The sequence below is a fragment of the Bufo bufo genome, chromosome 2, assembly GCF_905171765.1.
Source record: "Bufo bufo chromosome 2, aBufBuf1.1, whole genome shotgun sequence".
NCBI lineage: Eukaryota > Metazoa > Chordata > Amphibia > Anura > Bufonidae > Bufo > Bufo bufo.
In genome coordinates, this window is record NC_053390.1 from 330,768,243 (window position 1) to 330,840,331 (window position 72,089).

At 43.7% G+C, this 72,089-nt stretch overlaps 1 protein-coding gene across 1 annotated transcript; it reads left to right on the forward strand.

Annotated features, from left to right (window-relative positions):
• Positions 1-1,474: 1,474 nt before the first annotated feature.
• Positions 1,475-53,696, forward strand: KIF27 (kinesin family member 27). Its single transcript, XM_040417030.1, has 18 exons — positions 1,475-1,588; positions 5,589-5,949; positions 7,224-7,424; positions 10,085-11,034; positions 12,739-12,882; positions 13,971-14,171; positions 15,323-15,513; positions 19,858-19,958; positions 20,049-20,204; positions 26,529-26,734; positions 26,969-27,166; positions 28,597-28,710; positions 32,087-32,263; positions 33,171-33,386; positions 34,377-34,583; positions 39,587-39,785; positions 48,532-48,687; positions 53,131-53,696. The coding sequence occupies exons 2-18, from the start codon at positions 5,652-5,654 to the stop codon at positions 53,571-53,573; spliced, it is 4,158 nt and encodes a 1,385-aa protein (XP_040272964.1). The 5' UTR covers positions 1,475-1,588; positions 5,589-5,651; the 3' UTR covers positions 53,574-53,696.
• The last annotated feature ends 18,393 nt before the right edge of the window (positions 53,697-72,089 follow it).

Genomic DNA, 72,089 nt, shown 5'->3' on the forward strand with positions numbered 1-72,089 from the left:
GGGGGATAAATGTGCCATGGAGGGGGTTGAAATGTGACATGTGCGGGGGAGAAATGTGACATGGAGGGGGAGAAATGTCACATTTCTCCCCCTCCATGTCACAACACCCCCCTATGTCACATTTCTCCCCCTCCATGTCACATCACCCCCCTATGTCACATTTCTCCCCCCTCCATGTCACATTCCAACCCCCTCCATGTCACATCACCCCCTCCTTTTTACATCACCCCCACCGAGTTGTGGGGAAGGGGCGCCGAAATGTAGCTTTGCTTGTGTATGCAAAAATCCTTGCACCGGCCCTGGCGTCATACGTAGTAGAACGACTATGCTTGATATGGCCGCCCAGCAGAGGTCGAGTCGAGGTGGAACGCGTGGGAACGGCGTTCCTGCACTTTTTTCATGGCAGGAACGCCGTTCCCTTTCAGGGCAAAAGGACCAGGAGGAAGCGGAGAAGGCTTTGTACTCACCGCCGCCTTCCTGGTCCTCGGCTGTCGGCTGTGAGGGCTGCGCACAGGAGCCGAGTGAGTCGCTCTGTGACGTCACTCCGTGCGCAGCCTACAGCAGTAGAAGAGGAGCGTCTGCGTCCAGGAGCAGGAGAGGTAAGTGTAAGTTTTTTTTTTTTCTGCCACTGACGGGGGGGGGGGGGGGGGGGGGGCTGATGAGAGGCACTGACGGGGGGGGGGCTGATGAGAGGCACTGACGGGGGGGGCTGATGAGAGGCACTGACGGGGGGGGGGCTGATGAGAGGCACTGACGGGGAGGGGGGGGCTGATGAGAGGCACTGACGGGGGGGGGGGGGGGGCGCTGATGAGAGGCACTGACCGGGGGGGGGGGGGCTGATGAGAGGCACTGACGGGGGGTGAGTTCCCACACTTTTTTTCCCAGGACTTGAGCCCTGCCGCCCAGGCCCTTTCACTTGAATGGGACTGATCTGCTCCTAGGCCATGTGAGCGATGAACGTGAGGTCGCTGGTCTTGGAGGAGGCCGCTGCACTGGCTGGATCCTCTTCAAACAGCTGATTGGCATGGGTAGGGAGTAGGACCACCACCAATAAGATTCTGAGGATAGGCCATCGATATCAAAATCTAGGACAAGCCCTTAGCCCATGCTGTGCTGCCAGAGGACATTCAGGAAAGGTTTTCCAAGATTTAAAAAGACTTATCTTTGAAATGTTCTGCTGCATGCATTTATGCCATATATAAGGTTAAAATGCCATAAACACCTTTAATAGAAAAAGTGCTGGGGTCCTTCAGACTGGCCAGAAAAGCTCAGTTCACCCTGTTGACCTTGTAGCTTACGGTGCAGACATGGATCCCAGCCTCAGCAGCACGTGTTAGAAGCGCTTATTTCCCTGGACGCCGCTCAAGTCCCTCTGCTTGCATCACCCAAACCTGGCCGCTAGGGGCGCTGTGAGCAGGAATTCCCCCTTCTACTTTTGATTAGTTGAGGCACCCGTAGGCAGGCGGCGGAGCGGGCGGTTCGTAACGTTCTTCTTCGTTTCCAAGACAACGAGTGAAAACAGAGCAGCAGAGACGGAAAACAGCCCTGATAGCCAGCGCTGACCAACGAATGTATGACAGCGGGTGCGGTAAGTGTGCGGCTTGTATCTGCAGTGTGAACACATGCGACAACCAATATGACCGGATTATGATCTGCATGTTAGTGGTATTGTCATGCCCATTAGGTCCGCTCAGCTGCAGCCTGTATTATATCATGGTATAAGACTGTATGTGTGTGTATATATATATATATATATATATATATTTGACACCAAAGCCCCATCGGTAGGGGTCTGCATCTCTTGCCCCTGATCAGACCATAAATACTTTTCCATTGCAGCACATGTATTCAAGCAACAGCATGCTGAGGAGCACCCCCCAGATCCCTGTAATCAGATGACATGGCAGAATGTGTATACAGTATATATTTCACAGGATCAGGGAGCCACAAGATACGTCTGTCTAGTCAGTACATAGTAGTAGGGTGTCAGGAAAAACCCATTTCTTTTGGATACCTCAAAATCGTGGCACCACGGTAATGCCCCCGCCTCTTTTGCAGGCCTCTCACTGATTTAGCTCCCAAATGCATGACACATTTGTAAAGAAGAACTATTGGAAAGTGCAGCACCTCAGAGATGAGCACGCACAGCCCCCCACGTGCAGCGTGGTCTCTCCAGTGACCCATGTGTATTGGGCCTCATGCACACCACCATATTTTGTATCTGTCAGATTTGTTTTGTCGATTGCACTCAGACCTATTTATTTCTATGGGTCTGCAAAAAAAAAAAGTCAGCACAGGGGTGTTAGGTGTATATGTTCCTTTATACGATAGGGCTTGATAGACTGTGATCTGTAGGCTGAAGATTGTCTGCACTCCAAGATCACTAGCTTGCAAGAAAGAAAGACTTAGATTCATTTATTATTCTGAAATACGTAAATTGGGCATTATTTCAGATGCAGATGGCAGCGCAACTGTCGGGGAAGGAGACAAGGCGGCAGGTCCGTCTTAGGCTACTTTCACACTGGCGTTTTGGTTTCCGTTTGTGAGATCCGTTCGGGGCTCTCAGAAGCGGTCCAAAACGGATCAGTTTTGCCCTAATGCATTCTGAATGGAAAAGGATCCGCTCAGAATGCATCAGTTCAGTCTCCGTTCCGCTCTAGAGGCGGACAACAAAACGCTGCTTGCAATGTTCTGGTGTCCGTCTGATGAAACTGAGCCAAACTGATCCGTCCTGGCACACAATGTAAGTCAATGGGGAAGGACACAATAGAAAACAGATCCGTCCCCCATTGACTTTCAATGGTGTTCAAGACGGATCCATCTTGGCTATGTTAAAGATAATACAAACTGATCCGTTCTGAATGGATGCATGCGGTTGTATTATCTGGACGGATCCGTCTGTGCAGATCCATGACGGATCCGCACCAAATGCGAGTGTGAAAGTAGCCTTATTCATCACTTTCTATGCCTGTTTTGGGTCTTCATAACTTCGGCGATCCACTGCCAGCTATGGAACTTTATTCATACTGGCGGCTAAAATGCAGGTCCTAATAAATGTGCCCCATGGCACTTATTTTGTGACAGCCACAACTTTCTACATATGTGCCATGTGTGAGGCTCTCACAGAGCATTGCTATTAGTGCCTGTGCTCCATCTGGCTAAGCTGGGACTTGCAGTGCCACAGAGGACACTCCGAAGCAGGGGCAGCTGATATATAATCACCCTCGGCCTTCTCATCTGCCATCAGTTCTGACCGTCTGGCTCTACTTTCACCAGATGTCATATAAGAATATATAATCATTGTTCTAATGCAGTACAGGGATCTCAGGCTCTGGTCTGGAATACGCACAACCTTTAAAATAATTATTTGTAAGTCTGTACCTATGGGGAATTCTTACCGGTTATGTGTTTTTCATCATTTGTTGCTTTTTAGGTTTGCTCCATTGGGACGCAGCTATGATCAGTGACAATATTGTCTACTAGGATTCTGAATGTTTTAGCTTTCAGTGCCAAGACCAGGGACTGCATCCTATGAGAAAGGTTTCTCTGCTTTGAGATCCCATTATTGGCTCTAAATATAAGGCTTCTATGCAGAGCCATATCAGCGCCATCAGAATACGGCCATAGAATGAGACCAATCTAGAATCTCACAATACCTGTGAATCACCTATCCACAGGGTCCAACTGTTGGTGCCCCCAGTAATCATAAGTACAGGGGTCTCAAGTCTTCAGTTTGAATGGAATGGAAGATGAGCATGTGCACTGCCGCTTCAATCAGTCTATGCCATGGTGCTGTCAGAGATAGCCCCAGCGGCCACAATAATTATTGCCACACAGTGCCCTCAAAAATAACTGTGCCCAACTCCTCAGTCATAGTGCCACAAACAGTGTCTTCCAAATATAATTGTGTCAAGCTGATTGTGCCTGTGACAGTAGTAATTCTCACCCAGCATCACCGAAATAATTGTACTATGCAGTCCTCAACAGTTTTTGGGCCCCTAGTAATAATAATTCCATTCAGTGGGCCCAGTAATAATATGCTCCCCCAGAGTGGCTCTATAAGAATTAAAGCCCCCAGTGGTAAAAACAAAATAATTAGCCCCCCAAGAGTGTCCCCAGTCAAAAAAAAACATGTCCCAGGTAGTAACAAAAATTTCCCCTTGAATGTCCCCCTAAAGTCACAGTGCCCCTATTGCACCTCCAGTAGTAACAAATAAAAACACCCCATGGCAATATGCTCTACCAGAGTGACTTCAGTAGTAATAGTGGCCCCAGTAATAATGCCCCTTATAGCACCTCCAGTAGTAACAAAGAAAAACACATGGCAATATGCTCTACCAGAGTGACTTCAGTAGTAATAGTGCCTCCTATGGAATGCTCCTGCAAAGTGGCCCAAGTAGAGACAATAATAGGAAAGAAAAATATTCACTTGACTCCTGTACCATGCTGCTATTTGCCATGTAGTGCAGGCCACCAGCCTGTGGCCTGAGGTGCCCGTGTCACGGTGCAATCATGATGTTGTTAATACATTCTTTCATAGGCTTCAGGCCCAGTGGCCGGTGGACGTCCTGAGGATGGCGATACAGTTAAAGGGGTTGTCTTATCTCAGACAATGGGGGCATATTGCTAGGATATGATCCCATTGTCTGATAGGTGCAGGTCCCACAGCTGGAACCCGCACCTATATCGAGAACAAAGCCCCAAAAGTGGTGGAGGGTGTACCGCGCTTGCGCATCTGCCCTCCATTCATTTCTATAGGGCAGCTAAAAATAGCTATTTCTGTCGGGCCCATAGAAGTGAATGGGAGCGGTGGCCGGTCATGCGCGGTGCGCTCCCATTTGCTTCTATGGGGAGAGTGATTGGATGGTGGCCGGACCGAAGTCCTCCAGCCACCACCTTCCCTGCTCCATTCTTGATATAGGTGCAGGTCCCAGCGGTGGGACCCGCACCTGTAAGGCAATGGGGGCATAGCTTAGCAATTTAATTCAGGAGGCTGACTGAAGCTACTTCTCACCAGTAAGTCACTCCTCATACTTTAAGAGGAGCTGCCCTAGTGGACAAGAACATAGTCATTTCATAGCTTATACCATAGACTATATTAGTTTACCATTGCAGTCTCTGGTAATTGTGACATCTTTCTATTAAACTCTGCCATAGGCACAGCTTAGTAGAAGATTAAAGTGGCAGGATTGGGAGCCTTCACTTGACGAACATTCGGCTCCCCGCAATTTGCTTTGTGGGGGTGCTGATCGCAGGGCAGATGAACCCCTTCCCTCTTACTAACTGCCCAGATGCCGCAGGTGCAATTGAGCGTGCCATCTGAGGGGTTAAATATCCAGGATTGGAGTTCTCTTTGACCCTGCTCACTGTATCACATAGGTCAACACATAACACAAGCAGTGTCATTTCATACAGTTACGTCCAATGTTGGGAAGGGGTTAAATGACACCCCTGATAAAAGGGATTAAAGAACATTTGTAAGTAAAGACTTCATAGACAGTTACTTGTGAAGGTCTTAGTACATTTCTTTGTTACAAAGTATAAAACCCATCCAAGGTTATCACAGTTTGTTCTCCTTGTTATTTCAGACAATGTCATAAATTGTAAGGAACGAATTTGGCCCCGCTGAAAACAGTTCTGCAGTAAACACCATGGATGAAATCCCGGTGAAGGTGGCTGTGAGAATCCGTCCTCTCTCATCCAAAGAGATTCTTCATAATCATCAAGTATGCGTGAGACCTGTCCCGAACACCCAACAGATCATCATTGGGAAGGACAGAGTCTTCACCTTCGACCATGTCTTTGGGAAAAGTTCCACCCAAGATGACGTCTACAGCTCCTGCATTGAACCACTTTTGGTGTCTTTAATTGAAGGGTACAATGCCACTGTTTTTGCCTATGGACAGACCGGGTCTGGCAAGACATATACCATTGGTGGAGGCCATGTTGGTATGTTAAAAAGAATTGTTGTCTGGGTCAGTTAGTGTTGACTTGTCTACGCCAGAAACCAAGTGTTCACAGCTTGTGTGCCGTCCGGGTTATATTTCCTCTGTGTTTCTCAATGTTTCAAAATGTTTGTGTGTGCACCGTGGCTTATACTGCCGATGCTGGCACAAGGTATAAGCGCCCGATCTTTTGTGACCACTTTGTCCATGTTTGGGGCACGTTTAGAGGCAAGGCACATGCTTATGTTTAGACATGGCCACAGGTTTTGTACAGTGTGGTAAGTCTCTTTCATTCTTATTACCTGCTCGATGCTGAAAGTGCTGGAGCCGAATGCTTTATTTGTACATCCACACTGAAAAGTGATGCCAGGCTTCGTGTTTCACGGTGTCGCCCTAGGCCTTCATGTGTGCCCTGTGGTGTCAGTGAGGCCTTGGCTTTTTGTGTCAGCCTGTATTGTTTCACTTCTCTGGTGAAGATACGTGATATTAGGGCCATCTGTCACAGAGTTGGTCTGCCATTAGCTCTTCTGCACTTTCAGCATATAAAAAAATGTACGTGATGCTCAATACTCTCTTTTTTTGTCAAAAGTGATACCTTTTATTGGCTAATCAGGAAAATTATATTTGCAAGCTTTCGGAGCACAGGGGCGCCGTCATAAAGCAAGTTTAAAAATGACCTGAAAGTGACAAATATAGCTGATAAAAGTATAATTTTTATGATGCTTTTGTTCTTTTTCCTTATATATATATATATATATATATATATATATATATATATATATGTAAATGTTTAGACAATTCAATTATATTATTACATCACCTTTCGAAGCAGCTCAGCCGTACACCGTGTGAACATAGCATTATGAGCCCATTGTATTCATGAGGGTAGTCCTCCCTACTAGTGTTGAGTGAACTTGTGTTTTAAGTTCGGCGTCTAAAGTTCGGGTTATCGAAGAATCGCGTTATGGATTCTAAACTCTGTTATGGTCCGTGGTAGCGGAATCCATAACGCGATTCTTCGACAACCCGAACTTTAGACGCCGAACTTAAAACACAAGTTCGCTCAACACTACTACCTACGCCTTTCACAGCAGTGACTGATGGGCTGTGTATGTCATTTTTGTAAATACTTTGTCACGTTGGGTTTTGTTATAAGTGACATTGCTGATGTATTGTCACCTAGCCTTGGTAAATGAAACCTATAAAAGCTTTATATCCATGCATGTTTTATGTGTGACGGCCCTACAGAAAGTAACACGGGTTTTATTGTATTTCTAGCCTCATGTGCTGAAGAAGAAAAGGGGATTATACCACGTGCCATACAGGAACTTTTCCAGACAATCTCTGAAAATCACAACATTGACTTCACTGTCAAAGTGTCCTACATAGAAGTGTACAAGGAAGATCTGAGGGACCTCCTGGAACTGGAAACAAACGTAAAAGATATACACATCCGGGAGGATGAGAAGGGGAACACAGGTGCCGACACTGTTACCAACTATAAATGCAGTACATGATGTTAGCAATTATACAATAATATTTCCTTGTAGTAATCAGTTCAGAAGCCCCCAAAATGTTAAAGTAGCACTCCCACAATTTTTTTTTACTGATGACTATATTTGTGAATTAAAGGCTTGACTTTTTGGTCACGTGTTCATATGAGCGCACATTACTGAGAAAAAGGAAGTTTTAATATATGCCAATGAGCCTCTAGGAGCATTAAGGGTGTTGCCTTTACACCTGGAGGTTCTACTCTCTCTGCAACTGCCGTGCCCTCTGCACTTCGGTTGACAGGGCTAGAGAGGATGCGGCAGTTGCAGAGAGCTGAGCCTCTAGGTGTAACGGCAATGCGGGCACATATGAACATGGGACCAAGGGCACATGTAACAGCCAGTTTCATACGTTCAAATCTGCTGACAGACGCCCTTTAAAGTGGTTCTCTGGGTCTTTGTTATTGATGACCTATCCTCAGGATAGGTCATCAATATCAGATCAGGGGGTCCGACACCCGGCACCCCTGTCAATCAGCTGTATGAAGGGAAGGCGCAAGCGGTGCACGTGTGCCGTCTCCCGTCTGTCTTCCTGCTCACTGCTGCTATGTCTGTGGCGAGCAGGAAGAGAGAAGGGAGACGGCATGCGCACACTGCGTGCACCTTCCCTCCATACAGCTCATCGACGGGGGTGCCGTCTATGTATTCCTATAAGAGCCTCAATGTCCATCTCATAAGAATGAAAAGAGAAACTGACTTCCTGTTCACACATAAGATGCTGTGTCAGTGGGATAGTCATTGTCGGTCACATGACACAGCTGCGGACCATAGTGTAGTTGTAAAAGGGGTTCTCCAGGCTTTTAATACTGATGACCTATCCTCAGGATAGGTCCACAAAATGAGATCGGCGGGGGACCGCCAACCTCCATGAGTTGTATGGAGGGAAGGTGCGCGCGTGCCATCTCCCTTCTCTCTTCCTGCTCGCCACAGACATAGCAGCAGTGAGCAGGAAGACAGAAGGGAAACGGCACACGTGCACAGTGTGCGCCTTCCCGTCATACAGCTGATTGACAGGGGTGTCGGGTGTCGAACCCCTGATCAGATATTGATGACCTATCCTGAGGATAGGTCTTCAATATTAAAGACCCGGAGAACCACTTTAAAGGGCGTCTGTCAGCAGATTTGAACTCTTCACATGGTGCAGTACTTTGTTTTTGTGGCGCTGTGCTGGTGGGTTGGTGGGACCCAGTGCCATGGGTGGCATTGTCGGACAGCAGGGTTGCTGTTTGACTCCTGGGTCCTGCCGCCTACTAGGGCAGTGCCGCTTTGTCACCGCAGTGAGCTGCGCCTTTTTGTCAGAGTAGGTCCCACTCAAAGAGGCGACCCTGGCGTGGTGAGTGGGCTTATGCCTTTTGATCAAAACGTACACTAATGCCTCTTGTACAGCATGTAGTATGGGGGGCTGTACACTTTAATATTGCTCTGAGAAGCGAGTTTAATTAGATCCAAGCATAGCATTGTGGATGTGCGATCCAGTTCTATTTTTCTCCCCTTGATATATACATGGAGAAACTGACTTTCTGCCCACACATAAGATGCTGTGTCAATTGAAAAGTCAACAGTGTTGGGCACATGACACAGCTGAGGATCAGAAGGGAGGTTATAACTCACAAATACAGACTCTGGTAAGATTACCTTCACTACAGTTTATATCATGTACCTTTCTAATGTACCAGAGAATGAAAAATTATGAGAGTGCTTCTTTAACTCCAAAAAATAACCAGCAAAGAATTATAAGCAGCAAGCTTCTACATATAATTGTTAGATATGTCTGCTGGAAGCTATGAACCCCTTTCTATGTTGAGAAAGGGATCTTCTTCAGGATCGGGTAAGTTACTACAATGAGGCCACCCACCCTTAGAGCCTAAAGGAGCAGCTTGACATGGCACAGGCTGCTTATAGACATGAGTTATGGAGCTGCAGATGATTGGCAGATCTAGATTCTTTTAGTAGTATCTGATGTTAATTTTGTGTGATCACCATAGACACCAGATTTGTCAGCAGTTCACACCAAATTTAGCCAGTGATCTGTGGCCAATTGAAGGCGTGTTACCATGTTAGGAAAATATGCATAGTGATTGACGGGATTTGAATACTTTTGGCCTCCTTCGCCAGTACAAGTTAGTATATTTTTTGTTCTGTATGAAATAATGTGCATACTGTAAAACATATACCATGGACTGAAAGTGTCCTAACTGTGGAGCTATCCACCAGTGTGATCATCACATGACAAGGACTTATGATCCTATTCAAGTGAACAGGAGCTGAGCTGCAGTACTCAGAATGGCCACTACACAGTGTATGGAGCTGTGGTGTTTTAGCTGTTTACTTCCGGAACCTGAACAGCTGATCAGTATCTGGAACATTGGATCCCAACTGATCTCATATTGATGACCTATCCTATGTCCTGGAAACCCTTTTAATCTAGACTACAGCTTTCAGTTGAGGTTTTTAAGAATTTTTTTGGCATAAATTTCTGATAGGTGTAAAGTTTCCCTGATGTAAATGAAATATTTTGCTTTGCAATTGTTCATTCGTGTGTATGATTTCTTTATAAGTGATGCAATTGTTTTGCCCTGGTCTCTCCAGTGATTGTTGGTGCCAAGGAATGCCAAGTTGAAAGTGCAGATGAGGTTATGAGTCTTCTAGAAGCTGGCAGTGCAGTCCGCCACACTAGCACAACTCAAATGAATGAGCGCTCCAGCCGCTCTCATGCAGTCTTCACCATAAGTATATTGCAACAAAGGGACGCTACGGAAAATGGACCCATTAAGTCTGTCCAGATGATCTCTTCAAAATTTCACTTTGTAGACTTGGCGGGCTCAGAAAGAGTGACCAAAACTGGGAACACCGGAGAGAGATTTAAAGAGTCCATCCAAATTAACAGCGGTTTGCTTGCTCTGGGGAATGTAATAAGCGCACTTGCTGATCCAAAGAGAAAAAGCGCACATGTTCCTTACAGAGATTCTAAGATTACTCGTATTCTTAAAGATTCCTTAGGTGGAAATGCCAAAACAGTCATGATTACATGCATTAGTCCTTCTACTTCAGACTTTGATGAATCTTTGAATTCTCTTAAATACTCCAACCGAGCCAGGAATATCAAAAACAAGCCAATTGTAAATTATAACCCTGACTGGGATAGAATTGATGAAATGGAGCTGGAAATAAAGGCACTCCGCGAGGCTTTGCACAACCAGCAAAGCAGTAGGGTGAGTCGGACAAGCCAGGTGTCTCAAGACTGGAGCCAAGAAAAGAACAAAATGCGGGCTCTGGAAGAGCAGCTTGCACAGTATCAGCTGGAATGCTTTAACCATCGACATTGTACAGAAGAAGCTTTGGAGCTGTTGTATGAACTTAAAGATATGACTGGCCTTACAAAATCTCTAAAGAATAGGCTTCAGGGTTGGCTGGCTGTGGCTGAGGAACTAAGAAGTGATGTGAAGGCTGTGTCTGGAACTGACAGTGCAGTTTCCGTGGGAGAGGAGCCACATCACATCACCATACTACAGCTGAAAAGGGAGCTAAAGAAATGCCAGGTATGGAGTACAACTTCATATGATCATGCCTTCATTTCATGTCATGATAAGTCAACAAAAGATAACTAATACAATGAGTGAATTATAGATGGACTCTCCCTTATGGGAACTATCCTTCTTACCTTACCTGAGCTTCAGGTCTCTGGGCTTGGGCAAAAGGTCTACTTCCTGTGCTATTCCATTCACATGGACCAGCAGCTCAAAGGCTATGTACACCTTCGGAGGCAATTTTTGTTTATGATTGTATTTTACTTATTTTTGGCTAAAAATAATATTTCCAATTGGCCTTTATTGAAAAATATTGAGCAATTCTGTCACAAAGGGTTAACTTTTTTTCTAGCTGTGTGACTGCTACTTTTACTTTGTGCCGGTCATCTAATAAACCTTATCTCTAAACTACTGAGAGGTCATAAACACTTCTTTAAGCCACATTCAGTAAGATACACGTAAGGATCCGCTCAGAATGCATCAGTTTGCCTCCGTTCGGTCTCCATTCCGCTTTGGAGGCGGACACCAAAACGCTGCTTGCAGCATTTTGGTGTCCATCTGACGAAACTGAGCCAAACGAACCGTTTTCACTGACACAATCTGGCACAATAGAAAACGGATCCGTCCTCCATTGACTTTCAATGGTGTTCAAGACGGATCCGTCTTGGCTATGTTAAAGATAATACTAACGGATCCGTTCTGAACGGATGCAGACGGTTGTATTATCTGAACGGATCCGTCTTTCCAGATCCATGATGGAGCCGCACCAAAAGCGAGTGTGACAGTAGCCTAAGAATTGAGCTATAATGAGTTTTTATAATGTCAGAGAGCAGAGATAAGGAGCACGTCTGCTACCCAGATGATGGAAAAGAAAGAAAATCCAGAGGCCGCTACTAGAGCATCTCAGCTATGTACAGAAAAAAAGATTCCATATTTTAAATAAAGACAAATTGAAAAAAAGATTTTTAGCTCAAAATAGCTCTGCCTTTGCACACAGCTATGGGGACTGGGTATTGCGGATGTGCTAGCGGCCATCTATCAAACCATGTCCTGAGCTCTATACACAAAATCCCAGTGACAGGTTCCCTTTAAAATCATATTTTCAGTTGGCCTTTATTTAAAATATTGAGCTCTTCTCTCGCAAAGGTTTAACTGTTTTTCTAACTGTGTGACTGGTACTTTCACTTTCTGCCGGTCATCTAATAACCCTTATCTCTAAATCACTAAGAGGCCTTAAACACTTATTTAGGCTACATTCTTATCAGTAAGATAAGAACTGAGCTATAATGGGTGTTTATAATGTCAGTGAGCAGAGATAAGGAGCCTGTTAACTCCCCAACTGACGGAAAAGAGAGATAATTGCCCCCAAAGGTGTACATAGCCTTTAAAGAGCTTGTCCAGGTTCAGAGCTGAACCCGGACATATACCCTTTTTCACCCAGGCAGCCCCTCTGAGATGAGCACTAGAGCATTTCATGCTCCAATGCTCTCCTTTGCAAATCCTCCGATGCTCATATCAGAGGGGCTGCCTGGGTGAAAACGGGTATATGTCCGGGTTCAACTCTGAATCCAGACAACCCCTTTAAGTAGTACCATGAACATAGAATATTAACTTATGCTTAAACTGCGTGTAACTTTCTTGCAATGATATTTCTTGTGATGTTTGAATAATGGGACAAGCATGGCTGGCTTACTGTTTAAGCACAATTTATTCAAGGATGCTCTTGCAGCGGATGAAGAGGTTTTTGTCCAGAAGGAGATGGAGCTAAAGGAGTTACAAGAGAACATTCAGTCTTTGCTACAAGAAAATCAGCATTACCAGAAGTCTTTAGAAGAGGCTGAGCACAGCAAGAATCTACAGGTACAGCACTTGCACCTTCTTGAACATGATCTTTCAGTAAAACTGCTGCAGTTAACCACTTCTAGACTGCTGTATGATGGTAAACGTCTGGTGGGTCTGCATTTACCTCTGCAAGGAAGTTCTCTATGAAGAGACCAGCTGCTACTGAGAACTGACCCCTGCTCCTGTATCCGGAGATTGCCAATTATCGGTATCTCCCCATCGAGAAGGCAGAACCTGTTTATTATTGTCCCTGCCTTCCCCATCACTCAATTAGTGCTGTGTGTACAGATCAGGAAGCAGCCATGATGCTTCCTGCTCCCATCCCAGCGATCACGTGATTGCTGGTTGTCAGGTAACTGTAGGAGCTGCTGGTCTTAGCAGACCCAGATTAACTCTGCAGTGCAGTACAGTCAGTCAGTACACCTGTAATTTATCAGCTCCAGTCCAGGGGACGTCAGCAATAAAAATAAAATGTATTATTAAAATACGTCCCAACTGTCTTGTATGACTTTATTCGGGGCACAATGTATAAAATAAAGGCAAAAAAAAAAAATGCTGCCACTAGCCCATGCTGCAGAGACTGTAAACTAAATGTGCCCTAAACAATCGTGATAGAAAGGGAACACAATTTAAAATAGTATTACAATGTCACTTTGTGCCATTGAAGAAAAATTTGGAAAATACAGTACATTTTCCTGGGTATGTAAAATACAAACAAAAAATACTATGAAACATTTTGACATAAAAATAAAGCCCCATATATCACCGAAAAAAGATTGAAATAACCAAACTTTTTTCTTTTGAAGCCCCTGGTTATGAAGGAAGGAAAATGGATGTGGGTAACATAACACCATGAGTGCTTCTAATATACAGTCATTTCCAGTCACTCTGAGGGTCATTTACTATGCTAAAATACATGTAAATTAGGTGTGTTTCAGGTGCAGATAGCGGCCCAACAGTTAGTTGCTCCGTTATCTGCGACTTCGTCCCGCTTTGTCTAAAACGCCGGTCTTAATAAATGTGCCCCTCTGTTTCTTGGCTCCTTTTCTTGATTCATCTTTAAGTTGTCCCATGCAGACATTTATATCCTTTACATTTCTTTTTAGACAGAGAAGGTTGTGGAACAACAGATCTTTATTGACGAGCTGAAGTACAAGGTTGAAGAATTAAATGAGCAGTCGCCGCGGGGTCTGGTAAAGGAGCAAGAATTAATTTCTAAGAGACCTCACAGCGTTCCATTGAGCCACCGACTGCAGAGGCTGTCTTCAAGCTTTAGGCAGTCTAGTAACCAGTCGGAACCAAGGAAGGTGAGGAGAACCACATACACATACGTTCAGTCATATTCCTGTGTGGTTATGGTGTTAAAGAGGATCTCCCAACATACTCCTGCTAGAAATGTATGAGTAAATAACAGCAGGGACCAAAATTAGTGCTGACAGTACCAGACTGTGTAGAGATGAGCATCCTTGACAAGGGGAATGGTAAGCCCCAGTTCTTAATTCAGTCATACAGATGAAAACAGATTTTCCAGGAATGTTATGGATAGTCCCTAATAAAAGATAGAATGGTTTCTCATCTACTGATCAAGGAAGCAAGGGGGGGTCATTGGGTATTGGGAGATCTGTGTGATCTGAAAGGGCTTGTAGACGCATCCTTCTAGCCTTTGGGCTTTTTAGCTTGAATCTAGAACTGTATACAGTCAACACCTATAGATAAGAACCAGTAAGACTCTGTTCACATCTCACATGGTTTCCATTTATAATAGAAACCATATTGTAGTGCCGGATCCATCACACAACAGACGCCCAACTAACCACATTGACTTATAACTGGGTCATGTCCCACCAAAGGTGTCCATTGTTTTGCCAATAAATATAGCTCTACATGCGTCAAACGTGATGGAGCCTCCAACGCGGTTGTCGATGCGAAACGTCGAACATTCTTGAGAGCTTTACCACAAACAGTAGAATTTCCCTGATGTGTTCACTGTAACATTTGGAGACAATGGCTGATTTTTGTGTTGGATGCATACAGTAATGTCATGCTATAAAAGCACAGTATGCTAGCAATTAAAGGGGGTCTCCAGGAATGATTTGAATTGGCCGCCAGTAACCCGTCCTAGAAGGTGAGCAGGACTGGTTGGCACTACTTGCAGAGCTGCCTTGGGAGATGGTGAGGGGACAGGGCCTCGCTACACACTACACCCTGGCATTTGTATATGCTACATATTGATGAGTTTTCCTGTCAGGCTGCTCAGCCATGATGGCATATCGTAGGCAGGATCACATTATAACCATCTATTGTAAAGCAGTGTACTGTGCAGTGAGTCCCTGTCACCTTACCCTAGGCAAGTGGAAGGAACCAGTCCTTCTCACATTCTAGGGCAGGTTGCTGGTGGCCATTTAAAATAATTCCTGGAGAACACCAAGCTGAACCAATACCTTTTCTTCCATCCTAGGTGCGCACCAGTCCTCCTTCATACTCCCTGGAACGAGTGGTAGCTGGCTTTAGGACGCGTAGCCAGATGCTTTTAGATTTAATTGAAGAACAAGACGAAGTTTTACATGAAAAGTTTTCGGACTGCAGTGATGAGGAGTTAGAGAAGCAAGATAGAAACATTAAGAATAATTCTCCCAAATCTTCATTTAGGTGATGAACTGACTCAAAATTCTAATTTTATCACATTTGAATGACAGTAATGAAATGTAACATTCTGTAAAGATGACCTTTAAGCTCTCCTGACATGTCTGTTTCATTCTCTACATTCTTATAACTCTATGTTGTGCCAGTCCTCTGTTATTCCTACTAAAAGTTTTTGAATGACTTGCTAACAGTCTGCAATAAAGGGTGTACTGGGTGCTAGCAGTGTGTCCTTGCACAGTCTGACACTATCCAATCATCACTGCCAGACGGCAGAGACACACACTCAACTGAAAACACCCACTTGGACCTATTGAAGACTGTTGGCAATACATTCATAAACTTCTAGGAGGAATAAAAGAGGAATGACACAACACAGAGATATTAGAAATGATGATCTACAATTGTTAAGTCACGGGGAATGCAAGTAGCTACTAAAACCGTCATGTCAGGAAAGATTCCAGATCTTCCTGTGCAGATTTGCGCATAGAAAATCTGCAGCATAATGCAATATCAGCACAGTAGATAAGATTTTAACAATAGTTTTTATTCCATTATTTTATGCTTTTATTCTAATCTGTTTTTGTCCTCTGAGTGTAGATTTTTTTTCTGTACATGATTATAGAGGCGGCCATCTTGCTTGATCAGTTGCTAACATCATTTAGATAGATTCTTTACAGCAGCCACTAGAGATGAGCGAACTTTTCAAAAATTTGTTTCGGCCGGTTCGACGAATTTTTCGAACAAAATTTGGTTCGATCCGAATTTATTAGCAGCGAATCGCGTTAAAAAACGGCTATTTCCTGGCTGCAGAGAGCCTGTATAGTGGTGTAGAACACTGTGCCTTGCAGTAACACGCATAGGGAGTCTGCTGTGGTAGTGAAATAATACTGTGAGTGAGTATGACATGCAGATGACAGGCATCGCTCTTATAATCACTGCACACTTTTGCCACTAATACACGACAAAAAGGGCTGTAATTTTCACACTTCACCACACAACAGCTAATAAGCCCTTTTTCCCCACTAATACAAGCCAAAAAGGCTTTAGAACATATAACTGCACCGCACAAGGGCAAATAAGATGTAGAAATATTTCCTTGTAATAAACCCTGTTAATGGCTGTATCAAACAGCACTTACACCCCAATAACAAGAATGGTTTGCTGGAATTACAGCGCTGTATAATGGTAATTTGGATCCCCAGACAGCAGCAAGGTGTAATAGGATTGTTCCTATTACCCAGGCTGTAAACTCCCCTACCGAACCCTGTTCTACATAAATGCTGTGGAATGATTCCTCCCTATCCTTTCCCTGCACTTGTAAATTGTTTTTTTAGCACAATGAAGTCTTTTCTATCACTGTCCCTAGTACCAGCTGACTTTTTCCCCTGCACTAAGTACACTGGAAAATGTCTGAATCCAAGATGGCTGAGGCTATTTATAGGGCTGTGACATCACATGGCTGGCTGGCTGCTGATTGGCTGCATGCATGGCATTATGGGTGATCCTGCCTTCCCAGAGTTCCTTGCTCCATGTCCTCACACGTGCAGCAGCCATTTTAGGAAAAAAATGTGATTCGTTACCACGAAGCGCGAGGAAACTTGGATTCGGTCATCTCTAGCAGCCATAGACACAGGACAGTTTTCTAGACATGCTTTGTGACCTCTGCAGAGGTCATTGTGCAGGGAGGGGTTTAGATAAGCTGTGATCATCACTTATTGTGAATGATGAATACTTTTAGCTCTACAGAGGTGATATCTATTTGTCGTTTAACCCTGCCTGTGATGATAAAGAGATGACTGCTGAAAATAATCTGTACAGTCCAGGAAATGGCGTCTATGATTAGGGTTAGTGCCCAGTGAAAAAAATGCAGTATTTTACAGTTTCTTAAAATATAGTGATGTGTGGGGAAAAAAAATATAATAAGTCACAAATTCTAAAAGTTTTTTAATATAAAAGTTGATTAAAGTACTGGGTCATTTTCTTATTCCCTTCAATTTACCCAGTTGTCCAAATGCAAGCCTTTTACGTACCGAGGGTACAGAGCTCTGGGCTTTTAGTGAGCAATGATCATTTTTATGTTCCAATTGAAAAGCAAGTGCTGTTAGAAGCTTTCAGAGTCAGGCACTTCCAATATACAATAAATGCTATGTTTCGTTCCCCCCCCCCCCCCTTTCCTTCCCCCTTTTTTTTATTTTTTTTATTTAAAAGCCTGAGATTGTGACTTTCTTCAACCAAGTGAAAGAAAAGTGTAGCATGTACAAGGTTGTGTTCTGTTGCAAGCCCTCTCAGTAAGAAAAGGACCCTCATAACCCAATTCCAAACCAGAAGGCCCAGCAAGGGTCGAGCAAGGTTGGCCAACTTTAGCAGAAGCTATGACTTCCAACTGGGTTGCCACCCCAGATGTCTGCCAAAAGCCTCCTCTGAAGTCTGACTCTCCAAGGGATTGCAGGGAGCTGAGGAACCTGCAGATGGGAGGGTAGCAGTCTATTTCACACAGTGTTTGGTCAGTGATTGCCATAAGTGATTGTGAGCCAAAATCAGGTGCTGGTGAAAAAGATAAAAGCCATAAAAGTATATTACTCCAATATATTACTCCAGTTCAAAGTGACCAAATGGTTTAATATCCAATCTCCAGAATCTAGTGGTCACTCACCTGCCTTCACACTCCCAAGCTTTTTTAAAGAGCGTTTATGAATTAATTGGCCCTCGAAGACTTGTTACCTACAGGGGCGAATTGGCCACAGATCTTACAGGGAAATTTCCCAGGGGGCCGCCTGGGCTCTCCTCACGGCCCCCAGTGGAAGTTTTTGGGGATGTATTTTATGATGGACTGTGGTATTGGTGGTATAATGTGCCGCAATATGGTATTGCTGGCCCTGCCTTCCATCAATTTGGATGCGACTACAAAACAGGGCCACTTTTAGTATTTTTTTTTTTTTCCAGGGCCACTTCAAGTTCCCAGTCCGCCCCTGGTTACCTACTGTACTGGAGAAAAAGCTGCATGTAATCTTTTTATGAGAAGTTGATGGCATGAAGCTTCTTATTTTAGGCTGGGTTCATACATTGAGATATTGGTCTTGGTCAAAAACTGTGAGGTAATACCGTACATAGTTCATTGCAAATTGTTTGCAGTGTTTTTTGAGATGTGGTTTTTGGCCAGCAGTTTTTGCTTGTGAAGCGCATTTTATAACGGTTCACATGTAAAAACGGCATAGCCAATAGCATTGCTATAAAATACGTGCAGTTTTGTTGCCCGGTTTTTGGCCACGCAGCACACTACTGCAATGTGCGAACCTAGCCTTAAAGGAGATGGACACTGTCGGTGGCATTTCTTGTATTATTGCATTCTACTAATTTTGAGCTAAAATAATTTTTCCAGTTGCTCTTTATTAATATTTTCAACAGCTTTTCCTCTACAGCTTTCACTTTCAGTTCATCTGCAGACAGTTCCTGCTCAGAGCTGCTCTCATAGTTTGATCTGTAACTTATATTTCTAGTTCCCTGACTTTACATAAGCACTCATTTAAGCTGAATTCTTATCGGGTTGATAAGAATTTAGCTTAAAGGGATTCTGTCAGCTAGTTTTAGCATATAGAGAGGTGTACATGTGCTGCTAGATCGCCACTAGCACATCCACAATCTACATTTTCCGTAGCTATGACTGCTTTTATTTAGTCAGATTTTTTTAAAATATATATGCAAATGAGGAGTTGGTAACAGCCCCTTGGACTCCTTACTAGCCTCATTTGCATATATATAATTGTTTTTGACTAAATAAAAGCAGTCCTAGCTACGGAAAATGTAAATTGCGGACTTTCTAGCAGCACATGTACACAACTCTATAGGCTAAAACCAGCTGACAGAATCCCTTTTTAAATGGGTATTTGTGAGCTGTAAGGAAAATAAAGATAAGGGCTTTAGGCCAAGCTGTCAAGACAGCTTAACAGATTCACTGAGGAGAAGCAACAGTTTGCAGATGCAGTGAAATCTGTTGATGATTTTTTAATAAAGGACTAATTGATAAAAAAAAATTTAGCCCAAAATAAGTAGAATGCATTCATAAAAAACTGTCCATAGGTATCCATGGCCTTTAATGTTCTTGTTCGATGCTGCCCACTACCGGCCGTTGGCCCTACCCATCATCAAGTCTTATAGGAACTTTGCAGGCAATTATGATAAACTGTGCTGTAACCCTGGTGTGTCCAATGCCATGCACTAGACATGACACAGTGTATCCGGTTTGCCTGGAATATTCCAGCGTTAATCACTCTCCAGAGAATTTTGTCGCAAAATGTCTCACCAATGAAATGTTTGTGTTTACATAAATGAAGTTGAGTAATTTTCCCGTAGACGTTCCATCAATCGGACATGGACACGTAGGCATGTACCGGACGCTGGAGCTTTGAATAATGGCGCAAAACAATCATCTACCGACAGGGAGGATGTGTCTGGTAACGTCCCATTGATTTTATATCATAAGTACAATCCAAAGTATTTCTGAGGAACATGTACACCAACTCTTATTGCTGCTTATGTTCCAGAAACTGCCATGGAAGCTGTTCAAGAAAGCCAAAGTCTTAATCTAAAGAAGCTAAAGACCACAGAACTTCGGCTAGCTGAGGCAAGACAGAAGTTGAGGGAGCTGACCTTAAACATTAATATGAAAAAAGAGCTCATAAAGGATCTAGCAAAGACAAGTAAGGGCCATGGTCCTCATTTAAGCATGCTTATAATTAAACAGCTTTTTACATTAAAATACTGAATTAAATCATATAAAATGATATAACCCAAAAATTAACGTCCTCCTTCAGATAGGGGGATATTGGGTGCAGAAGCTTTAATAGAAAGGAAGAGGAGCATATGACGGCAACATTTAAAGATCTGTCCTGATATCCATGCACGAGGATGCTGTTGGACGGATTCTGTGTCTCCTTTCTGACTCCCTATTTTCCACAGTTTTTCTAGCTGCGAGTAGAGAAAGTAGTGTAATACAAGCCAATAGCAGCTCATAGGAGGTATTTACTGCATGGTATCATTAAAGCTTCACTGAGTTTTCTAAAAATCTTTGATATGTTGTAGGGACATATCAAAGGTTTTGATCGGTGGGGTTGGGTTTTGATCAGTCTAAATGCTGAGACCAGCAGCACCCATAGGCTTTTAATTGAGTCCATCTTGCTTCCTCTTATTCTCTCTCCTCATTCTGCCGATTAGTGGGGGTATTTGGTCTCATACGCCTTCTGATCAAAATGTCTGATATGTCTTTAGCTTTGACCTAGGGCTACAAGGCATCACTGCTCGCTCCCAGGATCGCTGAGCAGCAATAATCCCATAGAAATGAATGGGATCACTGCAGCAGTTGCAAGACCAGTGTCATCGTATAGCCCTAACCTTAGGAAAACTCAGTGACCCCTTAAAGGGGTTGTCTGGGTTCAGGGCTGAACCTGGATATCACCTCTTCTGTATTCACTTAGTATGTATGAGAGGACCATCAGAGTATTTCTTTGCTCAATAAACTAGAGGGGGCAGTAACTACTAAAATATCACTTTTATTAAATAATAGGAGTAAAACAACGGCCCCTACAGACAAACAACAAGTAAGACAAATACATACACAGACTGGTACATAGATAAAGACCAGTAAATTAAGATATTGGTAAGGTGTTAGTGGTGGACTGGACCATAGATGGCAGGCCGAGCACGGCTATGTCAGATGAAATTGGCAAGCCCTAGTAACTCCCTGCTTGGCCTGGTCCGCCCTATAACAAGTATCCTCGGGACGGGGTCCAAAAAGCCCCGCAAGGGGTGGCCCAGACAGGATCTCTTTACCTATATAGATGACCCTAGTGAGGCCCTCACACATAAGGAAGAGAAAACCCGTCCGGAGGAGCAAAAAACACAAAAATTTACCAAAATAAGCGTAACCCCACCACAGAAATTATCCACTGGAGGGGATAAAGTGAGAGGAATACTCAAGTGTCCCGACGCATTTCTTCAAAAAGAGTATGCCCCAGGATTCATCAGGGGACACGGGGCAGTACTACAGTCAGGTTACGGCTGAGCTTTTGTATGGCAGCGGTCAGGCGTATGGCTCTAATTCCACCAGCAGGCTGTGACCCAGGGTGGTGGTGTCCGCAGTGGTGGGGTGACCGGACACCACCACCCTGGGTCACCCCACCACTGCGGACACCACCACCCTGGGTCATAGCCTGCTGGTGGAATTAGAGCCATACGCCTGACCGCTGCCATACAAAAACTCAGCCGTAACCTGACTGTAGTACTGCCCCGTGTCCCCTGATGAATCCTGGGGCATACTCTTTTTGAAGAAACGCGTCGGGACTCTTGAGTATTCCTCTCACTTTATCCCCTCCAGTGGATAATTTCTGTGGTGGGGTTACGCTTATTTTGGTAAATTTGTGTGTTTTTTGCTCCTCCGGACGGATTTTCTCTTCCTTATGTGTGAGGGCCTCCCTAGGGTCATCTATATAGGTAAAGAGATCCTGTCTGGGCCACCCCTTGCGGGGCTTTTTGGACCCCGTCCCGAGGATACTTGTTATAGGGCGGACCAGGCCAAGCAGGGAGTTACTAGGGCTTGCCAATTTCATCTGACATAGCCGTGCTCGGCCTGCCATCTATGGTCCAGTCCACCACTAACACCTTACCAATATCTTAATTTACTGGTCTTTATCTATGTACCAGTCTGTGTATGTATTTGTCTTACTTGTTGTTTGTCTGTAGGGGCCGTTGTTTTACTCCTATTATTTAATAAAAGTGATATTTTAGTAGTTACTGCCCCCTCTAGTTTATTGATATTGTTTATTGAGCAGTAATCAGGGAGACACTCCTGTCTTCTCCTGACTGACCACCTTTAGTCTGTATTTCTTTGCTCCCCTTTGCATGACTGCATCGCAGCACGAACTGGGATTTGTTGTGAGTCAGTGGCGTACCGGGCTTCACAACACTATGCTAGGCGGAGGCTTCTGCCTAGCAGTGAGCCAGTGACGTCATCTGCACAGATGGGCGGTGTATAGCGATGCCATAGGCTCTTTTGGAGGCATTTACTATGCTACTTTGCATAGTACCCGCCTCCAAAAGAGCCTAGGCACCATCTCCACAGGAACATAGGTCTGGCAGCTTTGGATCATTCAGGAGGACCGGGGCTGTCGCAGGAAATGAACAGTTTCACCGATCACTAGGGAGAGTCAGTCAAGGCCCAGAAGTGTAGACATTGGCCCCAGGCCTCTGCGGTTTAAAACTGCAGAAACCCAGCGGCTACGGTGACCTCTTATTAGCTGGCTCCTTATTTAAACAGACTACTTCTGCTGTACATGTACCGCGGCGGTCATCTAAGGGTTAGTAGATTTTGATGAGGAAAATCCACTGGCATAAACCACTAATAATTTTGCTGCTACGTGTCTGGCTCTGTTCCAGGTGTGCAATGAATATTCTCGGTAACTGAAGGCCTCTAAAGCTTTTCCTTAAACATAACTAGTTTAACCTCTGCACACATTCGAGTGGAAGTCCTTCAGTGATGCCATTCCTCATAAGAACCCTTGAGCTCTCACATTTATAATAATGTAATTGTAGGTGCTTCTTGTAGATAAATGAAGACGTCACTCTTCCATCCAGATGGTCACCTAAATACTTACATCAAAGGCATTCAAGATAGCTTCATCACTTCTCCGTTTTCCACAATGACTAGAACACTGATCATTTAAAGTGTCATGCGCTTGATTTCCGTTCAGATGTCACAGAGAGCATAAAATGACTGCACATGTCTTACCAACCACTTTAGTTCTTCTTAGGACTTCTAGAAGGGAAAGAATACTAAAACTTGTCATGAACTGTGCTTTAAAGGGAATGTGTCACCGAGATTTTTATCTGGCAGTTAAAACCAAATAGTAACACATCTCCTTTTTTTTATTTTCTGATTGAAGATTTTTTTTATTCTTATTCTGTCTCCTGAACATTATTATGTGGGCGGCCATCTTGCCTGAGCTGTTCTTAACCACCTCAGCTACCCTAGCTTAAACACCCTTAATGACCAGACCACTTTTTACACTTCTGCACTACACTACTTTCACCGTTTATTGCTCGGTCATACAACTTACCACCCAAATTAATTTTACCTCCTTTTCTTCTCACTAATAGAGCTTTCATTTGGTGGTATTTCATTGCTGCTGACATTTTAACTTTTTTTGTTATTAATCGAAATTGACCGAAATTTTTGCAAAAAAATGACATTTTTCACTTTCAGTTGTAATTTTTTTTTAAAAAAACAACATCTATATATAAATTTTTCTCTAAATTTATTGTTCTACATGTCTTTGATAAAAAAAAAATGTTTGGGTAAAAAAAAAATGGTTTGGGTAAAAGTTATAGCGTTTACAAACTATGGTACAAAAATGTGAATTTCCGCTTTTTGAAGCAGCTCTGACTTTCTGAGCACCTGTCATGTTTCCTGAGGTTCTACAATGGCCAGACAGTAGAAAAACCCCACAAATGACCCCATTTCGGAAAGTAGACAGCCTAAGGTATTTGCTGATGGGCATAGTGAGTTCATAGAACTTTTTATTTTTTGTCACAAGTTAGCGGAAAATGATGATTATTATTTATTTATTTATTTTCCTTACAAAGTCTCATATTCCACTAACTTGTGACAAAAAATAAAAACTTCCATGAACTCACTATGCCCATCACGAAATACCTTGGGGTGTCTTCTTTCCAAAATGGGGTCACTTGTGGGGTAGTTATACTGCCCTGGCATTTTAGGGCCCCTAATGCGTGAGAAGTAGTTTGAAATCAAAATGTGTAAAAAATGCCCTGTGAAATCCTAAAGGTGCTCTTTGGAATTTGGGCCCCTTTGCCCAACTAGGCTGCAAAAAAGTGTCACACATGTGGTATTGCCGTACTCAGGAGAAGTTGGGCAATGTGTGGGGTGTCATTTTACATATACCCATGCTGGGTGAGATAAATATCTCGGTCAGATGCCAACTTTGTATAAAAAAATGGGAAAAGTTGTCTTTGGCCGAGATATTTCTCTCACCCAGCATGGGTATATGTAAAAAGACTAAAGTATAAAAGTGAGGCGGCTCTCTATTGACAAGAGGATGGAGTATGGTGCTCAATCCAAACAGAGCGTACCCAATGCTTGTGGTGAGGGAGTATAAGTAAAAGTAGAGGGATGGCACTCAAAGCAATTGAGGTGTATGGAAAAGTAATACTATTTAATATGGAATAACTGATAGAAAAAATATCAAATATAATATAGTAAAATGTCTGTATATCAAACACATGTGAAAATATTCAATATAAAAAGTACATGGTAGTCATATCAATATAGAGATAAAAAAGATAATAAAAATATGAAGATGGTTGAATGATAAATAATAAATAAATAAATAATAGATAATAAATGTCAATTCAAATGCAATCCTGCTGGAAAAAAGACAGTCCTATAGGCCTGTTGGAAAAAAGTCTGATCTTATATTGTAAAGACCAATAGTATCCTGGTACAATATATTGTCAATTGTGTAAAATCCTGCTGGAAAAGAAAAGTACTCCTGGTATAGGAGGATGAGAGACAGTCTTGTGAGCCTGTTAGGAAAAAGGAAGGTCCAGTTTCATAGCATATACTCTGGTAGAGAGATGGGGTAACCTGATGTAAGCTGAAAGGTGGATACCTTTCTATAGAGGTTTTGATTATAGATCCCAGAGTTATGGGGTGGAGACAAACAAATCCGATTTTGTTTTTAGTTGTTGTTCACAGATCCAGTATTGGTAAGCTGTGGAATAAAGACTGCTTTGTAAGCAGGTACATTACCCTCCTTGCGGCTGTGAGCTGGTCAGCGGTTCCTGTCTGGGCGGCGGTATCCACGTGTGCCGTTCCCGCTCGCTGTCTGCTCAGGCCGTTGGTTGCTGCTGGGTGTCGTCACTTCCGGTGACGTCTTCTGCGTTCCTAGGATCTCCCGCTCAGTGCTGTTACAGCTTGCCACGTGGAGGCTAGTGGCGGGAAATACAAACGTTGCAGCTTCTTTAGGGGGGAAACAGATACATAGCTCCGGAGCTGATCTATAGTTGTATGATCCTTCTGGTTGTTGCTAGCTAGATGTGATAGGCTTACTCAATGCCCCATACGCGTTTCAGAGCGTACTGCTCCTTCATCAGTGGGAAATTGACGACACCCAGCAGCAACCAACGGCCTGAGCAGACAGCGAGCAGGAACGGCACACGTGGATACCGCCGCCCAGACAGGAACCGCTGACCAGCTCACCAACAGCCGCAAGGAGGGTAATGTACCTGCTTACAAAGCAGTCTTTATTCCACAGCTTACCAATACTGGATCTGTGAACAACAACTAAAAACAAAATCGGATTTGTTTGTCTCCACCCCATAACTCTGGGATCTATAATCAAAACCTCTATAGAAAGGTATCCACCTTTCAGCTTACATCAGGTTACCCCATCTCTCTACCAGAGTATATGCTATGAAACTGGACCTTCCTTTTTCCTAACAGGCTCACAAGACTGTCTCTCATCCTCCTATACCAGGAGTACTTTTCTTTTCCAGCAGGATTTTACACAATTGACAATATATTGTACCAGGATACTATTGGTCTTTACAATATAAGATCAGACTTTTTTCCAACAGGATTGCATTTGAATTGACATTTATTATCTATTGTTTATTTATTTATTATTTATCATTCAACCATCCTCATATTTTTATTATCTTTTTTATCTCTATATTGATATGACTTCCATGTACTTTTTATATTGAATATTTTCGCATGTGTTTTATATACAGACATTTTACTATATTATATTTGATATTTTTTCTATCAGTTATTCCATATTAAATAGTATTACTTTTCCATACACCTCAATTGCTTTGAGTGCCATCCCTCTACTTTTACATATGTAAAAAGACATCAGAAAACGGGATACATAATAAACCATTCATATAACTAATAAGATAGTGGGATACTGTCACTGTTCTCTTATCATCTCATCTTTGAATTTTAGGCAGTGATGCTCATTGTGTGAACAAACAGTATTCATTAAAGATCACACAGCTAGAACAGGAAGCCGAGCAGGCTAAAACTGAATTGGCTGAAGCTCAGAAACAGTTACAAGAGCTGGAAAACAAAGAACTGCGGGACCAGGCACAGAAAGCCAAATTACAGAAAGATTTCCGTAAGAAAATGGAGGCTGCAAAACTTAAAATGCAGGTATGAAGGTATTGGAATAATTCAGAAAAATGTCTTATTATAGAAAGGCATCATATAAATATATTCATATTCATGTGTGCCTGTCTATAGAGTACATTTACATAGAATAAATGGAATCTCGAAAAACCCCTTAGCAAGTTCCATGTTTTTATACTTTGGTGCAGATTTGAACAGAATTCCTGTGCATCTTGCTTAGTAAATTCCCCTGTGTGCTTTTGATTAATTTCTCACCAGGCATTACAGAAAAAGCAGCAAGATACAAAGAGGCTTGTAAACATATCAGCTCAGAATGAGAAGTGCGCATCTGATCTGGAGCAAAACATACAAAACATGCGGCAACAACAGGCGCAGCTTCAGAAAAAGCTAAAAGAGGAAAGTGATGTAAAGAAGAAGCTGGAGTTGGCCGTGCAAAAGGACCAGCAACAAATCAAGGTAAGTAAAAACTCCTATTTTCCACATCTGTCTGTAAATTACATCATTGTCCATTAGCCTGCGTTCACATCTGTAATGAAAGCTGCATTAGGGGCCTTCACTGCAGATTCCATCCAAATTGATGGACAGAAAGCCACATTGCAGTCATTTTACTGCACAAAACAGGGCAAAACAAACTATTCCATTATAGTCCCTGGGATCTGACTGGCATGTTCATGTGTCCGTCATGTGACAGGTCCGATGTTTCTGTTATTTTTACTGTTCTGCTACTAAAAAGGAGCAGAGCAAAAGGAATTTAGTATGTGGCCTTTAAATAAATTGTCAAGGTTTTGTAAAATTACCCTGATTTCTTTATATTTTTAACAGGAAACCGTCATCAGGATTTAGGTCCCCAATCTGCCACTAACCTGTTACCCAGGACAATGGCAGCTTCTCGAAGATGATTTGATGATATTTTCTTAGCAATTTGGCATAATGCAGAAAAACAGTCGAAATGCTGTATTCCAGTGCGTGTAAGGAGTAATGTGGGTGGAGTCACTCTCCTTAAGAGTCACGCTGGCTGGCACCCCTCATGGCTTGTTTGACGTCTTGAAGGCTGGGGACATTGTCACAAGTCACCTCTAGCGGCATCTGGCACATATGCAGTGTACAGATACAGTTATGGTTCTGTGTTGTGCCGTTCCTTTATTATTTCTACTAGAAGTTATGATTGAATTGCTATTAGCCTTCAGTAAGGGTACAGAGGGGAGGTAACCAGTTGGGGGGGTGTCTCTGCACAGTCTCACTCTATCCAATCAGTGCTGCCATTTTCAGACTGTGCAGGTACCCCCCCCCCCCCCCCCCCCCCAACTGGTTACCTCCCCTCTGTACCCTTACAACAGACTGCTAGCAATTCAGTCATAACTTCTAGTAGAAATAATACAGGAATGGCACAACATAGAGACATAAGAATAGATGCTCCAGAATTGTTATTACATGGGGAATGCATGAAGCTATTAAGCAGGCATGTCAGGAGCGGTGAAAGGTCCTCTTTAAGTGCCTCAATGGTGGGCCCAAGCCACTCTGTGCACCCTTGCTCTTTCTGCTTCTTCTGCCTTCCCCGTCCTTCTTGGACCTGTCAATCAAGAAGTAGAGGGAGAGACTGGCAGAGCAAGGGTGCACAGAGCAACTTGGGCCCGTCCTTGGTGCACTTAACTGCTCATTTGCATATGCATTAAAAGTACTTTTTCTCCAGAATGAAGGAACTTCTCGCTAAATGAAAGATATTACATTTAGCTGAGCTAGCCCTACAAGGCACTGTGCCTGGTTTAACAGAGAATTTCCTGGTGACAGGTCCCCTTTAATTCTAGGTACATTTCAGTTTTACAGTCAAGCCACATTAGTACCTGTTAGAAAAAAAATCTATATTTTTTTTTTTTTTGTATGTTCAGGAGCTTCAGTTGAAGAATGAGCAACAACAGAAGATGCTGAAACTAAAAAATGAAGAGATTGCAGCCATTAGACGGCGGAAGAGTACCCCAAGTATTCCAGACCAGCTTCAGCTAGTGAGGGCTTCTATAACATACTGTATAATGCTTTATATTTGATGGACAGGGAGGGGAGCGAATTCAAGACCAACTGTATGTGCTTGCTAAAAATGTTGAACTTGGAAAAAGGTAGATGTTGGATGAAAGTAATATACCGCTGAAATAATTCAACTTAGGGCTGTGTACACAGGCATGGAGCCTGCGTGGAGGTCATATGGCTTCTTTATAGCTGTGTGACCTCTGTACCCTGCTGTAGAGGCTTCATCAGATGAGCTCTTAGGATTCTCATGTGTCGGGTTTGTGGTTAAATTGCAGAGGAAAAAATACAAAAATGGAGGAGAAAAATGCAAAATAACCTAAAACCAGTGCATAAAAATAGAACCCTTTACTTACAGAAAATAGACTTTGTAACTGATATGCATTTTTTTTTATTTCTTAAAGGGATATTCCATTTTACTTAATTTGTAAAATACAGACCCAAACTCACCGTAACATACATGAGTTTTATATTAGTAAGTGCAATAAACCTTTGTCTCTTCATAGTTGAATAGTTCAGCCCGTGGAGGATTCCTGTGTAGTGCATCCATGAACAAACCAAGGCTAAACACGGTCACTCGAACCCATGTTGAGTTCTATTTAAGTTAGCCGAGGAAATCACATGAGCTATAATTCAACTGCAGAGACAAGGGTTGCTTTCATCATAGATAAGGGTGGACAGCCAACATGCAGGAAATGCAGCCACCCAGAGGTTAATCGTGGAAGATCAGACATCATGCATGCAGCAAACACCACTATTCTGTTTAAATAAAGGAGTGTGTTAAAGAGATACCCTTTCATTTTTTATTTTTTTTTATGAAAAAAAAATTACAACTGTTTTTGTAAATAGTTTTGATTAAAGGGGTTCTCTGAGACTGGAAACCCCTTTTCATACATGCAGGCTGAGTACAGGTTAATATAAAAAAAATAAAGACTCGCCTGTCACTGGCGGTCTGATTCCAGCACTGGGCTCACCTATCCTCTGCTTCAGTTCCTTGCTATACCGGAAGTCTGACAGCCAATCAGTGTCCTCAGTGGTGACGTGTGCAGATACCAGATACGGAACATACAGTAACTGCTGCCACTGCTGAGGCCACTAATTGGCTGTTGTATTTCTGGTCTAGCGGGGACCGGAAGAGGAGAATGGAGCTTGGCACTGGAATTGGAATCCGAGCCTTGTATCCAGCCTACACAAAGGAAAAGAGGTTCTCAGTCTCGGATAACTCCTTTAACCCATTTAAGGTTTTGGCAACCTTTTTTAAGCCTTTTTTGATTATTGATTTACATGTATTTTGCCTCCTTTTGGCTTCTGCAACTGCCAGTACTGTAACAGAAGTGATGGAATACTGGTAACCTGTCCAGCAAATTGCATACCTATTGCCAGACTCGCAGCTGCCCAGTTCAACAAGAACTGGCAAACTTGCCCTGCAACACCTCTATCACTACAGGGGCTCAGGGCTACAGCAGATTAGCTATCCCAATAGGGGTGATCCCACTCAGAGACCTAACTAGTTAACCTTAAGCTGTCCCTGCTGGTGGTAAGGAATCTTGCAGGTGGAGCGGGCAGGTCAAGTAGTTGTACTAGCCAGGGTCAAAAACAGAGCAGTCAAACGTCAAAGCCAAAACCATATCTAATAGCAAAAACTGAAATAAGCCAAGTCAGAACCAAGAGAGAAAAGGGTATAGAGATGCACAGGCAGAAGAACAGTCATTTAACAGTCCAAGGTTAAACACAGTAGCAAGCAAGGAGAAGGGAGTAATCAGGAAAACAAGCCAAGTCAAGAACAAGAATATTCACAAAATGCACAGAGTAATCTAGCACACACAGGAACCAGGTTGAAAGTACAGTAATTGGCATTGAGCAATCTCAGCAGCAGAATATAATATAATATATAATTAAATACAGCAGAGATCTCACTGATTGGCTCTCAAGCCAAGCCCTTTCCTGACTCTCATCTCCATAGACACATGCTCCTGTCTCTTTGCCTGCCTTCTGGAGCAGAGATTGTTGCAAGTACACAGCGAGCTGCAGAATGATGTTCTGTGATAAATCCATTATACTGACCTCTCTTTCTCCAGCCTCTCGCTTTCCAACCCTCAACTATCTTTTAAGCAGAGGCGAGAGAGGGGCTGGAGACCAAGCTGTCAGACAGGCAGTCTGACAGATTTAGCAGAGAACAGCTTTCTACATCTGGCTATGTACTCAGAAACTTAGTAGCTCCAGAAGCTAAATAAAGCAACATTTCTAATTAAAACCGATTACAAAAAATGCTTTCTTATGCCAAAAATACATGAAAATCAATAATAAAAAATATATTCAAAAGTATTCATAGTCATTCAAGTGTACCTACAATTGCAGGTGACTTGACAACATAAGCTTTTGTGTGTGCACATGAGGAATAACACTATATCTGGCCATTATATAAGATTTATCTGGCATTTATAAGCAGTTTTCCCCCTGCAAACCCAATCACTAATTCTGAGTTTTCACTGAGCTAGTGTGTGGAGACTAGTTGCACTTATGTCTCCCATACACAGAACATGGAGAAAACAGGAGATTCTGCTTCCTAACTCTCTTACACTCACTCAGAGGCACAATATACTCTGATTTATGCAGAGTTTGTTGAAAGGTTGGTAAACATTGAACATATTTTTTTGCATAGCATCACTCCAAGAGCCATGACAATGCTCTCCTTGTAATCAAAACCTAACCTACCCCTGCTTCTACAACCATATTGCTTTTTTGAATATTGTTTGTAAGTAGTTATAAAGAAACATGACTCTATGTTAGAAATAAATGAAAAAATATCCCTTTATTTTAATGGGTTTTCCAGTCCCCACAGCAATTTTACATCATGTCCCCAAAAGTGTTCAGCCTAATGAAAAAACACCTATTCACTAGTGCTAGGTTCCAGCACTGTGGGTCCTGTTTCTGCTGCTCACAGTTCCCTGTGGAACAGAAGTGTGACGTCCCATTGATTCACTGGCTTCAGCGGTGACGTGTCTTGCTGGTCCACAGGTGACAGATGAACAGAGCATCGGTGAATAGTTAAGTGATGTTTTATCCTTAGGCTGAGCACTTACAGGGCCGTAATAAAATTGCTATGGGGTTGGACAACCCCTTTAAATAAAGGCCAAGGCTTATCACTGATTAGAACTGCCCTCTGTTAGCCAAGCAGACCTTTGGAACCAATATATTAGAAAGACACCCATAGATTTAATTGGATGCTGCGTAATGCATCCTGCAATGTTCTCTGTATGCTTTGTTTGTGCTGTATACATAGATTTCTGAAACAATATGTTCCCTCACAATCAAACCTTTTTGCATCGAATATATTTTGTAACATCTTTCATTCAGAAATTAGAAGAACAGAAGAAGTGGCTTGATGAAGAGGTGGAGAAGGTCTTGAAGGAGCGTCAAGCACTGAGTGAGCTAGAAGAGGATTTAAAGAAAAGAGAAGAGAGTGTTGCTAAGTTAGAAGGCATGCTTAAAGAAAAGGGCCACCTGGAGATCAAAAAATTGCGATCAAGTCAGGTATGGTTCATTGATTACCTTCATCAATGTAATTCAGTCTTGCTGTGCATCCACTAGGGAGCTTGTAAGCAACGGCCCACATTTACTAATGTTAGTGTATATATTGCGCCCAAAAAATGGTGCAATTCTGTGTATCTAGGATTAGAGAAAAGGTCATCTTCTAGTCAAAAACGGAGCGTAGCTTAATGGGAAAGAGACATGGCCTTAGATGCAACATTTTGCACCAAAATTGTGCCACAAAATAAGCCAACCAGTACTTGACATAGAGTTAGAGAGAAGTGTCTATCCCTGCACCACATTTATCATCCAGCCTGAGCCCATTTGATAAGTCTGGTGCAGGTCTAGACGCCATCTACCGACTTAGTAAATCTGTCCCAATGTACTTCCCTGCCACTGAGAGATCGTTTATAGTGGTGTATATTTGTCTGTAATGGATAATATATGATCACAGGTCTTCTTGCATGCACTGCGCTCCATGCATATTGCAGGTAGCATTGCTTTGACTTCTGATTCAGAAAATATAGAGCACAATATAGAGGATTGTTCTGGTTTTCACAGAAACATATAATTCATTCTAAAGTGAAACCTAGACCTAGAGCAGTGATCTCCAACCACAACTTCCAGCATAACATGACCGCTTGTGATTGTCAGTGCTTGCTTAGGAGTTGTAGTTTTGCAGAACCTTGAGAGCCACAAGTCGATGACCACTTGCCCTAGGGTTTCACAACCCAGCCTTATTTGGATCTGCTCAGATAGACAAATGTGGTATCCACCACCCCTAATCCCCCAATGTACTTTGTGATGTAATCAAGATCACTTTCAGCCATATTTCACGATTACCCAAATATTGTATAACACGTTTGTGGATTATATCCGCTGACAAATGAATTTTCTGCTGTTTTCTTAGGCTTTGAACAGTGACATATTGAAATTGTCAACTCGGCTCCATGCATTAGAGAATGAGCTTACAGACAAAAGTGAGAAACTGCATAGCAGTAACAGCGAGGAGCAGAAGAAAGTGTCTGAGGAGGTTAAAGTTCTGCAGAAGGAGCGGGACCACCTCCTACAGAAAAGAGACAGCCTAGATGAAAAACTAAAAAATGGCACCGTGCTGTCTCCAGAGGTAGGCTTGTACTGTGTCTTCTCTAGTAAACCAGCTTGCGTTTGGGGAGAGAACCTGTCAGCTCTCCTAACTTGTCGGTTTTAGAAAATACTTCTAGAGAACCGGTCACAAGAAGACGCAGTGCGGTCTGAAGGCAGCATGTTATAGAGCAGGAGAAGCTGAGCAGATTGATCTATAGTTTTATAGTAAATTATTCAGTATAACTTGTAATGTATTCATTTATTTTCCTGCTCATTCTGGGCTTTGAAGTCCAGGCGGCGGTCCTATCAGTGATTGAAAGCCTGTCCTCTATGACTGTGTATACAGAGATAGCTGTCAGTCACTGATAGGACCGTCTCCGGGACTTCAAAGCCCAGAATGAGCAGGAATTGAATGATATCAAATCTATACAGAGTCTTTTCATCCATATAAATCTGCGCAGCTCCTGCTGCTCTATAACATGCCGCATGCCAATTACATTGCATTTTCATGGGGACATTTTCTCTTTCTATTCATTCTGTGTTGTACCATTCCATCTAGAAATGTATGAATAAATGAACAACTGGGTTTCGCCAACTGGAGGTGCGTCCCTTGTCCAGTCACTGTTTATAGTGCCAGACTGTAAGGAAACACCCCTTAGACAAGGAGAATAGTGACCTACAGTTGTCAATGTATTTATACCTATAACAAAGAGTTATAGGAAAATAGTTTTTGGTTATTTCATTGGGACTACAAGTACCTGATGACAGGTTGTCTTTAGGGTTCTCATGGCCACTAAGCAGAATTAGGATGTATAGCTGGCTGGGTTCTACCACTGGCTAGTCTAATGTACATGTGAAGTATTTTTTGTTATACATCAAAGATATATTGAGCAGATTCCTATTAATTAATGAGGATATTTTTCTGCCTCCTCATATAATGTTTGTGTCTCCCACTGTTAACCGTATATCAGCACTTAGGACAAATGCTTGAGAAATGTGTTCTGAGATTTTCAGATACTTGATTCCTCAGGAAGAGCACTTCTTGTTCCAGCTAGAGGAGGGAATCGAAGCTTTGGAAGCCGCTATTGAGTACAAGAACGAGTGCATTCAGAGTCGACAACAAGCCTTAAAGGACTCCTCTCAGATTCTCTCACAAAGTGAAGCAAACGTCGTTGAGAAGTTCAGTTCACTCTCTGCTTCAGAGACCAGATCTGTCCTCATCAAATACTTTAATAAGGTGTGTAATTCTGTGCCACAGTTCCTATTATGTTACTATGAGAGTTGGTCTTAGGGTCCCAATATAATATAGAATCTATATAGATCTGTACATGGTAATAAACACATATACAGTTATTTCTTATGCCTCATGGACACGGCCGTTGCCGGCCATGGCCTGTATTGCGCCCCGTAAACAGCGGGTCCGGAATATGTGGGCACCGGCCGTGTGCTCCTCGCATCACGCATGCGGACCCATTCACTTGAATAGGTCCACAATCCGGAGCTGCGGAATGGGGGCACGGAAGCACTACGGTTCTGTCTTCTTTGTAACAACAAGTGAACAGACTGATCCCTGCCACTCTCCCAATGGTAGTCCCAGAAGCAACAAAAGGAGGTGAATTATTTAACTTTTAATCAACTATAACTAAAATCCAAAAGTTTTTGCTGAATATCTTCAAATGGTTTAACTTGCCACATCCATTTGGGAGGGGCTATACCATTCCATAGTCATCCAAAATGATACAAAATAGGGTACTTGGCGATTCCCACCCAGCTTGCAAAGTAGGAAAATAACCCTAAGGTCCTACTATGTCCACTGTTTTGATGGGATGTCTATCGGAGCCAGATGGGAGCTGCTGTAAATAGAATAATACAATCTTATAACGGGATAATAACAGCCCATATTAAGCCCTATCAGAGGGTACTATGCTGGCTCTGTTTTATCTAACCACAGAGCACCCACCCTGACATGGGAAACCCCGTATGGAGCTTGTCCGTAGTTAAGGATTGCCCTATGTTGCTCTAGCCTATCATCCCTACATGCATGTTTCACACTTGCTCCTTAGGGTGTATAGAATAGCTTAGGCTAGTTTCACACTAGCATGGCAGGGAACAGCCTGCCAGAGCTCTAAGGATCTGGCATTGCCAGAAGCTGCCTGAATGCCCGCCAGCCCCATTAACTGTAATGGGGACCAGCAGAGATACAGCCGCAACCTGGCAAATATGCCAATAATTGGCTGAAAAATACAGCTGAGCGCATCTCCACCAGTCCCCATTATAGTTAATGGGGCTGGCGGGCATTCAGGCAGCTTCTAGCAATGCCGGATTCCGAGAGCTCTGGTTGGGAACAGTTTGCCCGAAGTCTCAAGCGATAGTGTGAAACTAGCCTTAGGGGCAATAATGAAAATAACGGGGTGGATAGATGCAAACTACCAGGGCTTCTTGTAGTCACCTTCTGCTGATGGTGATAACTTATCTAACAGCAGAGCTACAAGTTACACTAGTGACGTGACATAAGTGGCAGCAGGCACTTATTGTGTGCCGGCAGCACTCTCCATTGTGTCAGCTTCCCGCATGGCAAGCTGCAGTGACATCATAACACCAGGTCTTGTGAGACAGTGGGAGGAGAGGTTGTAAGCTGACATGCAGTTTTCTTAGCTGAGCGGAGCAGGCAGAAGCAGGAGCCCGCGCCGCTAATCCTGGCATAGTAGATGGGTACTGCTGCCCATTCATAAAATGAGTTCTCCGTACACTGCTGACAGCTCAGCAGTGTAGGGAGAACTGAGTTTTAGCGCACCAGTGAATGGTGCGCTTTAGGGATGAAAAAGTACAGTAAAATACTAAATTAATAAAGTATATTACAAAAAGATTTTTTAGGGGGTTAGGGACAACATATTAAAAGTTAGTGTAAAAGTTTAGTTACTTTTTAATTAAAGGATAACTGTCATGTGTTCATCAAAAAATAAATTTTAGCATAAGTTACTTGCTGCAGCAGCATTATGTATAAAACAATCTTTAGTTTCTTCACTTACCACTGTTTTCCTTGAGTTTTTCTCTTAGTTACCGCTGTTTAAACATTTACAATACGAGGACCTTCTTAAGATGGCTCCTCTGCCAGTTCTCTGAGGCCAAAACTGCTTTCCCTCACTTCCCATACACACTTGCTGTAGCCAGCCGCTCCCTGCCAGCCAATCAGATTGGATTACTGAGAGACACGCCTCCTCACTCTTAAGCCTAATGCAGGCATGCAGTGTGAAGGACCGCCCCTCCGTCTTCTGTTCACATTAAATTAGGAGACAGATGAGCCATAGCAACGGTCTTTTGAGGGAGCAGTGGAAAAGGACAAATAAAAAAAATATGACAGTTACCCTTTACAGACAGTTCAGAGTGGACAAAATGGATAGCATCCTGGTTGGATTCATGCTTAATCCACCCATGGGCTCTTTCACACTTGCGTTGTTGGGATCCGGCGTGCACTTCCGTTGCCGGAGGTGCCCGCCGGATCCGTAACACCGCAAGTGAACTGAAAGCATTTGAAGACTGATCAGTCTTCAAAATGCGTTCAGTGTTACTATGGCAGCCAGGACGCTATTAAAGTCCTGGTTGCCATGGTAGTGGTGGGGAGCGGGGGAGCAGTGTGCTTGCCGCCCGTGCGGCTCCCGGGGTGGCGTCGGGGCGCCCCATGCGCATGGATCGCACGATCCATGCGCGTGGGGCGCCCTGGCGTCGCTCTGGGGGGGCCGCGCGGACGGTGGGTGTGCTGCTCCCCCGCTCCCCACTACACTTTACCATGGCAGACAGGACTTTAGTGTCCTGGCAGCCATGGTAACCATTCAGAAAAAGCTGAACGTCAGATCCGAAACGATGTTTAGCTTAAGGCCGGATCCGGATTAATGTCTTTCAATGGGCATTAATTCCGGATTCGGCCTTGCGGCAAGTGTTCAGGATTTTTGGCCGGAGCAAAAAGCGCAGAATGCTGCGGTATTTTCTCCGGCCAAAAAACGTTCCAATCCTGAACTGAAGACATCCTGATGCATGCTGAACGGATTTCTCTCCAATCAGAATGCATTAGGATTCATAGTCGCACATTCATAGTCGCAGGTGCACATCCATAAAGCTAGCATGCAGGAAGCAAACAAAAAAAGGTATGGCTGCACAACATCGCACATACAAATAAGAATACTGGGGAATAGGGATTATTCTGAATTAAAGTGGTATTATACCTACTATACATTAAAAGAATAGAAGCTCTTTGTGCACATATTTGATCAAATGTGTGTCGGGCCCATCTACCAGGCGTCAAGGAGGGTTAAAGACGGCAGATATTTTCTCTGGCAGGCTGATAACAGAGAGAAGTAGCTGGTAAGAATCCATGTGTGCATTATATATATTAGATATAATGAAATAAGATGTGCGAGAGTCATGGCTGTCAACCTTGCGTTTAATCTTGCCACAGCAATGGATATTGTATAAAACAGTTTATTTAAGCTACCTGGTGATAGCGTCCTTAACCTAAAAATCCAACAAGCCTCCCTCTGTAAAATGGTGTGGTTCCAATTACCGGCCACACGCCGGAGGTTTGACTAATTCCATGCCTACAAATTTAAGACAATAATGGTCACTCCCATGAACACGATGGTATGGGGGTATCACTTTGTTATCATTGTCACCCAAATGTTCTCTAGTGCGTCAAAACTCACAAATAGTTTTTTCCAACGTATTCCATCTTGAAGGTGCAGATAGTTTTATAGACCACCCCATGGTTTACAGGCGATGCAGCCTGAAGCAACCCTTTTTGTCTATCCAGCCATGTACTTGGTGGTGTAGGTGCCTAGTGGCTATGAACCAAATGGTCCCTTAAACAGCTGCTTCGACTGTATGTGATCTGTGGTTGGTCCCCTGTGCTGATGTCCTTATCCATTTGTTTAGCAACTATCAGTCTGGCTCTATCTGCTACCCCATCGTAGGCAGTGATTATACAAATTTGACATTCTTGCACGTGCCTGGTTTTTGCTCAGTAACTGTGTACGGTCACTGGCTAGGGATGTCCAATATGCTGTATACCCCTGCTAAAAAGGAATGGGTGACTGCTTTGCTAACGTAAGAGAGAGATGAAATCCTTTAGATTTATATGTCTGGGAAAGGGAGGGCATGGTGATTATTCTCATGTAAACCTGAGACCTATGAGATTGTTAAGTGCTTTTACGAATTGGTTAAAGGATTCCTTAGTCCCATTCCAAATGACGAAAATGTCATCTATATATCTGTCCCCCATTGTGGCAGATTCTATGCCCTCCAACAAATTCTCCCCAAACAAATGACTATAAAGCCTTGACATCAGTGCTGGCTAGCCATGATTCCTCCCCACTAATGCCCAATAAATCCATGCTGTCCTTGGTGGTAATGCAGCAACAAAGGGGGCCTGGATACGGTCAGTGTAGATACTGAGATTCTGACTTATGCTGCCATGTCCTGATACTATATATCTACCCCTTAAGGGTTTAAGACCCTTCCGAATCTCGAGTAGACTGTAGAAAGTGGCCACTGCTGGATGTTGTGAGGGTATAAGAAATCAAATTCCTCCACTTAGATGAGTCTCTGTGACACAAAGCTTGAGACAATAGGTCTTTTAATTCTCTTGTAAATTCATTAGTGGGGTCTGATGAAAGGACCCCATAACAATCCTTATCCCTGGGGAGGAACTCGTACATTTCCAGCGGCTGCCTGAAACACTGGTTGTGAGGTGTCTTGGACCTCCACCAAGCTGATATTGATGACATGTCCCGAGGATAAGCCGTCAATCTTTAAGTCCAGATTATATATTTTTTTTTATTGCTTTGCTTCTCCTGGAGATAATCTGAGATCTGTCTGTCCCTGGTGAAATATCTTGTCTGTTTTCCCAGGTCAAACACGCCTATTAATGGTAGTGTCGTCTCACAGGAGAACTCTTATCTGTGGCCATTTTAAAGGGGTTGTCCAAGGTGTTTTTGTATTTCTTTAAACTTCTGGGAGGCTGATAAAATAATGAACAATCTCATCTTTCCAACCCCTTCCGTTCCAGCACCGTTCTCTTCCCCCAGGCTGCCAGTAACATCATTTTGGCTGCAGCAGTGACATCGCTTACATCACTGTAGCCAATCCCTCCACAAATGGCAAAATAACTTGGAAAACCACAAAAGAAGAATTATGAATGTCAGCACATTCTGTAAATTGACAGTGATTTGCTGTATGTATTTGTTTTAGGTGGTAAACCTACGAGAAACAGAACGGAAATTGCAGATACATGCAGAAGAATTGGCCATGAAGGTGTCGGAGCAGGAGAACTTGGTGAGGGAGCTGGAGTCGGCCTTAGAGCATCTTACCTTGCAAAATGACAGACGCTTAATGCAACAACAAAGGGAACATGAACAAAAGACTCAGCTTCTGTTACAGCAGGTTAAAGGTAAGGCAGTTGCTGATGAAGAGTAAACGTATGGCGGTCTATAGTATAAAGGAAATTACAAACACACTAAATCCATACAAAGTATAGCCACATGGATGTAATAATAAAATAAAGAAAGCTGAGGACAAAAAACAGTCATTCACTTTTTGACCCATGAAAGCAATTTTAAAGTCTGAGATACGAGAGGAGTATATTTTCCAGCAGTCTTCTGAGATTGCTGTTATTCTCAGTCTGTGGAAAACATGGCAAAGCTTTTGTCAGTTTTTTTTCCTCATCTGTGTCGTTGGGGACCACAGGCAAGACCATGGGTATAGCTGCTGCCACTAGGATGGGGACACTAAGTAAAAAGAGTGAACTCCTCCCACCAGCTATACCCTTCCTACAGGGACTAAGCTAAAGAAGTTTTTACCTGCTTGGCAAGTTTGCTACAAAATATTTTTTCTGTTACTTTCTGGGCCTACAGGTGGTCTTAAACACTTGTCACCCCACACACGAAGAGGGAGACCAACGTGTCACTAAGACTGTTGCTCGTTCCCTACCTCTGGAAAGGAAAGAGGGATAGTAAATCACAAATCTGCTATTACCCGCAAGCAGAGGTCGCAGTAACGCCTGTACAAGCATTATAGACGCCTGTACAGACAATTTTACTAAAAAAAAGTTCCATGCGTATCTCTACACATTAGACTTTTTTCTGGAATGCTGTATCATCGCAGCATGTTTGTTCTGCCCCTGCCGCCTGCACCATTAATCCAGGCAGCAGGAACTGATGCAGCGCTCCAGATCACCGCAGGAGCCCGGCATTCTCCACACCAGTATGTAAACTACATTGACAATTCCTCAGGCCAATCCCAGCGTTTCTCTTATGTACAACTCCTGTGAGAGCAGCTCTCACCAGCCTGCTGACTTAAAGAGTTTCTTGCTTAGGGCTGGTGACTACTTGCAGTGCATGACCCTGTCAGCTGGGTGGGTCTTGGCTGCCATCATAGAGTTGTCACCGTTACTGCATGAGGTGGGTTACAGGTTGTGTATGCCTTATATACTGTATTTTTTGCCCTATAAGACGCATTGGCCCATAAGACACACCTAGGTTTTAGAGGAGAACAATAAGGAGAAAATATTTTTAGACCTCAGGTCAGACCACTAATCAGACCCCCAATAAGACCTCAGATCAGACCTCAGATAAGAGCCCCATGCCTCCCATCAGCCCCCATCATAAGCCCACATTTCAGCCCCCATGTCTCTCACCAGGCCCCAGTCTCAGATTACATTTAAAAAAAAACACTTACCTCTCCTGCTCCGGACACCGCCGCTCCTCACAGCCAGCGCAATCTTCTTCCTCCTGCCGTCAGCCGTGCTGTGACCTGACGCACACAGCATGAGGTCACAGAGCGCCCTCACGATGTTCACAGCCACAGCACAGCCGACAGTTTCCCGGTCCTCCCGTACTAATAGAAGCGCTCATTAGTATTCACCCCATAAGACGCAGGGACATTTTTCCCCCACTTTGGGGAAGGCTGGGTTCTCATCACATTTTATGCCTCCATTTGACGTATGCGTTATAAAAAAAAGTATACAAAAATGCAGCATGCCAAGTTCTATCCTGTAAAAAAAAAAGGTTTTATTTTTATTTTTACAATGGAACTCTATGGTGAACGGATGCTACTGTATGGCATCAGTTTAACGTATACTTTTTTGTATTCGTTAAACGGATGGGAAAAAGCGAGATGTGAACCCACCCTAATCCGACGTGCCCAATAATGCATAGACGTGAACGGGGACCACTTTCAGCATCTTTTGTGAGTAAAAAAAAAAAAAAAGCAATCCACTTGCTCGTTCATCTTGTCAAACTATCGCTGGAGGCGGACTACTTTTCATGGGTCACCACTTCTCCCTCGGGTCCTTCTGAACATCAAAGCAGAGTGTCTGCCAGTGGAGCTAGTGGCTCCGGATTGGCCACGTCAAATGTGGTAGTCCTCTGTAGTCACCCTTCTCGCCAGTAAAAGCTGGCGTCTGCCGCTTCGGAAAGATCTTTTATCCTAAGACCCTCTCTTTCGCCTGAATTTACCTTCACTGCATTTAATGGCATGGCTATTGAACCTGCCATTCCAAGAACTCTGTTTTTTTTGGACTCTGTTATCCAAACAATGATCCACACCAGGAAATCATCCTTTTCCAGGATTTATCAGAAGATGTGGAAATCCTTTTATCGTTGGTGTGAGGACAGACATCTCTCTCCCGTGTGTTTATTGCTTCCCAAACGATTGTCTTTCCTTTAGCCGGGTCTGGAAATGGGCCTTGGTCTGAGTTTTGGAACTTTCTGGTTTGTTTCAGCATAACCTGGTGTCCATTTTCACGGTTCGCACTTTCCTGCAGGGGGTTGCCAATTCTATTCCACCTTATGGTCAGCCTCTGGCATTTGGTGCTCGAAGCACTCCAGTCCTCATCTTTGAACCATTGCAACAAGTCTGTCTTCATTTACTCTCCTACAAAGTGGCCTTTTTGGTGCCAATCACTTCTATTAGTAGGGTTTTGGAACCAATGGCTTTTTCCTGTCAATCTCCCCTTTGGTGTTCCATTAGGATAAGGGAGTACACCGCTCAATGCTTTCCTTTTTTACCAAAGGTGGTGACTTCCTTTGATCTCAATGACTATATAGTTTTGCCTTCCTTTTACCCCTCTCTATCTCACCCCAAGAAATTATCTCTGCACACTCCTTATTTAGTTTGGGCAATTCGTACTTGCCTCTCTCAGGTGGACTCTCTCTTTTTCTTGTCCCACACAGTCCTAGAAAGGGACTGGCAGCATTAAATGCCACCTACCCTCAATGGATTCTTTTGGCTATTGTGGAGGCACATCATGCTAAAGACCATAAACCACCATTCCTGATCACTGCCCATTCGACTCGGTCAGTAGGCCCTTCTTGGTCATGAGCATTCCAAGTGTTTAAGGCCGCAACTTGGGCATCCTTACACACCTGCGCACAACTTTATAGAGTGCACACCTTTGCATCCACAGATGCCTCACTTGGGCGCAAGTTTCTAAATGCGGCAGTTCTTTAGTTTTCTTGCCCATCCTTGGGACTGGTTTGGAATGTCTTTTTGTCTAGCTTCTTACCAACTATAGGTTAGCTTGTGACAGAATTTTATGCCAGAATTGTGTCACAATTTTGGTGCAAAATGTTGCATCTCCTTTTTCTCGTTAATGGCATTGGGGGACTCAGCACCATGGGTATATGCCCAGCTACCACTTGGAGGCACTAGATATCAAAAAAGGTTGGCTCCGCCCAGGTGGGCTATACCCTCTCCACAGCACTAGGCTATTCAGTTTTAGTCTAGTCCGTAGGAGGCAGACCTGACCTGCTTTTTTCCTGCAGGTCTTGCTGCTATTTTATTATTTTATTTTTTCATCTTAATTTTTTTTCTCTCTTCTGCAGGTTTTCACCTGCTGCAGGCGGGTGCTCCATCGTGGGCTGCCACTTTAGTTGCACCCCCTGCAGGCACGTACTCAGGTGCCTCGCCGGTCACCCATTTTCCATTCACTGCATCCGCAGTGGCATGCAGACATTCCCACAGTCCCCGTGTTGAGTCTGCCGATGGGGTGACCCTGCAGCGCCCGAAGACATTGGACAGTGAGTATTTCCCCTGCATCCCTGTCCCAGAGTTAGTGGGGGTCCCGGGTTAGATCCCCTGTCGTGGCCGCGGATGGCATCCACTTTGTCGGGGGTCCGGGGTGCTACTCCCCCTTATTTAACCCCCTCTCCCCCAGGCGGGGAGGTATTTTCCCCCCCCTTAGTCCACTCCCTGGCCTCCCATCTACTTTATTCCCCGGCTTCTGCCGGGACTAGGCCACGTTTTGTCCGGCCCGCCCCTGGTGCTCCTTTTGGCCTGCTTTTCCTCTCCCTGAGCGTCGCTCCCCCTCAGGAGCCCCCCATACCATATTTTTTTTCATTCCGGTGGGCCCCCAGTCTCCCGCGGTTCCGTCCCGCCAACGGCGCACCTTTTCCGGATACCTCCATTAATCGAGACCCCGGCTTCCTCCACGCCTAGGTCGCATTCTCTCCCGCCCCTTCCCTCGTTTCCCGAGCTTTTGCTGGCCCCTACCCGCTCCTGTCAGGTTCTGGAGGGGTTCCTCCTCCTATACCAGTCAAGCGCGAGCTTTAACCCTGTGGATGCTGTTTTCTAGAAGAAATAGCATCCATCTTGCCAGCATGGGGTCCTTTCTCTCTGAGATTCTGCAGCTGCTGCAGCACTTCTTTGGGGACTCGGCCCCTGGGATCCATTAGACAGCCTTTGGCTGGCTGCTTTCTTTTTCAGGCTCCCTCTCAGGCCTCATGTCCTCTTTCTGAGGACTCCCTTTCCCAGCCCCCCTCGGGGGTCTCATGTATTTGGGTGCACCCGGGGCAATAAAGGGTTGCCACGCGGTCAGCCTGTCCGTTTGTGCGCAGTAGCTCCCGGGCCCTCTCATGGCGCCCTGACCTACTTCTCCGTCGGTCTCTCCTGACTGGGCCTCTTCCCTGTCCCAAGCCATAGTGAATCCTGGCCAACTTTCCCAGTCTATGCTGCACCGACTGCCTGTCCAAAAATTGCAGCCACCTCTGCCCTCCCAGGGACCCTTCCGCGGAATGGGCACACTCTGCTAGGTCTCACAAACGACCTCTGGTTGTCACAACCATGTCCCGCTCCTCCTCGGCATCCTCGGGTCACTCCCAGGACAAGTCTGAGGCTGGTGACAAACCCTTCCCTGCCATTCCATCCGTTGCCTTGGGGGACACCTCTGCTCCGATTCTCTCTCAGTAACAGAGCATCAGGCGGTCTTCCACCAGACAGATTCCCTCTGGGTGGTTAAAGACAAATGTCCACTGAGGAACCTCTCCTCTCCAGGGTTGGTATCCCCTCTAGTGGACTTTCGGATGGTGCTACCCTGGCTGCAGAAGGTAAGTTACCCCGCCACGTGGTTAGCATGCCGGCACACCTACGTGGTGTCCCAGGTACATAAACCTTCCCCTTAACAGGGGGGTACTTGTATCACTGGCAAATGCTGTACCCAGTTGCAGCTATTTCTCTGTACCAGGGGCCATATTCTAAACACCCTCCTAGTCGGAGAGTGTTCCTGCCAGGCGCTGTAGCCAAAACAGCCATTCTGGTGCTAGCATCCGACACGCAACCATATATACAGAGGGAGCCCTGGTTCACCAGAGTGAGTGCCTGTAGCCATTACAGTACCCTATGCAGCCCTATCCAAGCAGCTACATTACTCCCTTCATAGGTAGAGTACCTGTACCATCTCCAGCTGCTGTAGTCATTACACCTGTCTGGTTCTATGATGCTCCATCTCCATGGGCTGTAGCCATTACACTTGTTCTAATGTGCACCAAGCAGCCACATTGCTCCCTTCATAGGTAGAGTACCTGTACCATCTTCAAACGCTGCAGTCATTACACCTGTCTGGCTCTCTTGTGCTCCATCTCCAGAGTATATAGCCATTTCTTATGCCTGGTTCTACTGTGCACCAAGCAGCCACATTTCTCCCTTTAGAGGTAGAGTTCCTGTACCATCTCCAGATTTGCTGTCGCCGTTACACCATCTCTGCTTCTAGTGCGTACCACGCAGGCATCGCTCCCCTCTGACGTGGACTTCTTGTGCCATCTCCATGTTGTACCCATTACACCTGTGTGGTTTTAAGTCTGCACTACACAGCCGTATGTCTCCCTTATTAAGTAGAGTACCTGTACGGCCTCCATATACTGTAGCATTTCCAAATGCTGTAGCTATGTTCCACTCATTATAATGAGCTCCATGCAGCCACATTACTCCTATTATTGGCGGAGTATTTGCAGTATCTGCAAGAGCTATGCCCTATTGGTACAATCTGTGGCCTCTACGGCTCCTGCATTACTGGGCGTTTTCCTCCCTTCCCTGCCTCTGATCTGTGATAGGCAATCATGTGGCCCCCCATTCACGTGGCGTGATGTTTCCATCTCCTGATGCTGTATTCATCACTCTTTTCTCCCGCTTCTAGCATACATGGCATACCTGGTATCCATATGTCTCCCCCCTTCCTGGGCGGAGTAGAGTTGCCTTGTTAGTTTCAGTATATGGCTGGCCTGTTCAGATCTGACACCAGGTGCAGTTCCTCCTGAACCAGGCCCTCTAGTCTTCTCTTTGCCTCTGTACTAGGAATAATTTTTACTTCATTGCCTGACGCACTATTTAACTATTTAAGACTTCCCAGACCAGACAACTGCTCTCCCCCCGTGGGCAGGTTGTTGGCTGGCATGCTAGGATTGTTCTTTGTCAACCCTGTAAAGTACTACTGCGTGCTGCACTGCCGCGCTACCACATTTCATGATGGAGTACTCGCCTTGTTATTACTGCTCCTCTGCTTTCTTTTTACAGAGTTATATGGCACAGTCCTGGCAGAGTACAGGGATCACCACTGGATGTTCTTTCCTGCAAGAGTACACAGCGTTGTGAGCACCAGCTGCTACTGCAGTTTTGGGTCATCGCTGTCCTCCACCATACAGAATCCTTCTGGGTGGTTAATGACATGCGTCTTCGCTGGATGTCCTCTCTGATATGGCTGTGACAGGACTAGGGAGTGCCACACTCCTGCCTGTGGGTGGACTTTTCCGCGGCTTGCTCTGGTATCGGACATGGTCCCGTACCTCTTCTATGGTCCGGGTGTTCTTGGTACTCCCTTATGTTCTTTGTTTAGTTGTGCTACATGACAGAAGGGCCGTTCCCTTGGGCCTTGTCGTTGTCTGCTCCTGTCAGTTCCTTCCCTGGGGGTTTCATTGTGCTCTGCTGGTAGCTGGTTTCTACATGTCAGTGTAGTCTCTCCCAGCTTCCCCTGCTGACTTCTGCATCCTTTGTGACATATGCATGTTTGCCGATTCTTTTACCAAATCCAGGCTGCTGTATTTGCCCCTTCTGGGACAGTGTTATACAGTTGGCTGGTCACTACACTTGTGATGGTTGGTCACTCATGGCCGATGTTATTTTCTTGGTTTTCTGGCTATTGTTGTCCTTAGGTGGTCCGGTTCTTTGGACCCTTCTGTCCGGAGTCCCTGACCCCACTCTTTCTTAGACCATCTAGCTGGCCGCTCCCTTATGAGGAAGCTACCCATGGCATTTTGACCGCACAGGCTCTGTATGACAGCTGCTTCTTTGGGCCCAGTTTGGTCCTTTTTCCCTCCTGGGTTCCTTCCATATGCAGAGCGCTAGGTCGTTACCAACAGACGTTGCTGTGCTACTCTCCTGTTTCCTCAGGGGGAGCCCTGGTTCTTCTAGATCCTTCCTCGGGCTCTCTAGTGCATTCTTGGTCAACTCTTGATTCTCGGCAGGACATCTGGTCCTGTCCCTTATCCTCTAGCGCTTTATTTTTTTCCCACCTTGGGTGGAGCTGGGTGTTTCCCTTTGTTCCTTCTTGCAGGCCTTGTTTCCCAGGCACCTGTCCTTGGGATCCTGACGGTCTCCCATTTTTTTTCTTTGGAACCATTTCATGCTAGGGTCTCTCCTAGTCCTGTTGGGTCACATGGTTCGTCTGCACCTGTGCACCCTTCTTTTTGCATGAGATTTCAATCCCACCCTCGAGGACTGCTTTAGGATGTCCCATGGTGCTGTGTCCCCCAATGCCATTAACAAGAAAATTAGATTTTTGTACTTATCCGTTTCTCATTCAATGCATTGGGGGACACAGATCCCACCCACTGTTTTTACTTACTCTCCCTGTCACTGGGCTGCTGTTCTCTTTTCCTGTCCCGGTCCAGGACATGTTGGTTCTTCGCTTTTGTTTCTCTCTCCTACTGCTATTGGTACAAACTAAATAGCCTAGTGCTGTGGAGAGGGTATAGCCAACCTGGGGGGAGCAAACCTTTTTTGATATCTAGTGCCTCCTAGTGGTAGCTGGGCATATACCCATGGTGCTGTGTCCCCCAATGCATTGAACGAGAAACGGATTTTACGGTAAGTACAAGAATCCAATTTTTGCTAAGCCACACCCCCTTTCTGTTAAGCCATAACCCAATGCTGAGCTAGGTGCAATGGATTTTTCAAATAATTAGAGGCACCAAACTGGCGCAGTTTATGGGTAGTTGCATTATATGATTATGGAGATACCAGATTTACATTGTTTTACTACTTTAAAAAATAAATAAAAAATTAGTTTTCTCCATAACTTTTTTTATTTTTCCTTCAACGTTACTGTGTAAGGGCTTGGTTTTTTTGTCGAACAAGCTATAGTTTTATATTCCCTTTTTGGGAGGTAAAAAAAAATCACAGTAAATTTATTTAGTTTTTAGATTATTTTACTAGTTTGGACATTTCCAAACGTGGCAATACCAGTTGTGTTTCTTTGTTGTTCTTTTTATTTTTCCATATGATAAATGGGAAAAGGGGGCAGACATACAGTGTGAGAACCACAACATCCCACTGGTGATCACAAGATCCCAGGGCTCTGACTGAATATAGTGCTGGTAATTATTCCCAGCAGCATCCAGTGTTAGAGTTGTAATTTCTCATACGTTATCATGTGATATCATGGGTCCAACCTGTATGCCACCGAGGATGGTTATCGGAGGTGTTTTCAGGCAGAGCCCCAAGAGCTCTCGATTACGAGGGAAAGAAAATATAGATAGGGGAGAGATGAATAACATGTCCATAGTCTGGACAGCAATTAGAAGAGGCTTCAGGGGTGTCTGTCTTTGGATATTCGTTATGTCCTTTTAACCTGTCTTTTTCCAATCTAGATAATGACAGAGGTATTCCTGCAGAAAACATTAATGCATATGAAACAAAAATAGAGGAACTTGAAAAGGAGCTTTATTTCTACAAAACAACTAGCCGAGAATTAAGGAAGAAGCTAAGGGATCTGGTTGGAGAAGTAAATGTGACATTTCCTAATTGTAAGTGTTGGTTACAAATTATTCCAATGCATAAACATACACACGGACTAGTATAGCCCCTTAACGCAGAACGCCGTACATGTACGGCGGGGAATGCATTGCCAGAATGCATTCCGCCGTACATGCACGGCGGGATGATCGGGCGGGCACCGGAGCGGTGCGCGCCCAATCATTGCAGGGGTCTGGCAGTCCCTGGTAGCCGGGCCCCTGCTGTATCCGCCGCCGATGCCGGCGAATTGACCCCTTCTATGCCGCGGTCCGCGCTGACCGCGACATAGGAGTGGTTTGCGGCAGGTGAAGCAGCGCATCGAGTCCCCGCGCTGCTGTGGCGGGGACCCGATGAGTGACAAGGCAACCAGATGCTGTGCAGAGGCTGCCCAATGCCCTACATGGCATCTGGACCTGCCTTCTATGGGTGCCCAGGAGATCCAGCCTCAGGCTGGGTCTCCTAGGCAACCTGTTTGTGTACTACTCACTGTAGTACACAAACAGGCAATGCATTACAATACAGATGTATTGTAATGCATTGCAGAGGGGATCAGACCGCCAAAAGTTGAAGTCCCAGAGTGGGACAGAAATAAAGTTTAAAAAAAAAAAAGTGTTTTGAATAAAAATAAATAAAGTTTCAAGTAAAAAAAATAAAAAACACGCCCCTTTCCCCTGATTTTCTAATAAAAAAATTAAAAAAAGATAAACCGCACATATTAGGTATCGCTGCGTCCGTAACAAACGGCTCTATAAATATATCACATGATCCACCCCGTCCGATAGACACCATAAAAAATAAAAACTGTGTATAAAAAAAGCCATTTTTGTCAACTTACATCACTAAAAGTGCAACACGAAGAGATCAAAAAGGCATATTCCCCCAAAAATAGTACCAATCTAACCTCATCCCGCAAAAAATTAGCCCGTACATTGGGCAATCCCCAAAAAATAAAAAAACTATGGCTCTCAGACTAAAAAACTATGGCTCTACACACTAAAACATGATTTATTTTTTTAAAAAAATGCTTTTATTGTGTTAAATGTAAAAAAAAGTATACATATTAGGTATCGCCACGTCCGTAAAAACCTGCTCTATAAAAATACCATATGACCTAACCCCTCAGGTGAATACCGTCAAAAAAAAAAAACGGGTTAAAAAAAGCAATTTTTTGTCACCTTAAATCATAAAAAGTGTAATAGCAAGCGATCAAAAAGTCATACGCACCCCAAAATAGTGCCAATCAAACCGTCATCTCACCCCGAAAAAAATGAGCCCCTAAACAAGACAGTCGCCCAAAAAATAAATAAAACTATGGCTTTCAGAATGTGGAGACACTAAAGAATCTTTTTTTTTTTTAAATGCTTTGTTATGTAAAACTGAAACAAACAACAACAAAAAAGTTGTCATATTTGGTATTGTCGCGTCCGTGACAACCTGCTCTATAAAAATACCACATGATCTAACCTGTCAGATGAATGTTGTAAATAACAGGAAAAAAAAAAACGGTGCCAAAACAGCTATTTCTTGTTACTTTGCCTCACAAAAAGTGTAATATAGAGCAACCAAAAATCATATGTACCCTAAAATAGTACCAACAAAACTGCCACCCTATCCCGTAGTTTCTAAATTGGGGTCACTTTTTTGGAGTTTCTACTCTAGGGGTGCATCAGGGGGAATTCAAGTGGGACATGGTGTCAAAAAACCAGTCCAGCAAAATCTGCCTTCCAAAAACCGTACGGCATTCCTTTCCTTCTGCGCCCTGCCGTGTGCCCATACAGCAGTTTACGACCGCATATGGGGTGTTTCTGTAAACTACAGAATCAGAGCCATAAATATTGAGTTTTGTTTGGCTGTTAACCCTTGCTTTGTAACTGGAAAAAAAAAAAATTAAAATGGAAAATCTGCCAAAAAAGTGAAATTTTATCTCTATTTTCCATTAATTCTTGTGGAACACCTAAAGGGTTAACAAAGTTTGTAAAATCAGTTTTGAATACCTTGAGGGGTGTAGTTTCTAGAATAGGGTCATTTTTGGGTGGTTTCTATTATGTAAGCCTCACAAAGTGACTTCAGACCTGAACTGGTCCTGAAAAAGTAGGTTTTAAACTTCTAAGCCTTGTAACGTCCCCAAAAAATAAAATGGCATTCACAAAATGATCCAAACATGAAGTAGACATATGGGGAATGTAAATTAATAACTATTTTTGGAGGTATTACTATGTATTATAGAAGTAGAGAAATAGAAATTTGCTAATTTTTCAAATTTTGGGGTAAATTTTGTATTTTTTTATAAATAAATAAAAAAAAAATTACTCCATTTACCAGTGTCGTGAAGTACAATTTGTGACGAAAAAACAATCTCAGAATAGCCTGGATAAGTAAAAGCGTTTTAAAGTTATTCACACATAAAGTGACACTGGTTAGATTTGCAAAAAATGGCCTGGTCCTTAAGGTGAAAATGAGCCCGGTCCTTAAGGGGATAGTAACGTACCTGTAAAGTAACGTAATGCGGAGCTTTAAACACAAATGTAATGTAAAGTTAATAGGCATATAATTTTGAAACTAAAAACATGAAATGATAATCGTATATGGAAGAACACTTTAATACAGGTAGTTTCATTTTAAAGGCTATAGACATTTCTGAACTCCTGACGGCTCATCAAGACTCAGTGAAGCTAAATTCTTATCAAACTGATCCGAATTTAGCTATAATGAGTGTTGTGAGCTGTCAAGAAAGTACTGATAAGGGCTACAGATCAAGCTGTCAGAGCAGCTCCCTGATGGATTCAGCGTGAAGCAAAAAGCAATAGTCGTAAATGCAGTGAAACCTAAAGCTGTAACAGATGTTTCTAATAAAGACCAATTAAAAACATTTTTTATCCAAAAATGAGTAAAACTGAATAATAAAAAAATGCCCTCAAAGGTGTCCATAGCCTTTTACGTTTTTAAAACAAAATAAAGTAACGGCTAACTCCAACTTTGTGACTTTTTTATTTCTCCAGTGTATATAAAATAAAAAATTGATGCAACTATGAAAGTAGTCTTGATTAAAAGTGTCCCACAGTTTTGTGCCTACAGCTCCTATGCAGGCCTAAGTGTCCCTATGGTAACAGACTACTAACAAACCCTCTACTTTTTCCATCTGTGCCCTAGTTGCTAATGTTCAGAATAGACATTAGAAAAAAGGAGGGGGCAAATGACATGGAATTTGTAAGCTGTAACCATGCGTACACGTATACACACACTTTATAATGACTCTTATGCAGAGTTGCAATAAACAGAGGTACTGTAAAGATGAACACGCGCAAAAATGAAGCAGTAGTAGTAGTAGTAATAATATGTACTAAAGCTAATCAATACCAAATACATTTTGGTTTTCCAAATCCCCAATGTTAATGGCGTTGTCCGAGTGTTTAATAATAATGACCTATCCTCTGGATAAGGCTACTTTCACATTTGCGGCAGAGAGATCCGGCAAGCAGTTCCGTTGCCGGAACTGCCTGCCGGATCAGGCAAAACATATGCCAACTGATGGCATTAGTAAGACTGATCAGGATCATGATCAGTCTTAAAAATGCCTGATCAGTAAAAAAAAATGCATTGAAATGCCAGATCCGTCTTTCCGGTGTCATCCGGCAAAACGGATCCGGCATTTATTTTTTTCACCTTTTTTTTCAGTCTGCGCATGCACAGACCGGAAGGACGGATCCGGCATTCCGGTGTTTTGAATGCCGGATCCGGCACTAATACATTCCTATGGGAAAAAATGCCAGATCTGGCATTCAGGCAAGTCTTCAGTTTTTTGGGCCGGAGATAAAACCGTAGCATGCTACGGTTTTCTCTTTTGCCTGATCAGTCAAAATGACTGAACTGAAGACATCCTGAGGCATCCTGAACGGATCACTCTCCATTCAGAATGCATGGGGATATGCCTGATCAGTTCTTTTCCGGTATAGAGCCCCTGTGACGGAACTCTATGCCGGAAAAGAAAAACGCTAGTGTGAAAGTACCCTAAGTCATCAATATCCAATTATGGGGGGTGCCGGGAGTCGGACCCCCAACGATCTGATATTGATGACTTATCCTGAAGATAGGTCATCATTATTAAACACTCGGACAACGCCATTAACATTGGGGATTTGGAAACTACAATTTATTTTGTATTGATTAGCTTTAGTACATATTATTACTGCTACCACTGTTGATCCATACAGTACCTCTGTTTAGCGCCCTGGCCTCTTCATCGTCCTGTGACGTCACATTGATCAGTCATATGGCCAGGGAATGGGGCTGAGCTTTAATACCAAGCACAAGCGCTGTTCAATGGACAGTGCCATGCTTTGAAAGCTGATCTTGGGAGGTGATGGGAGTCCGACCCCCACTGATTATATAAGTCATTAGTATTAAACACATAGACAACCCCTTTAATAGAATTGTTTTTATTTTGTTTTTCTTAGACGGTGGCTTTGGAGATGCACCACCGAACCAGGATGAATTAAGAGCAGTGACCTCCAAAGAGCAGAAATGGGTGTCAAAGGTTGAAAATGGAAAATCAATCAGAAAGTCAAAAGACCCTTCAAACTCCAGATTGAAGCAGAATACTTATAGACTTATTGGGGATAATTCAGGAGCTGGAGGTCACATGTCGCAGCCCCGCAAACAGATCAGAAGGCACTTTTCTAGTGGAGATGACACAGAAGATACAGATGAATTGCATACTTTCAAACCTCAAAGCCAAGAGACTGATAAAGCAGCACTTGTGGTAAATCCAGTGAAACTGTCCCGCCGAGAGGTGCGGCAGATCTCTGTGTCAGAGCTTTCGACACGACGATCCAGTGTTGGTTCCAGTCTTGCTGATTCCATTGAAATAACGCGGAAATCATCAGACTTTAAATTCTAGATAAAGTGTTTGGATTAGTTAGAAAATGTGGCACTTGTCTCGCTGTGAATATGTACAGACCAGACATTTCTGAGCTGTAGCACAGACCTTATTCACGAAACCCCAGCACTCTAGATGAGACTACCATCACACTGTATAGTATAAATGATACATCTTAAGGCCATAACTTGATATTTATTACTTGTAAATTTTAAAAAAAACCTTTCCAGAGTGGCTGTATTTATTATCCATGGTGCCATCCACTTTTAGGCGTGTGGTACTGTAACTTAAAAAAGGGGTTAGCGGAAAGGCCAGACTGCAAGGAGAGTGAGTGCTGTTCCAACAATATCTGGCGGAGTGCGGCTCCGTGGAGAGACTGTTGACCCCATCCTTATCGAACCCCTCCCATCAATAGGTGAAGATGTGAAAGAGATACAGATGGAGCAGCTATTATCTAAGCCAGGGCATTACTTTATTAACATAGCATGCCACAGTGCTCCACACTATTTGTGTAGGGCACATTCTAATACTAAGTGCATGAATGCCACTCTGTTAACAGTGTAGTATGCCAGTTAAGTCTGCTACATCTGTATGTGGAAAGGTATCAGAATGGTGACATGGTGGACATTGATGAATATGGGGAAACTGGAGGGATATCTAAAGCTAATGTGATGACTGTTGCAATATTATCCTTTTTCTCAAAGATGTATGAGCTGCTGAACCCTACGATTTGTCATTTGGGAGTTGCAGTTTCACAACAGCTGCAGTGACGGAGGTTGCCTGCACGATAGAGTACATTCAGAAACATGTTAGACTCGGCAATTTATATAAATATATAAGGAAATGATTCTCCAACAATCCAATGTTTTATTATAATTTTACTGATACACTTATCTGAAAACTGTAATCAGACTTTTATAGTAGATGGTCCGTGTAGGAGGTATCAATATCACTTCACTCCACTTCCATGTGGTTCACTTCCGTTGTGGTAACTCTTCTACACCATTACATAATCACATCTGGTTGGGACTGTCTCTTTATACGTATGTTCATTACAAACCTCTGTTAACCAAATCATAAGACAGAAGGTGGAATGTCCTCTTTAATGAAGATGCTTTTTTGAAGCTCCATAACTGTCAAATCCTATATTCACCCATCCATCCTCACCTTTAAAAGCCACCAAGTCCTCCTTAGTGATAATCATTGTTCCCTGGTGTCCCTGCTATCAACGGCAAACACTTTTGAAGTGCCTTTACCATGAGAGTAATGGCGTAAAATTATTTTTCATGTCTCCCATCATAGGAGCTAATCTCAGCTCATGTGATAGTCTACCTTCAGCTATAAAGGACCTCATTGCAACCATTCTCTCGTGTGTCTTCATGTAGACCTAGGGACTGTTACTGCCTCCACTCTTCAACTCTTAAAAATAGATTGTCTCATCTGGGACATTGATGGCATATTGATATGTCAGATAGGTGCAGATGCCACTTCTGGGACCTGTTTCTATCTCCAGAACAGGGCTCCAAAGTGAACTGGAAGAAGACTGCACATGTCTGTTGCATTCTCCATTTTCTGCTATAGGACTTCCAAAAATAGCTAAGCAAGTACACTCAGCTATTTTAGGATGTCCCCTAGTAGTGAATGGAGAGCAAACCATGCAAGCACAGACACCCCTCCATTCACCATTACGGGGCTTCTGAAAATAGCCAAACCAGCGCTTGGCTATTTTTGGAAGTCCCAAAGGGGTAAATGGAGGGTGGCCATGCATGCGTTGCTTGCTCTCCGTTCACTTCGAGGCCCCATTCTGGAGATAGAGGCAGGTCCCAGGGGTGCAACCTGTATCTATCAGACATTTATGGCATGTCCTATCAATATGCTATAAATGTCGTAAATGGGAATAATACTAGCCTGTCACTCAGTTAAAGGGGTTGTCCGGGTTCAGAGCTGAACCCGGACATACCCATAATTTCACCCAGGCAGCACCCCTGATGTTAGCATCGGAGCATCTCATGCTCCAATGCGCTTCCTTGCCCTGCGCTAGATCGCTCAGGGCAAGGGCTCTTTTGTTTACAATAACACACTGCCGGGCGGAAGCTTCTGCCCGGCAGTGTGTTCGGTGACGTCACCAGCTCTGATGGGCAAGCTTTAGCGCTGCCCTAGCCGATTTACAGGTTAGGCAGGCTTTAGCGCTGCCCTATCAGTGCCGGTGACGTCACAGGGCTTCCTGGCAGCCCCATGGAGAGCCTGGTATGTCACCGGAACTCCGGAAAATGCAGTTTCCCTGCGCGATTTACCGCAGTTATAATGTCATCAGTTATAATGTCTCAGAAAACCCCTTTAAATATACGTTGTGAGTCGGATATTTAAAGATGGTGCCCACTCGCAAGCGCAGCAGGCGCTATAGCCGCTAAGTGATTGCTGTTTTAAACAGCAGACACCGAGGGCTAATGTATGCAATTGACAATAACGTCAGTCACACACATTTAACTCCTCGGATGCCATGGTCAAATGTGACTACAACATCTGGGAGCTCAAAAACCTAGTGGAGATTGGGTTACCCAGATGATGCTCGGTCCTTCTGAATGATCCGAGGATGCAGCAGCTATGTTCCTATGAAGACCCTGCCTGAAACTCTGATAGACTCCAATGCTAATGAACTGGAGTCTATATCAGAAGCAATCTAATAATTTCTTGTTCAAGTTCCCTCTGGGAATTATTAAAAAGTGTAAAAAAAGAAAGTTTTGATAAAGGCCTCATGCACACGACCGTTGTGTGCATCCGCGGCCGTTGTTCTGTTTTCCGTTTTTTTTCACGGACCCATTGACTTTCAATGGGTCCGTGGAAAAATCGGAAAATGCACCATTTGGCTTCCACGTCCGTGATCCGTTTATCCAGTCCGTGAAAAAAATATGACCTGTCCTATTTTTTTCACGGACAACGGTTCACGGACCCATTCAAGTCAATGGGTCCGTGAAAAATCACGGATGCACACAAGATAGTCGTCCGTGTCCGTTTTTCCTATCACTTTGAATGCAAACTTGACTTAGTTTTTCTTTTCACTTTTCATGTCCGTGGATCCTCCAAAAATCAAGGAAGACCCACGGAAGAAAAAACAATCACGGAACAACGGAAATCCGTTTTGCGGACCGCAAAAAAAAACGGTCGTGTGCATGAGGCCAAAAATTGAGCAAACAACCGTACACACTCCAACATGGTATCAATAAAAACTAGATTGTCCAGGAAAAAAATAGCCCTAACAAAGCTCCATAGACATAAAAACAAAAAGGCTATTGATGCCAACATGAGGATGCAAAGAAAGAAATATTTTTTCCAATTTATTTTTTTTGTATTAAATCTAAGCATATGTGGCATGGATGTAATCATACTGACCCAGAGAATGAAAGTAACAAGTCAGTTTTACCACATAGAAAATTATGTAAAAACAAAATTTATAAAAGTTTTTTTATTTTTTTAAAATTCTACGCCATTTAAAAAATTGTTCCCGTTTCCCACTACATTGTATGCAACCATAAATGTTGCCATTAAAAAGTACAACTTGTCCCTCAAAAAACAAGCCTTCATATAGCTATGTGAATGGAAAATAAAAAAGTTATGGCTCTGGGAGGGCTGGGAGTAAAAAAACGAATGAAAAAAACAAAGGGGTTAAACCCGCAACTGTCCCAAGAAGAGACGTGCACTTTGATGCATTGTCCTTTCATGGCTTAGCTCCATTCAATGCAGCGTATATAGCAGCAGAAGCCACAGCCAGCAGCTTCTATCATGGTATACATGGTGCGAATAGGACTAGGAGTATGGCATTTTGCAGTGAGGAAAACTACAACTCTCAGCAGGTCCTGAAGGTCTGCATCTGACAGGGCATGCTGGGAGTTGTAATTTTCAGAGGGGAACAGTAAAAATATTTTTTTTTTATCAGTAAATACCTTTTCTTTCATTATTTTGGGGACTGGCCTGGCTGAGTACACTTTTATAGCTTTATTTGAAAAAGAGCCTCCTGCTTCTCTTCTCCTGCCCTGTCATCCCATTCTCCCACACTGAACTTCTGCACTCTGCTCAGCTCTGGAACGTGGGTGGGCGCCAGGAGAGCTCCCTTCTCTACATGCAGTGACAGCTGGATGACGGATGCACGTAGTGAAGGCAGAGGTCAGGAGGCGGGGCCCACAGTTGAGTAAGATCGGCTCCGCAGCACTGTGCCAGCTATACAGGAGGACAAGCAGCTGGATGACAGTACAGATCATCTGGCTGCTTTCTACATACACACTGTGCCTATGGTAAATGCTGCGTTTATTACAAAAGCGCTTGTCAGCAGGCAGCTGGGGTTGCCGCTGACTAGTATAAGCAGACAGGCAAGGAGCCCACCGAGGATTTCACCGGCTCCGTGCTGGGCCAGTCCGAGCCTGAATGGAGGTCACAGTATTAGTGGTGGGATTATTATTATTATTATTATTTATTATTAAAGCGCCATTCATTCCATAGTGCTGTACATATGAGAAGATGAATACATACATAATACAGACAATTGCACTAATCATAAACAAGACGAGTTACAAACTGGTACAGAAGGAGACAGGGCCCTGCCTGTGAGGGCTTACAATCTACATGGTATGGGAGAAGGACACAGTAGGTGCGGGTGAAGTTGGTCGTGGCGGTATAGAGGCAGCAGGGTCACTGGTTGTAGGCTCGTCTGAAGAGGTGAGTTTTCAGGTTTCTTTTGAAGGATTCCACTGTCGGTGAGAGTCTGATATGTTGGGGTAGCGAGTTCCAGAGTGTGGGGGATGCACAGGAGAAATCTTGGAGGCGATTGTGGGAAGAGGTGATAAGAGGAGAGGAGAGAAGGAGGTCTTGTAAGGATCGGAGATTGCGTGTGGGGATGTATCGGGAAAGTAGCTCAGAGATGTAGGGAGGGGACAGGTTGTAGACGGCCTTGTATGTATTTGTTAGTACTTTGAAGTGAATTTGCTGGGCAATGGGGAGCCAGTGAAGGGATTGGCAGAGAGGAGAGGCAGAGGAGTAACAGGGTGAGAGGTGTATTAGTCGGGCAGCAGAGTAGAGGATAGATTGGAGGGGTGAGAGAGTGCTCACAGATGATCACAGATGTGCTATGTGCCGATTAAAGGAGAGGAGAAGAGAGAGTTTACTGGAAAGGTAGAGAAGCCTGTATATGAATCTACAGATTTCCAGGCTTTTTTTTTCCTTTTATTGTACACATTACACTTTGTACACCTTAACCCCTTAAGAACCCTGCCATATTTCAACTTAAGGACCACGCCATTTTTTGCATATCGTACATGTGTCACTTTATGTGGTGATAACTTTAAAACGCTTTTACTTATACAGGCCATTCTGAGATTGTTTTCTCGTCACATATTGTACTTCATGACAGTGGTAAAATAATTCTTTATAAAAATGCCAAATTTACTAAAATAGTTATTGCTTTACATTTCCCATGTCTACTTCATGTTTGGATCATTTTAAAAATTACGTTTTCTTTTTTTGGGACGTTAGAAGGCTTAGAAGTTTAGAAGCAAATCTTAACATTTTCAAGAAAATTTCCAAAACCCAATTTTTAAGGGCCAGTTCAGGTCTGAAGTCGCTTTGTGGGGCTTACATAATAGAAACCACCCATAAATGGCCCCATTTAATAAACTACAATCCTAAAGGTATTTAATACTAATTTTACAAACTTTGTTAACCCTTTAGGTGTTCCACAAGAATTAAAGGAAAATGTAGATGAAATTTCAGAATTTCACTTTTTTGGCAAATTTTCTATTTGAATCCATTTCCAGTAACAAAGCAAGGGTTAACAGCCAAACAAAACTCAATGTTCATTACCTGATTCTGTAGTTTACAGAAACATCCCATATGTGGTCGTAAACTGCAGTACGGGCACACGGCAGGGCGCAGAAGGAAGTTTTTGGAGGGCAGATTTCACTGAGATAATTTTAAGTTGCAGTCACATTTAAAGACCCCTGATGCACCCCTAGGGTAGAAACTCCCAAAAAGTGACCCCATTTTGGAAACTACGGGATAAGGTGGCAGTTTTGTAGGTACTATTTTAGGGTATATATGATTTTTGGTTGCTCTATATTACACTTTTTGTGAGGTAAATTAACAAGAAATAGCTGTTTTGGCACCGTTTTTATTTTTTGTTTTTTACAATGTTCATCTGACAGGTTAGATCATGTGCTATTTTTATAGAGCAGGTTGTTACGGACTTGACAATACCAAATATGACTACTTTTTTCGTTTTTTTTCTTTCAGTTTTACATAATAAAGCATTTAAAAAAATATATATTTTTAGTGTCTCCATATTCTGAGTGCCATAGATTTTTTATTTTTTGAGCGATTGTCTTATGTAGGGGCTCATTTTTTGCGGAATGAGGTGTCGGTTTTATTGGTACTATTTTGGGGGGCATATGCCTTAGGTGGGTCCAAGTAAGTTAGGCAGGACTAACACAAGTAAGTGAGGCCAGCGATACCACATTGCAGCACAAAGTACCACCCCAGCAGGGCAAAATATGACAGTGCAGCACAAAATACCTCTTCAGAAGCTGCCCATCTGTGGTGGCCAGCGCCAGCTGTCACATTCCATCCTCCTTCTCCAGTTGCCTCAAGATAGTAATACAGTTTAATTCAGGAATTAAGAGGGCACCTGTGGCTGCCAGCCAAGTACATAAGTGCTTGAGGCCCCAGCGTTAATTAACTGTGGGAGCTTTAGAGCAGTACTTCTCTAGCTGGCGGCCCTAAGGAGGGCTCAGGCAGCCCCAATGGGCATCGGCCCACAGAGAAGCTTCCCTGTAGGTTTTATAGCCAGTCCTGCATGGATATGACATCACAGGATACATACATGATTATTTAAAAAGATGTTGATACAAACCAGAAAGTTCCTTTAACTGCCGATAGTGGACATTAGCTGTGGGTGTCTGCTGTATGAAATGGATGTTGTGAAGGGGTTAAATAGAAACTGTGAAATAAGAATTACTACAAAACACTGGTGTAGCTATAGGGGTCGCTACGGTCGCAGTTGCGACCGGGTCCCTAAGCAAGTGGAGCCTACAGGGCCCCCCTTGCCAGTGGAACTGTATATTTCCCTTTATAAGATGCAGTGCATCTTATATAGGGGAATACTAGTGAGCACTTTCATTGTGGAAGCACTCACTAGTATGCAGGAGGCGGGGGAGTGAAGCGCAGTGAGAGCTGTACTTACCCCTCCTTTCTGCTTGGCAGCGGAGCAGGAGAGGTAAGTAAATTATTTATTATATATACTTTATATTAAAGTCTGATCTGAAGTCTGATATGGGGCATCTGAGAGGTCTAATGGGGTCTGATATGGGGGTCTGAGAGGACTATTGAGAGTCTAATAGGTCTAATGGGGGTCTGGAGGTCTAATGAGGTCTGACATGGAGGTTTATTGGGGGTCTAATCTGAGGTCTGATATTGGGGGGGTCTGACATGGAGGTCTATTGGGTGTTTGATCTGAGGTCTGATACATTGGGGGGGTCTAAAGTCTAAAGGGGGTCTGATCTGAGGTCTGAGATGGGGGGGTCTCATCAGAGGTTTAATATGGGGGTCTGATCTGAGGTCTGAGATGGGGGGGTCTCATCAGAGGTTTAATATGGGGGTCTGATCTGAGGTCTGAGATGGCGGGTCTCATCAGAGGTTTGATATGGGGGTTTGATGTGAGGTCTGATCTGAAAGGTAAGGGGGTATTTTTTGTACTGGGGCACAATATAAGGGGGTATTTTTTGTACTGGGGCACATCATAAGGGGGTATTTGCACTGACAAGAGGGTAATTTTTTATATTTGCACACATTAGGGGGTATTTTTAAATTGACACACATTATAAGGAGAATTATTAGTACTGGGGCTATGGGGAACATGAATATTAGTATGGGCACAATGGGGACATTATTGCTATTTCAGGCACTGTTAACACTATGCATTTTGGCAGATAATTATTTCTAATGGTGGGACTTTGAGAAGCACTATTACTGTGGGGAGCACCCTGGAACAGTATCAGCTTAGAACAATTATCTTTGGGAGGCCATTATATTTATACTATTAGTGTTGCTGTGTGCATTTATTTTTTGGGGCACTGTGTGCCAATAATTATTGAAGGGGGCACTATCTGTATGGTACTACAGTAGTATTTTCAGGGGGACTGTTTCTGCAGTATAGTATTCGAGAGCACAGTGAACACAGTATTGGGGTGGCAGGATGGGATGTTGAGAAGGTGCAAGGATGATGGAAAAGTAGGAAACCAAGATGTCTGTTTGTCAAACTCTGCAGAGACAAGAGATGGCTGAAATAAATTATCATGGTGGTCTGGTCTGAAAGGAGTGGATAAGGAAAGAGATATCTACATCGGAGGAGATGTCACTGGATGGATTTGTTGATCTGTATATAATGTTTTCCAAGTATGTCTTTAAAGGGGTTGTCCGCTTTTTACTATTGAATCAGATCGTGCTGGGTTTTGACTCCTGGCACTCCCGCCGATCAGCTGGTTGAAGAGAAAGCAGCCCTGCCTTCTCTGCTCTGGTTACTAGCTCACCGCAGGAATTGCAGCGGTGAGCAGATGTACTTAGAAGTATGGCGTCCCCGTTCACTTCTTTGGGAAGGCTCCGTCTGTTTAATTTCATAGGAAGGAGCCGTCCCATAGAAGTGAATGGGGACACCATACCTGTAATTAGACCTGCTCACCGCTGCAATTGCTCCGGTGATCTGGTAACCAGAGCAGAGAAAGCAGCGCTGCTTTCTCTTCAACCAGCTGATCGGCGGGAGTGCCAGGAGTCAGACCTCGCCAATCTAATATCGATGACCTATCCTGAGGATAGGCCATCAATAGTAAAAAGTGGGCAATCCCTTTAATAGTAGGGCAGGAGGGAAGGAGTTAAATTGAGAATTTGGCATGGGGGGAAGGATGTCATTTATAGTTACATAGTTAATACGGTTGAAAAAAGACATTAGTCCATCAAGTTCAACCAAGGGATAGGTGGGGACGCGAATCCCAGAAGGAAGTGAGACTCAGATTTCCACACGTTTTCATAAGGATTAAAGTCATTTACTTTTAAGAATTCATCTAAACCCTTTTTAAAACTGTCCACTGTTCCTGCTATGACCACGTCCTGAGGAAGTCTATTCCACAGATTCACAGTTCTTAAGTAAAGAAGCTTTGATGCTTCTGGAGACTGAACTTTTTCTTCTCCAGTCGGAGGCAGTGCCCCCTTGTCTTTTTTTTTTTTTTTTTTAATATATTCTTTATTAGCTTTTGTCATTTTTCATTCCAATAACATGTCACAATAGTATGACAAATTGACAGGGCTTGACATATAAGACACAGTACATCTGATACATGTTGAACAATCCCTTACATGCATAAAGCTGATCTCCAGCTGTCATTACTTACACATTATTACATTGACTGCTCGTTCAATTTCCTGATCTTTAAAGCTAATCTACTAGCCCCTAACTAACATAGGTTAACCCCTTGCCCCCCCCCCTCCCCCCCCCCGAACGTTTCCCTCCAGTATACCGGATCCTAATATGAATTATACTTTAATCAGACAATAATCTCCCCAGGGTCCCTGCAATTTTACGTTTCAAATACCACTCCGAGGATAGAAAGGGCGTCATTAAACTCTTCAATTCCATATCTGAGTATACTACTATCATAAAATCCTCCCGTCGTTTGAAGAAATTTTCAATACGCTTTCCTCTAAAGGAGTTCGCCTCTATTCTCTCCAAATCAAAGCATTATTTGACATGTTCCAATACCTCATTCATTGAAGGTACATGTGGCCGAAGCCAGCTGTTTAGTAGACACCGCTTGGCCGCCAGAATAATAATATGGATAATTGGTTGTATATGTCTATGCTCTGGGAGAGCATGAAAAAGAATACACTCAAGAGTGTTGGGGATGTTGACATCTAGATGTCTTTTAATTTGCTGTTTTACTAATTCCCAGAATTTTGACGTATCTGGGCATGACCAAATCCCGTGCAACATATTTGATCCGTTTAGGTGGCATTTTGGACAGCATGTCCTGCCTTTGAGACTGAGAAGAGAAGCGAAACCCGTAAACTGTGTTTCCCTCCATCCCTCGTTAAAAACTACTCTCCTAATCTTTTCCCAACCCTGTTGTATATCAACATCCGGGAAGTCTCCCCCTTGTCTTTTGAGGGCATTTTACATGGAACAGTTTTTCACCGTATTTTTTGCATGACTTATTTATATATTTGTATAGGTTAATCATGTCCCCCCTTAGATGTCTCTTCTCAAGACTAAATACATTTAATTATTTTAATCTTTTTTCATAACTAAGACCCTCCATGCCCCTTATCAGTTTAGTCGCTCTCCTCTGTACTTTTTCCAGCTGTAGTGCGTCCTTTCTATGGATTGGTGCCCAGAACTGAACTGCATATTCCAGATGAGGCCGCACCAACGCTTTGTAAAGTGGTAATATTACATCCCTGCCCCTGTTAGGGATCGAACCGGGAGACTCCGGCGTCCTAGGCTGTAGCCTTGCTCACTAGACCACAGAGCTTCCTGGACAGTTTCTGTTACTTTTTTGAACCACCTCCTTGACCTGAATGTTCCTGCTTTTGGTTTGACCAATCAGATCTGTGTACGCCCTATTTAAGGAAGACCATGTCACTTCCTCCTTTGCCAGATTATTGAGCTATCTCAGCCTTAGTCTTGCTTCAGCCTCTCATATTTTGTCTGCTAACCTGCTCGTGTACCGAACTCTGCCTCCATCGACTACTCTCCTGCCTCATCCTGAATCCTTGCACCTGCCATCTCGTGTACCGAACTCTGCCTCCATTTGACTACTCTCCTGCCTCATCCTGAATCCTTGTACCTGCCATCCCGTGTACCAACCCAGGACTGCCTGACTACTCTCTTGCCTTCCTCGTTCTTCGGCACTCATCTACCACGTGCACCTTATCGGGTCCATTGAGCCACCGCCATTCCTGCATATCGGGATCATTCATCCATTCCGTTTCCGCGCTCCTCTGTTCCTGTGTCGCTGCCATTGGACTCCTTCCCCTCTTCGAGTAACCTCTACAAGCAATTGTGCAGGTAACCATAACAGAATAATCTGGCCTCAAAAATGGAGTCTGCGGTGACGCTCCTGAAACAACAAGTTATAGAGCTACAAGAATTCGGAACCACTTATCAGGAAAAGTTTTCCCAGTTACAAAGTGTGGTACAAGATCAACAAGGGGAAATAATCGCCCTACAGAGACAACTCCTGGAGGGGCAGGCCCCAGCTGGAGATACTCGCATGCCGCTCCCAGCAAGGTTTAATGGAGATCGACGCCAATTCCGAGGTTTTTTGAACCAATGTCGAATCTATTTTGAAATGAATCCAGCCCGGTTCACTACTGGAAAGATGAAGGTACTGTTCATCATCAATCTTTTGTCTGATGAGGCTCTCGCATGGGCATCTCCTTACGTGGAGACCGACAGCAGCCTTCTGCGGGATCTGGAGACCTTCATCTCCGCCATAAGTCAGGTGTTTGATGATCCTAATCGTTGTGCTACTGCAGAACTAAAACTACATAATCTACGCTAAGGAAACCGTTCAGTGGCCGTTTACACAGCCGAATTCCGCCGCTGGGTGACCGACACCACCTGGAATCATGCCGCCCAAAAGAGTCAGTTCCGGCGGGGCTTGTCTGAGTAAATGAAAGATGAACTTGCTAGGACAGATATTCCAGAGGACTTTGAAGACTTCATTCAACTTTGTATCAGAGTCGATCAGAGACTTACTGAAAGGAGAAGGGAGAAAGCATGGGCGCAGGAAAACCGACCCACCTATTCTTTCAGACCATCAGGTCCCCGTAATCCTGAACCTGCACCAGAACCTATGCAAATCGATGCATTACGGAGATCCATAACTGTAGCGGAAAAGGAAAGACGCATCTCAGAAGATCTTTGTCTCTACTGCGGAAAACCGGGACATTATGCTATCGACTGCCCTAGAAGGGTCCGTAGAATAAACGCGGTCAGAGAAATAGAAGAACAATTGGAATCAGAAATTCCATACTCCATACACTCTGAAATAAACTCTATTTCCCCTATTGCTTGGAAGAAAGACCAAACTACTATCCCCGAGTCTCATTTCATGGTACCCATTCAGATCTTCACCTCTGAACTCGAAATCTCCTGCTCTGCTATGCTGGACTCTGGGGCCGGGGGCAATTTTATGGACTTAACATTTGCACAAAAAAAACATATCCCACTATTAAAGAGAACAACACCATTGGATATGGAGACTGTGGACGGCTCACCTCTTTCCTCAGGTCCAGTTACGCAAGAAACGGGAAAGCTCCAAATACGCATCAACACGGATCACCTTGAGGACATCCATTTTTCTTTGATCTCTTCACCCAAATTTCCCATAATCTTGGGGATCCCATGGTTGGCGATTCATAATCCATCCATTGACTGGGAAAATCATGTACTACACTTCCCGTCGGAATTCTGTCAGTGTAATTGCCTGCAAGACACTCAGTCTTCGGCTCCAGCGATCCCTCTGGTTCCGGAACAGTCTACAAGTGAGTTATTACCTCTGCCGTACAAGAATTTTCAGGATGTTGGCGACAAGAAAAATGCAGATAAGCTTCCTCCTCACCGTTCTTACGACTGTCCGATTGAACTATTACCGGGAGCGGAAATACCGTTTGGCTGCATTTATCCGCTTTCTGATCCTGAATTGAAGGCTTTGAAAAAATATCTAGATGAAGATCTAAAAAAGGGGTTTATCCGACCCTCCACCTCTCCAGCTGGTGCTCCTTTTTTCTTTGTAGAAAAGAAAGATTCCTCTTTACGCCCCTGTATAGACTACCGGAAACTTAATAGTATCACTGTAAAAAATCGGTATCCCCTTCCTTTAATATCTGAACTTCTCGAAAGACTGCGCACTGCCAGAATATTTACGAAACTCGATCTCAGAGGAGCATATAACCTGGTCCGTATTCGTCCGGGTGACGAATGGAAGACTGCTTTCCGAACTAGGTATGGACATTTCGAATACCTCGTTATGCCTTTCGGACTGTGTAATGCGCCAGCTACATTTCAACACTTTGTTAACGATGTGTTCCGGGACATGTTGGATCAGTTCGTAATAATATACTTGGACGACATTCTAATTTTTTCTGAAAGTCTGGAGCAACATCGTATGGACGTCTGCAAGGTTCTACAGAGACTTCGAGAACACCAACTCTACATTAAACTTGAGAAATGCGAATTCGAAAAAACAACTGTTCAGTTTTTGGGATACATCATTTCTCCGAAGGGTCTAGAGATGGACCCCAGCAAGATTAGAGCTGTAACGGAGTGGCCTACTCCCAGAAATGTAAAAGACATACAAAGATTCATCGGTTTTGCCAATTTCTACAGGAGATTCATCCGGAATTTCTCCAGGGTCATCAAACCAATCACACAACTCACAAAGAAAACCGTACACTTTACCTGGACTCCCGAGGCACAAGACGCATTTAGTCAACTAAAGACTCTGTTCACAGGCACACCAATACTAATCCATCCAGATCCAGAACTACCATTCACGGTAGAAGTGGATGCATCTGATTCAGCAATGGGGGCGGTTTTGTCACAACGTGCAGGAGATAAAGAGTTGCTTCACCCTTGTGCCTATTTTTCTCGCCAAATGTCCCCAGCCGAGAAAAATTACGACATCGGGAATAAGGAACTACTTGCAATCAAGGAAGCTTTCTCGGAGTGGAGACACCTTTTGGAGGGGGCCACCATTCCCGTAACCGTCTTGACTGATCACAAGAACCTTGAGTTTCTGCATAACGCCAAAAGATTATCCTCCAGACAGGCCAGATGGAGCCTGTTCTTTTCTCGTTTTAACTTTATTATTACCTACCGTCCAGGTTCTAAGAACGGCAAAGCAGACGCGCTGTCCAGAATGTTCTCTGACTCCTCCCAAGAAAATAAGAATCAAACCACGATCCTGCCTGAAAGAAACTTCTTGGGGGCCACCCATTCGGGGGATTTATGGAAACTAATTAAAGACGGATATCAGAGTGACTCTTTCCTTAGCCACCCCACTAGTGAGGTTAACCTTCACTTCCAGGATGGTTATTGGATCAAACCGGATCATCAACTATATGTTCCCGAAATAGCTCGACTTGAAGTCCTTAAACTGGCTCATGATTCCAAGTTGGCCGGTCACTTGGGCATAAAAAAAACTCAAGAACTGTTATCTCGTTCCTTCTGGTGGCCCAATTGTAAAGGGGATGTGAAAAGGTATGTTTCTTCATGTTTGACCTGTGCGCACTACAAGACACCACGTTCTTCCCCTCTGGGATTATTACAACCACTTCCGGTTCCATCTCGCCCTTGGGGCACAGTCTCTATGGACTTCGTGGTCGATTTACCTCCTTCTCAAGGAATGAACACTATCCTTGTTGTCATAGACCGTATTACCAAGATGGCACACTTCATACCTTTCAAAGGAATACCATCTGCAAAACAGACAGCAGAACTCATGATCCGTGAAGTGTTTCGGCTACACGGGATTCCAGACAACGTGGTCTCTGATCGTGGGGTACAGTTCACGTCCAAATTCTGGAAAAACTTCTGTTCTGCCCTTGGAATCAAAGTAAATTTGTCATCAGCTTTTCATCCACAATCTAATGGTCAGACTGAAAGAACTAATCAAACCCTCGAACAGTATCTACGCTGTTTTATTACCCATTTACAAGATGACTGGATGGAACATCTCTCCACTGCAGAATTTGCATACAATAACTCGGAACACAGTTCGACTTCTTTCAGCCCGTTCTACGCAAACACAGGCCTCCATCCAGTCTTCATTCCCCATCTGCCAATCACCACGGCCCTCCCAGCAGTAACCGAACGGTTAACTAACCTGCAAGAGGTACGGGGAAAAATCATGGAGAATTTACACGAGGCCCAAAGACGCTCCAAACAAGCTGCGGACAAACACCGTAGACCAGCACCAGTTTTTCATATTGGGGACCAAGTGTGGCTGTCTACAAAAAATATTAAGCTGAGAGTCCCTTCTCAAAAACTGGGTCAAAGATACATTGGACCATATCAGATTTCGGCTCAAATTAATGATTTAAACATTTAAACTCAAACTCCCGGATTCGCTCAAGATACATCCGGTCTTCCATTGTTCACTCTTCAAACCATTTGTCGAGAATACTTTCCCTGATCGCTTTTGGATGCCACCCCCACCAGTCAGGGTGCATGGAGAAGAGGAGTTAGTTGTAGAAAAGATCCAGGACTCTAGAATTTGTCGAAGAAAACTGCAGTATTTGATCCGTTGGAAGGGTTATGGTCCTGATGAGGACTCGTGGGAACCCAAGGAGAATGTACACGCTCCCAGACTGGTCAGTGAGTTTCATCGGCAATACCCCAACAGGCCTATCTTGGAGATGCCCGGAGGTCATCGTGGAGGAGGGGGAGTACTATCAGGGATCGAACCGGGAGACTCCGGCGTCCTAGGCTGTAGCCTTGCTCACTAGACCACAGAGCTTCCTGGACAGTTTCTGTTACTTTTTTGAACCACCTCCTTGACCTGAATGTTCCTGCTTTTGGTTTGACCAATCAGATCTGTGTACGCCCTATTTAACCTCTTAAGGACATAGGGCGTACAGGTACGCCCTTGTGCCCTGGTACTTAAGGACACAGGGCGTACATGTACGCCCTGTGTATTTTCGATCACTGCCGTGCGGCTGGCAGTGATCGGAACCTGGTGCCTGCTCAAATCATTGAGCAGGCACCTAGGCTAAATGCGCGGGGGGGTCCCGTGACCCCCCCATGTCGGCGATCGCGGCAAACCGCAGGTCAATTCAGACCTGCGGTTTGCTGCGATTTCTGAAGTTTCTGGTCCCCGCAGTCCCTGACCGCGGGGATCAGAAACTTTATATGCCTAAAAAAAAGTTTTATTCACCTCCCCCTGCACCCCCGAATGATTTTTATGGTGGCGGGAGGTGCAGGGGGAGGGTTGCGGGCGGTGTGGGCGGTGCGGGAGGCGGGCGGTGCGGCAGGCGGGATCGCGATCCCCCGCCCGCCTCCCCTTGTATAATCGTTGGTGTCTAGTGGGGATACCAGGGTGCCAGCACATTGCTGGCACCCTGGTATAAACGGCTGACATCTGCGATGCGATGTCAGCCGTTTAACCCTTTCCATACAGCGGTCCGTACGGACCGCTGTATGGAAAAGGTTAACAGCGCAGGGAGCTCCCTCCCTCTCCCATCGGGGGGCTGCTGTGCCTTTGCAGCCCCCCGATGGGGAGGGAGAGAGCCCCCAGAGAGCCCCCCGAGAGATCCCCTCCTTACCCTTCCCCGTCTGCGAAGTTCAGGCGTCCTGCTGTCCATGGTGCTGAACAGATCTGTGCTGAAAGGCATAGATCTGTTCAGTGTAAGTAAAATACAGTACAGAACAATATATATTGTACTGTACTGTATTATACAGACATCAGACCCACTGGATCTTCAAGAACCAAGTGGGTCTGGGTCAAAAAAAAGTGAATAAAAGTGAAAAAAAAGTAAAAATCAAAAAACACATTTATCACTGATAAAAAATGAAAAAAATAAAATTCCCTACACATGTTTGGTATCGCCGCGTCCGTAACGACCTGATCTATAAAACGGTCATGTTACTTTACCCGAACGGTGAACACCATAAAAAAATAAATAAAAAACTATGATGAAATTGAAATTTTGCCCACCTTACTTCCCAAAAAAGGTAATAAAAGTGATCAAAAAAGTCGCATGTACGCCAAAATTGTAACAATCAAACCGTCATCTCATCCCGCAAAAATCATACCCTACCCAAGATAATCGCCCAAAAACTGATAAAAATATGGCTCTTAGACTATGGAAACACTAAAACATGATTTTTTTTGTTTCAAAAATGAAATCATTGTGTAAAATTTACATAAATAAAAAAAAAGTATACATATTAGGTATCGCCGCGTCCGTATCGCCCGGCTCTATAAAAATATCACATGATCTAACCCCTCAGATGACCACCGTAAAAAAATAAAAATAAAAACGGTGTAAAAAAAGCCATTTTTTGTCATCTTACGTCACAAAAAGTGTAATAGCAAGCAATCAAAAAGTCATATGCACCCCAAAATAGATGCCAATCAAACCGTCATCTCATCCCGCAAAAAATGAGACCCTACTTAAGATAATCGCCCAAAAACTGAAAAAACTATGGCTCTTAGACTATGGAGACACTAAAACATTTTTTTGGTTTTAAAAATGAAATCATTGTGTAAAACTTACATAAATAAAAAAAATTGTATACATATTAGGTATCTCCGCGTCCGTGACAACCTGCTCTATAAAATTACCACATGATCTAACCTGTCAGATGAATGTTGTAAATAACAAAAAAAAAAACGGTGCCAAAAAAGCTATTTCTTGTTACCTTGCCGCACAAAAAGTGTAATATAGAGCAACCAAAAATCATATGTACCCTAAACTAGTACCAACAAAACTGCCACCCTATCCCGTAGTTTCTAAAATGGGGTCACTTTTTTGGAGTTTCTACTCTAGGGGTGCATCAGGGGGGCTTCAAATGGGACATGGTGTCAAAAAAACCAGTCCAGCAAAATATGCCTTCCAAAAACCATATGGTGTTCCTTTCCTTCTGCGCCCTGCCGTGTGCCCGTACAGCGGTTTACGACCACATACGTAAACTACAGAATTAGGGCCATAAATAATGAGTTTTGTTTGGCTGTTAACCCTTGCTTTGTAACTGGAAAAAAAATATTAAAATGGAAAATCTGCCAAAAAAGTGAAATTTTGAAATTGTATCTCTATTTTCCATTAAATCTTGTGCAACACCTAAAGGGTTAACAAAGTTTGTAAAATCAGTTTTGAATACCTTGAGGGGTGTAGTTTCTTAGATGGGGTCACTTTTAGGGAGTTTCTCCTCTAGGGGTGCATCAGGGGGCTTCAAATGGGACATGGTGTAAATAAACCAGTCCATAAAAATCAGCCTTCCAAAAACCAAACGGCGCACCTTTCACTCTACGCCCCGCTGTGTGGCCGTACAGTAGTTTACGGCCACATATTGGGTGTTTCTGTAAATGGCAGAGTCAGGGCAATAAAGATACAGTCTTGTTTGGCTGTTAACCCTTGGTTTGTTAGTGGAAAAAATGGGTTAAAATGAAAAATTAGACAAAAAAATGAAATTCTCAAATTTCCTCCCTATTTGCCAATAACTCTTGTGCAACACCTAAAGGGTTAACAACGTATGCAAAATCAGTTTTGAATACCTTGAGGGGTGTAGTTTCTTAGATGGGGTCATTTTTGGGTGGGTTCTATAATGTAAGCCTCGCAAAGTGACTTGAGACCTGAACTGGTCCCTAGAAATTGAGTTTTTGTAAATTTCGGAAAAATTTCAAGATTTGCTTCTAAACTTCTAAGCCTTATAACATCCCCAAAAAATAAAATATCATTCCCAAAACAATTCAACCATGAAGTAGACATATGGGGAATGTA

Excerpts from the sequence above, each read along its gene's own strand:
- KIF27 (XM_040417030.1), top strand. The coding sequence starts at position 5,652 with ATGGATGAAATCCCGGTGAAGGTGGCTGTGAGAATCCGTCCTCTCTCA. Across the intron at positions 7,425-10,084 it reads GGATGAGAAGGGGAACACAG|TGATTGTTGGTGCCAAGGAA; the intron begins GTGCCGACACTG and ends TGGTCTCTCCAG. Across the intron at positions 19,959-20,048 it reads CGACAGGGAGGATGTGTCTG|AAACTGCCATGGAAGCTGTT; the intron begins GTAACGTCCCAT and ends CTTATGTTCCAG.